The sequence below is a fragment of the Mya arenaria genome, chromosome 7 (genome assembly GCF_026914265.1).
Source record: "Mya arenaria isolate MELC-2E11 chromosome 7, ASM2691426v1".
NCBI lineage: Eukaryota > Metazoa > Mollusca > Bivalvia > Myida > Myidae > Mya > Mya arenaria.
In genome coordinates, this window is record NC_069128.1 from 47,529,465 (window position 1) to 47,601,553 (window position 72,089).

Here is a 72,089-nt window from a genome sequence, read left to right on the forward strand (position 1 = left end):
ACAGTCTGGGATAATTTTACAGACTACGAAAAACATGAACTTCAAAACATCCAAAATGAGGCCGGTAAAATCGTTTGTGGGGCTACAAAGCTAATATCTATTTCTGTTCTTCATAAAGAACTGTGCTGCCCTACTCTTTCAAAAAGACGACTCAATCACAAAATATGTCTCTTTTATAAAATGGACAACGGCCTTGTACCTGATTATTTATCATCATTTACACCCCAAACTGTTGGTTCTCGGATTTATCCAATTCGCAATGCATCTAATACAAGAACAGTTATGTCACGTACTAGTTATTACTTTTCCTCTTTCCTTCCTTCTTCTGTACGTGCATGGAATGAACTTTCTCGGGATGTGCGGGACAGCCCTTCTATTGCTTCTTTCAAGAGATCTATTTCTAATCAATCTTCAGTCTGCCCTCCATACTATTACAACGGTAGCCGTCGCTTGCAGGTACTCCACACTCGACTCCGTACTAGTTGTAGTGCCCTTAACTATCACCTGTTTTGCAAAAACATAATAATTTCTGCTCTATGCGAATGTGGGAAAGTGCCACTCACTTCTTCCTGCATTGTCCCTTGTATACGGATATTCGACAAACTTTAATTTGCGATATGTCTAGAATCACACGTGTTGACATTGATATCATTCTCAATGGTGATCCCACCCTTAACAACAAGTGCAACTCAGAAATCTTCAGTTTTGTTCATAAATTCTTACAAGACTCGAAACGCTTCTGATTATGTTATATTCCCAGACTTGACCCTTCCATTAAATGGTATATGTACCCATCAATTTAACTATCATCAAACTTGCATATATTCTCACTCTGTTAACTTTTGTTTTCATCCATACTCTTTTTTGTTGTTGCCAAAATCATCATTTTTATACATAAATTCAAACGCATTCTTTCATTCTCTTAAGATAATATTCTGTATGTTTTCATTAACAACATATATACATGTAATTGAAATCGTCTAACCTTCTCATTATTCTGCATAACGGGTAATTTAATTCTCATGGAGAGAAACTTTATAAGCTATGCTTTCGTTTCAATCCGATTCAATATATTAATGCAAATATTTGAATTGTATTCAACGTGTATTATTATTATATATATTCATATGTTGAATAAAATATGTTAAGTCAAAAGACAGTTTTAAACCAAACTCTTTTTTGAAAACAAGAATTAAGCAAACCGGCAATGTCGTATGTAGGTTACGTTTTTCATTGTTGTGGTTAATATCAACATGACCTCTTTCTTCGATTTACTAACCAAATAATCGGTAGGGGTCAATTACCGACCATCATCATTGAGTATAACCAGTTTTAAGATTAACATACTGTTGAAAACAACAGCAACATCAATTGCCAGGAAATCGGATTACCAGTTACCCTTTTGTGGAAACATTGATGTATTACTATCCAGATAATGTTAAATCATATTCATAACTACAGAAAATATCCTGATTAAAACTTTTAAGATGTGCGCAGTAATTTTTTTTATTCAAATAAAACAACACCTAAACATTCAGTCGTTCCGAACTTGAAATAAAATTTGCCAATTGCCAATTTAGTCTGCATTTTTATAAAATCTAACAAAAATATTAACATCTCATGTTTCCAAGTGCGATTTAACTCTGATAAAAACTACTTTTATATATATTATATATTAGATTCAACATAGAGAAAAGAGTTGTTGACAATAAACGTTTGAAGCAAATTGTTTTAAATACTTAAATATCGCAGCCCTATTATCAAGGCAAATAGGCCAAATATCGCAAGATCAATACTTTTATTTCGATAAAATTATTACTTTCTAAGGCCTTGCTCTCAATGAAATCACGACAGGAAGGTGCAGATTCACGCCGAAAAATTTGGGAATTTCGTTCCTTGCCCCGCGATGCTGTATGACAGACGTAGGAAAAAATAGGTGTCTTGATACGCAATATCCGTCGTGGGTTGAAATTTGGTCTACCCTATTTGATGCCACGACACATTTTAAAATTTGTTGAGTTATTGGTATTGTGTAATTATCCTACGACTATCGCAAGCTATTGCGAAGACAATCATTGGGCAATGTACATGTCCCGGATGATAAAAATATCATTGTAGTGAGATAATAGTTCGAACCTCCAACGAAATAAACTAAGTACGGGATTGCATAATTCTCTCAGACTAATCCTGCGTTATTTGCCAGTCACTCCTCCAACCATATCTTGAGAGTGTATATAAGCGTAAAGTGAACACGTTATCAAACATCTCTTTCTCTCTCTCTCTCTCTCTCTCTCTCTCTCTCTCTCTTTCTCTCTTACTTTCGCTTTCTCTACCTACAGGCTTTGTGTTTAAAACTGAACGAGAGGACGATCAATTTGCTCCAAGATTGAAGGGCGACCTAGCATCGATGCGTATTTTATAAAGCCTATCAAAATGCGGTAGACCAGAAGAATACGTAGTTCTTATTGTTATAAGTATTACCTTTAAAGCCTTCACATATAGTCAGCCAATAGTTTTTTAGAGCTCTCAAAAGCTTTTTGTGTCCACCTTTTGCTCATAATACTCCTAGGAAGATTAAGACGAATACGTAGAAAATCAAAGGGGCGTTCATCTAAACAGCGATATATTTCCAATTTAAATTGCTTCTACTACACTTACCATTCTGTAACGACTTGATTAACGAGTTGAACCAAAGTCATAACGCACATCCTTAGATGCATATGTTGATGCAGAGTTAAGTGGTCTGAATTCAACCTAAGGACGTATCTTGTACATGTTGCAAGTTGTCGAAAAGTGTCTACGATATTTTAAACTCTTAAGAATATACAAAAGCTTTAAGTACATATAATTTGCGGTCAATATTGTCGAACAATGTCGTATTATCGCGCGTGTTCCCGGTACCAAAATTGTTCATTAAGCCTTCCCGATTGAGTTCTACAAAGTAGGACAAAAGTTAAATAACATTAGCCTTGTGACTTATCGCGCTTGGTGATGATGGAACCACTTCACATCGAGTGTAACGAAACTACTCGAGTGATTTACGATTACCACGAGAGTTCAAGTTAGGGGTACTTAAGGATCATTTATCGGAGTGTTTTGGCATGTGACGTCATTTTCTTCAAACATTTTTCAAATATAAAGGTAATCATTTGGAAGAAAAGATAAGCTAATATATGTCGCTTTTATTGTTAATAATGTTTGCTTTATTTGTTTCTAGTTTAAGTTCAATGATGCTTTTTAATGAAATTCTATGATCACACAGTTTTAAACCTTTTTATTTCATAAGGCAGACTGTGTGTGACGCTCATAGTTTTAAACAATGACTGCATCGTATCTTTGAAAGTTTTTTTGCATTAGGTGCTCTGAATTGTATTCCTCCGTCTACAGATAGAGTTGGGATCTCTAATCATAGAAGTACTTGGGTTTTACCTTTAAGTTTATTATTATTTGTTTTATTATTAAGTTTCCTCAAGCTAATGCATACTTAGAAAAGATTTACGTTTTACGTTTTGTTTTATTTAGGATTTTTGGAATAAGAGTGAGGTTTTTGCACTAAAACTAGTTTAAACTCCCAGTAAATTTACATTATTCCGACCGTTCCAATGCGGTACCTAACAATCCTTGATAAACATACTTAGTTTTTTTTTATATAAAATATGTATGTACTGTGCTGTTTGTGGAGTTTTGTGCTGTTCTTCTATGTTTCTTGTTTGTGATTTTTTTGTTTCTGTGTTCCATGTCTTTGGTGTTTACCCAGTGCCATTAAACCGGGTTTATGTTTAAACTTTTTGCTACCGAGCTTGTTTCTGTAGTTTTTCACATCAATTTTTCTGTTTTACAAAATATTCTAGTCGAACGGCACGAAGTACTGCTGGTAGATAAATATAATTATTTCCGTTTCAAAATTGGCAAATTGTCGTCTGCTTTTGAGTTAGTTGTCAATTGGCGTTTGAATATTGGCGGGAAGGAACGGGGTTCTCGTGCAGAGGTAGTAGATAAGGTGTCGGCGGCGTGTTTGCGCCATTCGAGGTTTTATCTTTTGAGAATGTCGGAGTCAGATAGCGATATTTAAAATTCATCAAGGAGTAAGAATGTAAATGGGGATAATCTGAAGTCAAAATTCGTATCTGAGCTGAAAGGCTTCTTTAATGAGAAGTTTGAGAGTCTGAAAAGGGACACTCAGGAGGACTCGGAGTGGACAACAGAGGTTGTTAGAAAAAAAGTAACGCGCAGACAAATTCGTGTCGCTGAGATGTCCAAAAAACAATTTCAATTAAACCCTGAAGTTATTGATATTTAAGATGCTTGTAAAAGAGCGATTGAGTTACGAAATGCTGCAAAATCATTAAGTTTTATTGATGAAGCTTCAAACAATTAAAACATAGAAATAAGCTTATAAGGATAGCGGATTCTCATCGGCTGGTTGGGCCACTATACTCGAGTATGAGAAAAATGATGTCGCCAGTGACCGCAGATACGATAAAAAGATTTGTCGAGAAGAGGACCGCGCAATATCTAAATTGGAAAAGTCCAAACAATTAACAGAGAATGCTATTTCTGATAGTGTAGTTATGATTTCTATAGCTATTTTGAGAATTACCCCCAATGTTTGAATAGTTTATTCAGTACACAAAGGTCCTCGTTATTTTCATTTGTTTGATTTTTAAAGAGACATGTTTACAGGTTTAATGCCGACTAAAGTATAATTTTGTATATTGATTGAATGAAGATGCCACACTTAATCTTATGATGTTACCCAGACTGTATAAAAATATGATTTTGCAAATCCTAGAAGATAAAAAATCATTGTCGAAATTATGTTATTAAAGTTTGTTTACCAAAATAAGTTCGATTTTCTTTTATAAAGTAAAATTGAAAGTATTATTTAGACAGCTTTATGATGTTTTATTATTTCAGGAAGTTTCTGCACATTTCATTCGAGGTAAATTCCTTTCGATGTCCAAGTCAATGAAAAGTGAAATTGCTCCTTTAAAAATCTCAAAAATTAACGATCGATCCCATTTGATTTATTTTATTCGTAATGTGCGTGTCATGGTGAATGTTTTACGGATGTTATCCTATTGTGTTTATAGAAACTTGATGGATATATTTTTCTATTCATTGTCGTTTAAAAACAAGTGAGTTCAATCATTGGAATTTTTTTTTATTTTTTTTTTATTTTCGAGCTTACAGCGTGGTACTTTTAATTACCTTTATTTTTAAACTTGTATTTTGGTGTCTGTTAAATATTTTTTTTTCAATTTATTTTTTTTATTTTTGCTCACAGTCTTTTCGCAGTTTTCGCAAGTCACAAATCACAGGAAGGTCTGACATGGAGAGGCAGTCCAGTAGAAGATTTATCGGCCGTAAAATCATCTGCTATGCGTGCGGTTATTTCGCCAATGATTGTTCAGGCAATTGGTGCAGACATCCTGGCGCCAGATTCTTGGGTACAGGAGCGACGGCTACCGCGGGGTACAAACCAGCCATTGGAAACACTGAGCCAACTTCCGCGAGACAGTCGGAAACTGACCGAAATTCTACCGTGTGAGGATTTTTATGATAAGTACTGGACTTTTTCAAACTGTTTTGATGATTTTCTAGGGACTGATGTTCAAAACATATTTTGTGAGAATGTTGAAAGATCTATTTCATTGTCTCATCATTCGGTAAAGGGAAGATTGAAACATTGTGCACATTTCTGGAAACATACTATAGGAGCTAATGAGGATGTGTTGTCCGTTTTTGTAACGGTTGTGTTATTCCATTTATTAACGTACCACCGTCTTTTGTCATGAAAAATAACAATTCCGCCCTGAAAAAATCTTTTGTAGAATCAGCCATTTTGTCGTTAGTTAAGGAACAATGTGTTTATGAAGTTCCGTTTATACCTCACAACGTTAATCCTTTGTCCGTTGCTACAAACAGTTGGTCAGGGAAACAGCGACTAATAGTGGATTTGAGGGTTTTAAACTCATTTGTTAAGAAAGACAACTTTAAGTTTGAGGATATCAAAGTTGCGAAGGAATATTTAATTCCGAATGGTTACATGTTCAAGTTTGATCTTATTAGTAGTTACCATCACTTTTCAATTAAAAGCGTTCATCATACTTATTTGGGGATTTCATGGCAGTATAACGGACAGCTCAAATACTACTTTTTTTCGGTATTACCTTTTGGTCTCTGTTTTGCCCCTTTTCTTTTTTTCTGAGGGATTGCGGCCCTTGGTTAAATACTGGAGAAGCAATGGTTAAAGGATAGATTTGCTTATAGATGATGGTTGGTCCATAAACTCTAATTTTGAGTAAACCTGTATTGAATCAAAGTTTGTATTTAGTATTTTAGAGAAAGCAGGTTTGTAAGTGAACAAGGAAAAGTCCATTTTTAAGCCCGTTCAGTCTCCAGAATGGTTAGGCTTTCTTTGGAATTTGAAGAAAGGCAGGCTTTTTATTCCAGAGCGATGTATTTGTAACGTTCGGGGTTTCATTAAGCAAATGTTGATCCAATGTCCAGTTACTACGGCTACAAAATTGGCACAGCTAGCTGGTAAATTTATTTCTATGTCGCCTGTCTTAGGAAACGTATGTCTGTTACAAACAAGGGCATTTTTCAGGGTAAATGAGTCCAGATCCGGGTGGGATCAACAGTTGTGTATGGTCGATTCTTATACCAATTTAATATTTTCGAGAGATGCTTTTGAGAATCATTTTCGCAAACAACTGTTTCAAGATTATTTACCCTCTGTCATTGTGTTTTCAGACGCTTCTGCAGTTGCTGGAGCTACGTACATTGACTGTGATGTTGCAATTGCCCACAAGGCTTGGTCAGATATAGAGCAGAATAAAAGCTCTACGTACAGGGAATTGCTGACCATTAAGTTTTCAATGGATTCATTCCAAATAATGTTGGCGGGAAAAAAATAAGTGTGGAATACTAATAGCAAAAAATATATAATATAAATATAAAATATTCACCGTTTGTGCTTCTCGTTGTATTTCTTTAGAGTTGAGTTGGGTAAAGCGAGATAATAATACAGTTGCTGACGAATTGAGTAGGATAGTCGATTATGATGGCTATGACTGACGAATTCTTTGAAAACTTATATGGGTTATTTGGACCTCATAATGTAGATCGTCTTGCTAATGAGTAAAATAAAAAATTGTCTCGTTACAATTCCCTTTATTGGACACCGGATAGAGCAGCGGTTGATGCTTTCTCTATACATTGGAAAAAGGTAAATATTTAGTTAGTTCCACCAGTTTACCTCATTCCGAAAACCTTGAATTTTCTGCTATTTTGCAGAGCTTTTTGTAGACTTGTTGCACCTTACTGGCCTTTAAGTCCGTTTTTTTCCTTTTCTTTTTTCTGAAAATTCAACTTTTACACCTTTTATTCGGGAAGTATTCTTTTTTACCAAGCCATCAAAGATTTCTACCCAGGGACATTTTAAGGGCGCGATATTCGGGTCCGAAAAGTTTACCAGTAAAGTAATGGTGATTCAGCTTGATTGTGCACATTCGTAATAGTTTTGTAAAATTTGACAGCAAAGAGTTTGTTTTAGACAGTCCCTAAGAAATCGAAAGGGATAAAATCGTTTTTGTTTTTGATAGGATTAGTTGTGTTTTATGGGTAAAATGCAAGTGAAAATAAGTTTGCGATGTCGTAGTTGGTGTTCAATCTATGATTTCTGTTTAGAAAATTTAAATGTAAATATTAAATGTTAGAGTTGTCACACTGAAGTCATTATGTCATATTAATTTGTGCTATTTTTATTGTATGATTTTGTTTTTTAGAGCTTTGTTTAGTACAGATGTCTGGACTGATATAAAACCACAAGCCACAGGAGTGTTCTCAGATTTAGTGGAATTGTGTTTACGATGGAAGGACAGATCGACTTCTAAAATTTATTCTTTGGCATTCAAGATGTTTAGTAAGTGGTGTGAACAACTTAACTTTTCATCTCTACCAGCTTCACAAACTATAGTTGCATTATATTTGGCGCATGTCACAAACAACTCGCGTTCTTGTAGTCGATCGAAACTAAATTCTATTTTCCCCCATTAAATCGGCACATGTTGTTTTCCGTCAAGTTTACTTTAATAAATCTACTGATGAACACGTTTTAAAAAAGATACTGAAAAGCCAATTTCTATTGCATGTCTACGTTACGCTTTGAAACTAAATTTTACCACTTTAGGTCTGGATTCTTCAAAATCTAGTCTGCACTCTTTCCGTTCAGGTGATGCTTCTACTTGTAAATAAAGTCAGAAACGAAATAAAACGTTTTTCGCATATGGTTTAAAGTATTAAAATTTGTTAAAATTGTGTCGTCGGCAGCTTTGTTTATCGTGCACTTAAATGATCATATGCTTGTACATCTTAAATCACTAAAACTACATGTTACAGAATGAAGCAGCGGAATACTGCTGCTTTTGTTAATTTCGAAGGCAGTGGAAGGCTGCAGATTGTGTTGAACAAGAGGCAGCGGAATGCTGCAGATTATGAATTTTGAAGCGGCGGAATGCTGCAGATTGAAGGGATTTGGAAGCAGCGGAATGCTGCAGATTGTGATTTTGAAGCGACGGAATGCTGAAGGTTGTGGGAATTTGAAAACAGCGGAATGCTGCAGATTGTGTGGATTTGGAAGCAGCGGAATGCTGCAGATTGTGTGGGATTGGAAGCAGCGGAATGCTGGAGATTGTGTGGATTTGGAAGCAGCGGAATGCTGCATATTGTGTGCATTTGAAAGCAGCGCAATGCTGCAGTCTGTGTGAATTCGGAAGCAGCGGAATGCCGCTAGTTTCCTTTCAGATCATGGTTGGTTGTTTGAAGACGTTGTCAAGGAATGTGTTACTGACAAGAATTTAGATCGTCACGAAGGAAACTCCAAGTAGCTCGATAAGAATTATTTTATGTTATAGCCACTGACAGTTTCTCTCTTTGTTAATTCGATATATGCTGCCAAAAACAAGCCTATACTCCTACTTTTTTATTGTTTTGTATTAATTTTCAGATTAATTCTATGTAATTTACGGTGTCTGGTATATTTCACTATTTTGATTAGGAAATAATGGTTTCACTCACGATTTGAGTGAGTAAATATAATTATTTCGGTTTCAAAATTGGCGAAGTATGATTGGACATGCTTGTGAGTAAGTTGTCGATTGGCGTATGAATAAGTTGTTTTTGCTTACATTACACAAATTCTTATATTAGTGTTAAGTTTCATTTCAGTTAGAAGCCTTTGGTGTTCCTGTCTCATCTCAGTTTTACTAAGTTACGTGACGTTTTTCGAGTAAACGTCTCCATGACAATTTTCTGGATTATGACATCTACCTGGGACGGAGGCGTTGCCTACCATCGAGAATAATCTACTATAAACCTACGTTGTATTTAAATGTTCGATATTTGCTGCCAATAACAAGCCTATACTCCTACTTGTTGTTGTTTTGTATAAATCTACAGATAAATTCTATGTTGTTCACGGTGTCTGGTATATTTGACTATTTTGTTTAGAAAATAATTGTTTTACTCACAATTTAAGTGAGTAAACTGTCATTTGTAAGTTGCATATGCGCCGGAATTTCAATTTTAAATGTCCCACTCAGCATTTTTTGGAATACCAAAACATGACATGTTCAATCGTACAAGTCTGTCCAAAATAATAATAATAACAACTACCTTATTCTGAAAACCATAACACACAATACAAATGTTATGGTAAATCGTTTGGTATTAGATATGTAACATACTTTTACTGATATCTGGCAGTTTTTATCAATTTATACAAAATCTATATACATCAACAACTGGCGTAGATATGTGAAAGCACCATAGAGCCGAATTTGCGTAGAATTTTAAAATAATACCCAAGGAAAGTCTAAAGTTCATATAAAGCTGGCAGGGTAAGATGTATATAAAGTGAATCTTATAAGCCTGTCATTGTTTTTTTAAATATCTAGTAGAAAAAGGAACACCGCGGGGAAGCAACACAGCCCTCTCCAAAACTAATTCCGGCCTGAACATCTAAACAGGTCTAGCTACGTCTTTTTCAATATTGTTGGCCTTCTTATATGTACTATAACTGACGATACCGTGTTATAAGGAACTTGCGTATTATCTTTGGTGTATTTAGAAATGATTTGGTTTAAGTTGTAGAGAAAAATATGTCATCATGAGTGTATGTTTACTGCAGAATATGTAACTCTAGAGTCAAATATCAACAATTACAAAAGTCGAAACAGACATATAGTGATTGTATGTACATTTTATAGTGTACACAGTTTGTAAACAGAGTTACTGATTTGAAGGTGTATTTAAACAAGAAAACAACGAAGATGTTGTGTAAAATTTACTTTGTTTACGTTTTATGCGGCTACAGAATCAACCTTTTAAGTAGCAATAATTGAAATCGATGCGTGTGCCTGTTCTACTTATGATTTAGACTACTTTATAGTTTTGGTATATGTCTATAGCTATATGTCTATAGCTGTAAATGTTAAATGAATTGCATTCTCAAATATATATATATAACAACGTATTCAGTCTCAACAATTCTAGTAAAGGATCAACACCGTTGTTGTATCTCATAGACATATATCATGTGTGACATGTATTCGCAGCAGCCACGTTGTCTATACTTATTTTGTATGCATTTATGGAGCAGAATTTGGGTATTTATTCGCTGTTTATCTTTCAATTTCTATTTATCTAATTTATATTCGTATTCTTTAAATTCTTATCTATAATCATATATATTTAAATTGATTTAAACAAGTTTAATTGCTACTTTTTAATTGACAGTTAAACATTTGTATTTTGATACTGCAGAATGTAAGGATCAATTGTTTCTACTTCTTGTTTAAACTACGTGATAAGATATTATGCTGCATACTTCTTCCTTTTCAATTTGAATAATTTAGTTTTAACTTATGATCTTGAACGTCCTTTCTTTTAAGAATACAAAGTGGGTTACATAACACTGAAATAAAATCTTTACGAATGCACCTAGACGAATACGAACTGCAATAACACGAATACGAAATTACATTTGAAATTTAAATTTATAAATTTGGCCGGGAACCAATATTTCCGTACAAGACCGTAATTTCTGACGGTGTAACCGTTGAAATATTCTCTTCAAAAAATCCACGAAATCCAGCGTTTGTTCAATATAGAGCAAAATTGCACAGAGTACGTATATTATGTCAGTTTAAAAAGTAGAAACGACTATTATCATTTCCAAACATGCGTTAAATAATGAAAAACATTCATGGATTTAGAAAATCCGACCAGTTTATCAACGATAAAAGCACGCCACTATTTCGGACGTTGAAGAGAATTCGGACAACTGTGCATGTTTGTATTTGTTTGTTATGTTTCGCTACAGCCAATCTTTTCTGGTAAATTCTAAAACTCCCAGTAATTCTGTACACTTCTAGGTTACTCTGTGTAGTGCCTATCACTTGCCCATCATTAGGATGTGAACCCCCCATAGGTAATTGTCCAAATGATATGTCCCCTCTATATGATATATCTCTATAACAAACACAAAGTTTGCAACGAGCCAGTTTTCAAATATGACACTGTCCATGTTACCAATTAAAGGACTTTTGCGAAACAAATTTACTGATATCATATACTGATTTAAAACAATATTTCTAAACCAAGGAGCCAAATTATCATATTGATTCTATCAATGGCAAATAACATTGACAAAGTAAACATGTGACAATCACCATTTGCAAACTGGCGCTATATACTCAATGTGGTGTGAACATTCTAGAAATGTTATGAGATTGTATGGGGGCGATATCGTAGTGGTATCCAGTAAAAACGGCCCCAAGTTAAAACGGCCCCAGGTTAAAACGGCCCCACTTTCGGTCAAAACGGCCCCAAACGATATTGAAATCGGTTAAAACGGCCCCATAGTAGGGTTTTGCTGTATAGGTGTGAAAGTTAACACATGTATTTATCTTAAGTATGGGGATTAATGGAAGCTAATTACGTGTGAAAGTTAAATTATACTTAAGGCTTACCATGGTGAGCAATGGATAGTATATCATGTGTGAAAGTTGACGCTTAAGGAGTAGATTATCTATCATTGAAAAGAAGTTTCAAGTTTGAAAAGAAGAACATTTATTATTATCATTATTTTGGTTATTCAAAATCGTGGACAGTTATTCATACCGTTAAGTATGATTTAGCCATAGCAACGTGAAGATACACAAATATATCTCAAAATGAACGTTTATGTAAAACTTGTAATATTAATTCAGTTGAGTCAGAATATCTTTTTCTACTAGTTTGCCCAAGATACAGACAGCGAGTTTTTTCAAACCATATAACTGTCACTGGCCATCTTTGAACAAATTTGAATCCTTAATGTGTACTCATAACAAAAAATATATATGTTATATCTCAAAATTCATTTATTTTGCAAATAAGATTAGAATTTCGTTAATAAAAAAATAATATTTGTAGTAACAAAGTTTGTTTAATATTGCTCTTGTTTATTTGAATTGTACTATCCATTGTATTGTATGTATATGTTTCTTGCTATGAACGTTGTAATAACGTTTTATGCAATGGCAGTTGGAAGTTGGAAGTACTTAAAAAATTTACTTTTAATCCACAGTTCGTCAAAAGCGTTCCTTTTAAGATCATTATACTAGCAAATTTTGTACATTGATACACAGTTTTCTGGGTCAAATGGAGGAAGGTATGTGTACATAAGCACACTTAAGCACACTTAAAGGATATGTTTTGCGATAAATGATGATATTTGATGTTTTAAATAAAATATGTCTGTAGTGTTTTTGTTGGCATAATAATTTCTTTGAATGAATTTACAACTACATCACATGAAGTTTGAAAATTGTGATAAGCAATAATTAACCACACTCGTTTTAAGAGTATGTTTAATGGTTATTGTGTATAGTTTTATAAATTTAAAACATCAACCACCAGGTTGATTTGGAAGGGCTATAAAATGTGCATGTTGTTATGTGTAGTAACAATTCAAATATGCCAAAATATGTCTTGTATGTTTTTACAAGAAACAAAAAAGCCTTTTCAAAGACAGCTGATTATTTCTTAATGTTATATATATAATCATAAGCTGCCTATAAAAATAGAATGCTGTTACAATTTATAAAAATATGTTTTATTGTCTATTTATAGATGCAACATGAGTCAACAAATCCGAGCTGCCCAACTGCTGCGAAAGGCAGCAAATTTGCTGCAATCACCGGTAACTACTGTGTCAAGCACAGTACCGCCATCTACTGGTACAACTTCAACCAGCTCTACACCAGCTGTCCAAGCTATAAGATCGTTATTTGGACCATATAACAGACGGAGCTATGGACGTCGAGGGGGGCGAGTTGGACAGCCAGAAAAAGACAACCGGTGTCATATTGGACACATAAGTTTGCTGTCATTCCCAGATGCAAACAGGTAATAATGAAAAGCATTATGTTCAAAATTAAGCTACATAATATATGATTCATTTCTGTTTTAAGCTCATTTGAGAACAACATGCTTAGGGTGAGCTATTGTGAAAGGACTCTGTCCGTTGCGAGTCATCTGTCCGCCCGTCTGTTAGTCCGTCGTCAACAATTTCTTAAAATGACAACTCCTATACCGCTTGACTGATTCTCACTAAACTTTACAAGAATGATCCTTGGATGACCCTCTCTCAAAGTTGTTCAAATGGTGCCCGTCCATGGTACAAAAAGGCAGCAGGAGCTAAAAATAGATTTTCGAAGTGTAAACTTATAAAAAATTTTTATCTGAATCCGCATGGTATGGGGCTTAAATAGATGGTATGTATCATAATTTAGTGATGATACCAAGTTTATTCAAATTATGCCCCTGGTGTCAAAAATGGCCCCACTCCGAAGATTTACATAGAGATACATGCATAAGGAAAGATTTAAAAATCTCCATGCCTGCAACTATAAGGTCTAGAGCTGTGAAATTTGGTCTATAGGGTCAGAAATGGCCCGCCATGAGGGTCACATTTTATTTACACAGTTATATTAGGAAAACTTGTAATATCTTCAGCTACAAGGTCTAGATTTTTATATTTGGTGTTTAACATTTACGGATGGTTGGTTACAATTCATACTGCCCTGGAGGACAAAATCTAGCACAGACAGAAGGGTCAGGTGAGCGGCTCAGGTCCCTCAGGGTCCTCTTGTTTAACATGAGTTGTGGCATTACTCTAGTATTCAATCACCAATGTACTAATTTGACATGTGAAAATTCACAGGACAATTTTTAATTGAATGGCATTTTTGAAGGACATTTTTTTTTTCAAGAGACATTTACTACGATTCCAAAATTATACTTTTTAAAATGTCATTCTGTGCTCTTATTATTATTGCATAGGTATTTTATGATAGCAATTTTATAACAAACCATTTTACAGGACATAATGGCAGAAAAATATTAATTGATAGGATTTTCCAAATTTACCTCCGAAATATCTGATGAAGTTTCACCGTGACTGTTATTTGCCAGAGTAGGACTGCAACAACCTCCTGCTCCAGGTGTTATACTACTTGAGCTGCCTAAACTGTGATGATGTGCTAATTTATAAGTCACCAATTTAGTTTTAATGGTGCCGTGTCATACTATTTTGTAAATAAACAACTACTGTATTTGGGTCAGATTATTCTTCATTTTTTATTTTAGGAAACGGTACCAAACAGGGAAGAAAAACATGGGCTGTACTCCATGTGATTTGGCGAGAAGCGTCTAACCATGGTCAGGTCAACAAATTCGTCGGACTTTACCACTGCGTTGGAAAATGACTTCCCGATATTAAAGGCATGTCGGGGTTATGAACTTCTAAGGACACCTCCTGGAAGTCGGATATCCCTTGAAGTAATACCAATGCCCTCTGGAGGTTTCACTTCAACATATCTAGCAGATGAAAGCTGCCTGCAGGCAGCAGTTTGCTATTTTAGGCCTATACAAAAAGACCTTGCTATCACAACTTGTGTAAGTATTCTAGGCTCTGTTTAAATTAAGTATTGTAACATACTTGACTGTGTCCCTCCTGACTGGGAGTTAATTGTTACCAACAAGACCCTAGTTAATGCTAAACATGATTTCTGGGCATCCCTGTCTATCTATGAATTCTTTTGAATCAGAGCTGTGGTAATGGGCTAATGCTACACATGATTTGATTATAAATTAGTGAAGTAGAGCATTGAATATTGATTTTAGGACAATAAATTCTAAACGTTATATAGGATTTGAATTCAAAAGTAGGTACCAAAATTTCCTGCTGTGTGCTATGTTGCCATGCAAATTGCTCTGTTGGCAGGTATGGTTAGTTTTTTTTATAAAATTATACTAAATACATGTATCTTAGTATTAGGGCCTGAAATATAAATTTTCCTAGTACTCCCATTTTGAGCGATATTATAAAGAGGGCTGCTTTCTACGAAAACATTCATGTGCAACAAGCTCCAAGACACTGATACACATATGAACAAAAGCTAAATATGACCTCTTGTTACAGAGATAAAAAATACTTTCTTTTTTTTCTTGTTGTTTATATATAATGTAATCTTTTTTAAGACTGAAATGGACGGGGATCAACCAAGTGAGGCATGTCTGGAGTGCGGGGAAAACATTCCATTACCCCTGTTACGAGATCATGTGGATGGCTGCAATAAATTGGTAAACCTAAATATTAACATCTGGTCTTATTTCAAACCATCTAATTCGTATGTCCCCACCCTGGGAAGCTTTTAGCTAAATTGTATAGAAATAGGTTGATATTTACATCTATCAAAAATGAAAGTATGTGAACATTTTAAATCTAACCTCTAATGTGAGAGATCTATGAACATATTGTGTATACTTTTTGCTACTATTTTTGACCTATGGTTGGTTAAAAAGGAAAGGATATTATTAAAGATATCAGAGATGTGTAATGCTAAGAGTTTTGTTTAATGAATTGGGTGTTACTTTATGGAATAGGTGTAAGTGTTGTGCTTAAGTTGTTGTTTAAAATGTATAAAAACATGTGCACCTTTGATTCCCAACACTAAGTGTGATTATAAAAAATATCTTGCTTGCTTTTCTTGTAAACCTATGTTTACTAAGCGAGAGGAAATCCTACAAATTCACTTAAACTACAGACATATGACCCCAAAATATGATTAAAGTTTCTTTGTGAATAAAATCTGGACCTCTTCAATCTATAAGTTTAGATTTTATTTTGACTAATAAAATGTGTGCCTTTGTTGGTCCTGTGGCAGCTATCATTTGAACATAAGCCTACATGCATTTCTGTTGTTCCCCTTTTACCAATAAAATCTTGACATAAACTTAGCTTGTTTAAAAATAAGCACTTATCTTTTTTTTAAATTTATTTCAGGGAATGTCTCCTCGAAGAAAAAGAAACAGAGTTCAGACACAGACTCCTGTTTGCCAGTTTGCCTGTGTAAGATTTTTTTTGTTAATTCAAAATTTTAAATTATACATATTGGTTGGTAAGAAGGTTTAAGAAGTGCCATTCATCTCCTCATCATTCAGCTGTTTCAGTGTATAAAACACAACCATACCAAATTTAAAGGTAATTTAGAAATCGCTCACAGTTCTATATATGTTTACAAAACCTTAACAAAACTTATCATAGAGTATCTACAGATGTTAGTCTGATATGCATTTGTAATGCATGGAAACAATGTCCTTTTTGTTACTCGGAAAAAGGGAATGTAACACTCTGCAACTGTAATACCTGAAGCCTGATATTCTGAATATGATTATGATATATCCCTATCTTGTTTTGTAATGAGTGTACCAACTGCTCAAAGCTTCCCATCTATTTTTAAGACTTCATATTACAGAAGTGTTAGTAGTCAACTACCATTTGGAAATGTCACATTGGTTATAAAAGTTGTCATTGTCTTTGAAATTTTATTTAAAGTTATGTCTTTCATTCTAGATCACTGTTAAAGTACAGATGTATATGGATACTGTTAAGGACATGCTAAGGAATAGATAAAAAGTGTTTGTTATTTATAATTAGCCATGTCATGAACAATGCATTAAAATTATGTTTTCATCAAACAGGTTCCAGGATCTAGCTGTACAGAACTAGCCATGTAATATTTTTCTCGGAAATGTTAAGTGTTTTTGTTATGTTTTCATTAACTAGGTTTTCAACCAGTTTACATACTTTGTCATGTATCACCTTCGATTGAAAACCTGGTTTTGGGGTAGTAAGGTGTTTTTGTTCCTTTGGGTTGTTCCAGGAAAACTAATGACAAGATTTGGAATGTTCACCAATGCATTTATTGCTTAAAGTGAGGGTATGCACTGGATAAGATTGTGCTGCCTGGGGTACTATAGCAATGTAAACTGTCATGTGTTGTTTTGGAATTCGGTTGGATGGGTCAGTGGTGGTGGTGGTAGTGCCCCCTTACTTACAGTGGAAGTCATTCACACACCTCACCCCATCCTATTTATTCCTGGAACAGCGCATAAGTTATATGTCTTCACACTTGCTGCCATGGTTGTATTGTCAGTTATTATTGTCAATTATTTGTTTGTATTTTCTTTGTTGCACATTCCTAAGTTCAGTTACAATTTTCTCCATGTAGTTTTCCATTTTTAAGTCCCTAGGGGCTTCATACGCTGGAGAACAACAGCACTTGAATTTCTTCTTCAGCTTAACCCTAGTGCCCCGGGTCCATTTTTGCAATATAAACTTACTTATCTTGCACTTATATTCGTAATCATACTGTGTCCCGATAAATACATTGGAGGTTTATTAAAATAAAAGTAAAACTATATAAAATGTTATTAATAATATTAATTGAAATATAAAAAGAAAATCTTTGAATCATTGAAAATAGTGAATTATGAAATTCACTGAATCTCGGGGTTGGAGGGGGGGAGGGGGTAAAAAAGATAAGCCTCCATTAGATGGAATTAAAATTATTAGCTTGATTGTTGTTTGTTATGATGCTTTTGCATGGGTGTAGACTGGTAGCTAAATGTGCCATAACATATGGCTTGAAACCAAAAAGTGTTTAAGGCTGTATGATACAGGAAGTAAGGTACACCAAATTATAAAGCCTCTAGCTGATCTATACAGTTTCTTTCTGTTTTAACAAACTATCTTGAAAATATTTTGTATTTTGCATTTTACAGACGTTTAAGACAGTAAATCATTCTAGTTTTTAGCCCACCTGAGCACAACCTCAAAAATCTTCTTGTCTGAAATCACAAGGTCTTTTTATTTGATATGTAACATCACCTAGTGGCCCTCTATCAAGATTGTTCAATTTATGCTCCTAGGGTAAAAATTGGCCCCGCCCCAGGGTCACAAGCTATGGCACGGGGCTTTACTATTTTGTTTGTTACTGTAGCATCACCTACATTGTAGTTGTCCTCTATCAAGACTGTTCAAATTATGTCTATGGTTTCAAAACTGACCACGCCCAAGGGCACACAACTTTTTTACATAAAAAAAAAGTTTAAACAACATCTCCTCTTAAACGGTTTGACGTATAAAGGACTATTCAGATTGGTGGTCAGTGAAATATTTTATTCATGATTGTAATTTAAGTCACATCCAAGGAACATTAGAACATTCTGGAAAAACTAGACAGTGAAAGTCCTTCATAATTAAAAACAACAACACATGTTTAGAAATCGTTCGTCACACGAATCCATTTTCAATGAAATCTGACACAGAATATTTTCAGTATCATACAGCCTTAACTGTGGCACGAGACTTCAGAACTGAAAATCAAATGGCATTTCATTTCTATGATATTTTAAGCCTTTATATTCATCTTTACTATTTCAGACAAAAAGAGATGGGTGTATGTCCAGTTTGCAATGGCAGTTTTGAAGTGAATGTTCTGAAAGCACATGCAGCAGGGTGCGGAATTGATACAATAACAGCTGGGGGTAGTGAAAGGTACATTTTAATATTGATTTTAATGTCTTGCTTAAGAATATTGTAAGAAAAAGGTGTGGGGGTATTTATCACATTTAGTGATAGCTCTAGTTCAGCTCAGCTGAGCATGAAGTGCTCGTTGTGAGCTATTGTGATCGCCTTGTGTCCTTCGCCGTACATCTTGATCCTTTGGTGACACACTTCCAAAGTTGTTCAAACTGTTTTGTTCCATTGTGTAATTAAGTGCCAGGTCACAGGAGCGAAAAAAACCTCAAAATGAAAACTTAAAAAATGTTCTTGTCTAAAAGGCATGGCGCTTTGATATTTGGTATGTCGCATTATTTAGTGGTCCTCTACCAAGATTGTTCAAATTATACTCCTTGGGTCATAATTTGCTCCGTCACATAGAATCATATTTGAAAAAAATCAAACAATATCTGCTTTTAAAGTGTGTGATGGATTTTATCCAAACTTTACAAGAACGATACATAGATAACCCTCTCTCAAAGTTAATCAATCCGTTCTGGTTCATTGCACCTATCCTCAGGTGAGCCCTTTGGGGCCAATGCCCCCCTTGTTTTACTTTACTGCGAATTATATGTTTTTTAAGAAAAATGAATCTATGTCTAGGGCAACTTTATCTTACTATCAAAATAATAATTACAAGGTTTATACAAATTGACAGACAATGCAAAGTTAATATTTGAGACTTGTGAGGAAAGTGCCTTTTTCATTTACATAGATAATGCATCTTTGTTTGCAGCCTCATGGACCCACAAACCGACTTCGAGTCAGCACTGAATGACAGATTTGACAAGATAGTGTTGGAAGGGTCATGGCCTATTAATGTTGTCCGACGCCATTTTAATAACACTGCAATGGAGGAACTATCAAATGGCAACATAAAAGACTGGGGGAAAAAACTTAATGTAAAATTTATTGGAGAAGATGGTGTTGACAGTGGGGGGCTCACACGAGAGTTCTTCTCCTTATTATTTGAAACATCTCCTGTGTTTGAAGATAATGGTTTCAGCTACAATGCTGATCTTCTTGAGAAGAAACATTACCAACTAATGGGAAGAGCCACTTCAATGGCCATACTACATGGTTACCCTGGACCTCGAAACTTGAACAGGACAATTGTTGACTTCATCCTTGAAAACAAAGAGCCGGAAGAAATCCCAGAGTGTTGCATTCAAAATGCAGAGGTCAAAGCTGCTATTGAAGAAGTAAGCATTGCCCGCTCTTCAAAGTCTAACAGAAATTCTATTAAAGCTTACTGGAATATAGGTGATTACTAAAAAAAAAATAATGACAAATGTTATCACTTTTTGAAAACAATCTTGTTTGATTTACTCTTGAAAATGATAACATTTATGCCAGTTAATAGTTTATGATATAAAACATTGGTAGCATTCTTTACGGATAATCAATTTTGTATGTTTACATTTTACCCTTTTCACTATGGTATAAGAATATTTAATGCATATTAAATATAACACATATTATGCCCAAGAGTGGCAGTGTATATACAGATGATTTCCAGGTTCTTTTGTAGCCGAATTCTATTTTATAGTAATATTAAATAATAATTCTATTAAAGATCTTGCATTCTGTCAACATTCTCGTACACCTACGCAAATGGGAATTAGGTTAAATTGTCTAGGGTTAAAATAGTGTGCCGTCAAATGTACTGCCTCAAATCTGAAGTTTTTACATAATAATAATAGCCTTGATTGAAATTTGTTAACTGATTTGTATGTTCATATTAAAGTCTTCTTAATCAAATTGGGGTAAATCAAAAGGTTCTTCTGGCCGGACCGAAAGAAAAGATGTGATTAATGATTTGGAATTAAACATTTCTTTGTATTTGTTTATATACATGTATATGCATAAGAATGCTCCAACAAATGTTTAAAATAAATCATAGAATGTTCTTGATAGCTGCTTTATTCTGGATAGCTGCTTTAAACTTGTATTAAAAACTCTATTTACAAATTTCCACTGCCACTAAAGAAACCATAGGGGACGTATTTGAAAGACACAGCCATCTATTGGAAGCATCTGGCTACAAGCAACTGCTGTCGGTCAGCAATAGGGACCGCGCAATCCATACCATGAACTTTTATTATTGCTTCTACAAATACATCCCCCCTATGCAGCAGTTCATTGAAGGTACATCTAAATTTCAGTTAGTTCATTTGAATTGTAAGCAAGATGCTGCGAATTGTAAACAAGATGTTGCATCAGACATATTACATAAATCATTGCATTGTTAAAAAGTATTTATTTCATTTTAATCATTTTTTCTTAACCAGGTACAGCTACAGACTGGAATATTAGTGTTCCATTATTTGTGATATCTGATCTGAAATAATGTTTCCATTGTCATAGCAATTCAAACAAAACATATTGGTTTTCTGCAATGTGGATATTACAGATATCAATATTAACACATTTTAATTTGTTATTAATTTTGCAAAAATGTGTTCAAATTTGACATTAAAGGTTTCTGTGAATGTGGCATTTATAATTTCAAATAATGAATGTGTAATAATATATGCATGTTAAAAGTAAAGCACCCAGTTGTTATGTTAATTTTACTTATTTATGACATATGTACCTTAAAAACAAATATGTTTATAGTACTAATAATTGTTGTTTTATTCTCAGAATACATGTAAAAAAACAGTAATAAAAGTGGTTTGTATTCACAGGTCTAAAGTTACATGACATGTTGTTGCTGCTGACAAAACATGGAGAGAATGGTCGGGCACTTCTCTGTTGCGACACCAAGAGTTCCTCAATGTCTGATGTGCTAGCCTTCTTTGTGCCAAAATTCTCCAAGTCAGAGCATGAAAAGGCAGATGAAGAGATGATCGTATACAACTTCGGCAAATTCCTGAAGAAAGTTGAAAGTGGGTAAATGTTTTCATAACGGGGCTTGTTTGTCTCATTGAACTGATTGCATTTTATGTAATCACATTGGTTAACAAAATTCATGTTTTGATTACTACATATGAATATGTTATACACCTTGTTAATGGAAGTAATTGTTAAAATGTGGGCAACACCCCTCCAAATGTATGTTTTTGTACTTCCCTGCTTTACCAAAAAAGAAACTATTAATTACATGCATTGTACATACCTTATTTATTATTATTCAGATGGAGCCATCTCCACAGATTGGGTGAAGATGAATAGCTCCGAAGAATCATTGAAGGAGGTTACGATCAACCTTGGTGATGTTCTGCAAGCCCTTATAGGATGCAGGTCTCTGCCCAGAAACATTAAGTCTGGAGAAATGGAGTTCGACCATTTGTCTAATCAATTATCATATGTAAATACATGTGCACCATCAATCATATTCACAAGAACGAAAGAACTTGTCAACTATGAAAAACTTGAACACCATCTGATTTGTATCATTGTTGAAGCAGAAGGCTTTGGATTAGCTGGAATGGCTGTTGTATAGCACAATTTAACTCTGACCTGACTCCTTTGCATTAACATCTATTAACGATTCATCACACAATTTTTGGTGATCAACACCTCAACTACCTTTCATTTCAGCAGTTTACATATGTACAATTGTAAAATCCCAAAGGTTGCCTTTCGAAATTGTAGCTTTATATTATCGATTTTTTTCTATGTCAATAAGCATAAACATCTACATGTAGTTATTGTGATAGTGTAAATTTAAGCACTGTTGTATAAATGGGCCTTGTAAATTTTGGTTAAGAATTAAGAATATTTTTTTCTGCAAAACAGTTCCAATGTGATAGATAAGAGGCTATTCTAAGTATTATTGCATTTTCTGAGAAATTAAAGCAAAAATCTATCTTAAGTATTGATGTTTAAAACATCTTTGTGCTTCAATAAGTCATATAGTTTTTTTTTACGTAGAGCTTTCAAACTGTGTACATTGGTAGTATATCAGACAAGGAGACTGAGTGAAATAAAATCTTGAAAACAGGACTTACTTCTTTGTTCTGCAAAGACTCAATGTTTGTTTTTACATAGAGCTTTCAAACTTTGTACATTGGTAGTATATCAGACGAGGACAACCACCATTATTTTTGGGGTTATGTTAAAGGTCAAGATTACAGAATCACAACCTGTTTGTTTTGTTTTCAAGCCTTTTTACGGGACTTTCTTCTTTATACTGCCATCACATTAACATCTTTAACCCACAACTTTTATCCTTTGCAGACAGGTAGATGATATACTTTGTATCTGTTCATTCGTCTGTCTGTCTGACCATCTTTTTACACTTCTGTGTACTGTGACAACTCAAATAGTTTTTTACCACAAGCTTTCAAACTTTGTATTGAATCTTGAAAACAGGACTTACTTCTAAATTGGTAGTACATCAGGTGAAGGGAACATAAATAATTTTTGGGTCATTATAACAAAGGTCAAGGTCATTACCATTTGATTTTTTAGTTTTTACAGGACTTTTCACTGGACTGCAATAACTTGAACAGCTTTTAACCCACAACTTTCATAGTTTGTACAAAAGTAGTATATGATAAGCATAGTATATGGAGTTCATCAGTGTTAAAATGGTAGTGAAATTACACATAATTAGAGAATCTAACAATGGTATTAACATTCAACATGGTTAGTCTTTCAATGGTAGTGACATTAAATGTGATCCTTGTTTCAAGTGGAAAATAAAAATTATCATTACAATTTTTTTCAGTATTGGAATGCATTGGAAATATGGTTGTTTTAAAACTTAGAGTCAAGATATGGATGAGTGAATCTGAGGGAATTTATAATATAAATTAAAGTTCCTTATTCAAAAGTTTTGGTATATTTTTTTTATTCTGCACATTCTAGGTTCAGTGACATTTCCTTTACCAATGTACCCACTAGTTCATTATAGAAAAGAAAACGAAATAATGCATACATGGCCATTTATTAACATTTCGAGTTTCATTAATGTAGCTTAAATAAGTTGTATCAAGATATGCTTTTGCAGCAAATTAATACAGGGAACACCTAATACATTACATCAGATGAATATTGGCATATTTAAACATCAACTGCATGCTTGTGTTATGTCCTAATATAAATAACATACATGTATACTGAAAAACAAGAGTTGGAATAGCCAGTGGATGCTTCTCGATTTTGCGCTTTGTCTTAAAGATAAGTGTATATAGGCAGATGAGTTTGACCTTGGGGCTATGGACCTGGGTTTATTACGCAACAATCATCACGAAAAACACTTGTGCCAAGTTATTTCAAATTCCCATTACAAACAAGATGTGTCAGTGACATGGATGTCCCTGCATCATTCCGCTTTGACCTAAAATTTTACCTTGACCTTGGAGGTACAAACTTGAGTCTTCACACGACACATCATCTTGTAAAGTTAAATAATTGTGCAAGCAATTTCATCAAGGAATTGAGAAGTTATGGCGGAGAAGAAAGTGAGACAGACGTTCCGGACAATGCAACTGCTATATGCCGGGGGCATAAAAGTAAAATTATAAACCAGACACGAACAATAAACCACATTTATAGTGTTTGACCTCCATGTATAATCGTCTCATCATGGTAAACATTTGTGCCAAGTTGTTTCATAATCCCTTTACAAATAACGAAATACTGTTCTAACTGTATATGAATAAAGAAGGCAGTTGGAACAGTATTGCACTAAGCCCTCGACTGTTGTGAACTGGACCTGATGAATAAATTTTCTAGTTTTTTAAAGTATGACCTTTGGACTAAAGAGCTGGGTCTATCACAAGACGCATCATCTCATCACGGTGAACAGTTGTACATAGTAATTTCAAAAATAGTTTACAATGAAGTTATGGTCCTTACATGAGTTTCAGACACGTGCAAACACGCGCAAACGTGACAACGCAGGGCTTATATGCTTCCCAGAAACTTCTCGGGGAGCATAACAAGTCATTGCATGGAGTTGGAAAGATATGTTAAAATGTTTATGAATGTCTGAACTTCAAATGGTGATTCCATGTTTCTGTCAGTCTTTCTTCTGATGTCAGTTATGAGATCTGGATTTAGCTCCAACAGGGGATGCACCACAATATCAGGATTGTCACACACTGGTTCATTGCAGTCAAAATCAACTCCATAGAGTTCAAGATCCTGAATTCATTGCATACAAAATCAACTCCATAGAGTTCAAGATCCTGAAAAAGATCGATATAAAAGAAATTGGTGGAATGAAAATGTACAATTGATTTATGAATAGTTGATGTTTTTCCTCTTTTTTTTGTAGACAGAGGTTATTTTTACATCTGCATGTTGCAAGTGTCACGAGTACTCAAAGCAAACAATCTTCTGTGTCTATTTAAAAATATATACAAATATTTCATATTTACAACTTCACAAGTCCACATGTTCGTTGACAAATGTTACACAAGTATTCTAAGGTGCACCTGTCTACTTTAGCAAAAATTCATAAAAAGTGATAATACCAAATGGTTTAAACATACAATCCCACCTGGAGGACATCTACTTACTTCAGCAGATAAATTCTCATGGTGGTTTCTGTCTTCAAGCTGCCTAGATATCCACAGCTGCAGAGGTGTTCTGTTGTGTTCAGTTCGCAGTGGACGTCTGGAAACCGCATCAACAAACTGATCAATAGATGATTGTATTCTCCTCAAGAAGACAACATGCAACACCAGAAGATGAACTTCGTTGTCAACATCCAGTAGTCCGTCATCTTCCATCCTTGAGAAGAACTCATAGTATGTTTTGGTGCAGCCATCCCATAGCTCGCGCCAAAACCGTTCAATCCTGAAAAATATTTCCATAATTCCCAATTACTAATGTCATTATGGGCCATATTAAATTGTAAAAATATTATTTCTAAATGGTTTATCTGAACATATTTCAGAACAGAAGCCATCTTTCAATAAAACCTCATGGAAGCATTAATAGCTTACCATGATCAGCGTGCTTTGGTTAGCAAACTATATAAAAACTTGGCTTCAACCACTGAGCAGATTTGAAACATCATAATTATGACCTTCAGTAATATTTTTACATCTTTAAAAGTATAATTTAGGAATAAATTATTAATGATAATCTTTATACACTCTGCAGTACAGTTCCTGTTCAGAGCACATTGTTCGGGTTTATTTTATGGTGTATGCACAAACTAATCTGAAAAACTGTATAAATATTTTGATCAACAAACTATGCACTATAGAATTGCAATATATAGAAAAAAGGTCAAAATTCAAGGGCTCATAACTCAGGAATTTCATTTCATTTCAACACAAATTAGGTTGCCTGTTAGTTTTATCTATGATGGTAATCTCTACCAACTTTCATTGTTCTATCTGTAGAACTTTGATTCACAAACTTCATTGTATTACACTGCAACAAAAAGACCCAACGATGTACACCCCATACAGATGATAACGACCAAAATCTATAGTATAAATATTCATACCACACAGGTCACATGTAATTAGACATTACCGCAGCATTCACCTACATTCATTAACAAACAACTCAGAGAATGTACAAGTTTTATATTCACAACAAATCTGTACAGACACAAAGTATTACATGATAAAGGCACATTGGATTAAATGACACATGGTAAATTTATAAGTTTAGAGATGTAGGTTAATTAACTTGTGTAAACAGTTCGTCGTCCTCCACCTTCTTGTCTGTCTGGAGCGTACTTCAGACAGGATCCAATTGCCCCATCAACCTCATGTTCAGTAGCAGTTAACACAGTGACACTTGCTGAAATACATAACAATCTTGTCAAATAAAATTATATTGACTTAAAAATGCTGAAAATAAAGTTTTGATATCAAATTCCACACAACAAAATTTCTCCAATTTTGGAACAATATTTGCTTTATTGTTTTCATTATCTTTTAATTGTTTTACTTAGTTCAGTTACTAGAATCTGTGATCAAAGCTATCGCGTATGAAATCATTTCCAGTGAATAATTGCTTTGTTTTCTTTGAGCGGGTCCTACTGCTATTTTTTTAAAAGAGGTGAATGCACAAGATAATACCTGGTACTCACTTTAATAATGACATACTTAAATAATTACTGTCAAGAAGCAGATTTGACTTGGCAATTATTACCTTGAACACCTTGAAAAACTGCTTTTGGAAAGTCATTTTCTCCTTTTTCCCTTCACGATAAAGCTAGGCATTACATCATCCGTCATAAACCTGTCAAAAAGGGGTACATAATAATATGAATTTGATAACAATATATATAATTTTGCTGGATGACATTAAATTTAACAAAAACAATGGTAAATAACATGGGCCTTTCGGATCCTGATCAAAGATCAAAATTACACAAAAACTACTAGTATTTACAGACATTATTCAAGAGAACAATTAACATTGTTTTCTCATACAAAAAAGTACAAATCGGCGCGATGTCAGTTGAGGGCGAATCGGGTTGAATTACATGTATGCTAAAATTTCATTGAAACAACCTGGTAAAACACCAGAAAATTATTGTAATAAACCGTTAAACATGCATTGTTTCAACTTACCTTGTTGTATTATTCAAAATATGAACCGTCGAGTCTCTAGAGGAGTAATTGACTCTCTCTCTCGTCAATATTCGTACACCTCATGAGCAATATGGCGGATCGAAATGGGTTCAAAATTGCGCTCGTCTATTTTACGATAAGGAATTAGACATGCATTTTTTTGCATTAGCTATCGATGTAATTATTTCTGCTAAGTTTTGTTTAACAAGATGAATTTTAACAACAACAAAAAAAAAGTCTATAAACATGCGACACCATGCGGAAATTCCAATTACAGAAACCAAGGGCACAGACAAGGGAAGCAACTTGAATAATAACATGATCGAATTTAAGTATTTATTTGCAGCAGTATCACGATTTTTCGAGCAACTTCTTGTTACATCATGTGTATATCATGTATTAACTTATAAATAAAATACAACTTATTACAAACAATTACCAAATCACAACGTCGGTTCAATGTCTAATTGCGACGTCGGACTGACATAGTGATTTTGACGTTGATACAACGTTGTATTAAAGTCGCCGACGTCGCGACCTAAATCCAACCTATATCCGACGTTGATCCAACGTCATGTGTTTGCTGGGAAGGCATTCAGGCAGAGTTGTATTACATGATTTACATCTTAATGATATGACACTTGTGTTAGATAAGTCAGAATGCTATCTAATTCAACCTCATAATTGCCCAGTCTGTCGTTTTCAAGATTGTTAGCCACATTAATGATCCGGTCATAAATGGCCCTTCTGAATGTAGTAATTTGGTCGTCCCTGAAATGACGAACAATTACAACATTAGTTTGAACAATTGTTTTAAATAACTGTAATAGTTATGTGCAGTAATTTTTATGTACCAATTGCAACATAAATAAGCAGTGGAAGTCAAGCATTGAAAGTGCTGAGTATAAATCATTTTGTAGCATATTTTGACCATATTTCTACATATTTCAAGTAAAATTTGGTATAAGATGAATCGCGAGCGAAGCAGGCGAAAGAAATGAGGAAAATAAGCGTTTTGGGGTATAAAAAAGCAAAGGGCCACGGCCATTGGGGGGGGGGGGGGCCGCCGGGTGCGCCCCTACTGGATCCGCTTGTGATAAGAAAGTTGAAAAGAAATTAAAAAAAAAACCTTAACAATGGTCTGTTTTAACTGTCAATAAATTGATTTCGACCAAATGACTCAACAATATTCATAAGAAAATGGAAGACATGCATATTGTGCCTTGTAATGAATATGGACTGAATGGCTGTGAATCAAACCCGAGACATCTCACACTGATTTAACCACTTAAAGGGACTGGCGTGCTGGTTTGGATACCATTCTTACTGAGCTGCATGTGCACACTGCACTTCCCCCTTGCCATCTATAAGGATCTTGTTGTGAATTTCTAATCTAACTTATATATTTGAAAGGAATTTACTTTCAGTAACCATGACTAGAGCTGAGGTGATGGTTATCCGAAAGGACCTATCCGAAAATGCTACGAATGCTGAGATTCTACAATCCTCTTTCGGTTATCGAAAACTGTACAAATATGAAACATCACTTACATGCTGTCACAACGCTACTCACATGCTTACAACGCTACTTACATTTTTATATTCTTCTCTGCAGAACGACTTGACTTGACTTGACAAGAGTGATGTTGCTGATATAAACTTGGATTAAATCGCCGCGTAGCATTGTATCCTCACACCTTGTACTCACGGAAAATCCGAAGCGGTACATGAGTTATCTCCCGTCACTAAGATTTTGCGCTAGAATTTTAGGTCTGGTACCCACCTAGGACACAAAATGCAAATATTAATCACGCGGTTTCTAGTTTTTATTTGTTCTGCTGTTCTTGAAATGAGTCAGTTTTGTTTCGCTTAAGGTTGTTTAATATTAATAATTTCATAAAGTTAGAATATGGATAAATCTCTATTACAACAATTCTTATAGCCTCTACATACAAATTTATTTTCAGTGTGAATCGAATGGGAATAAGAGTCGCACAAATACATTTGTAAGAAACAAGTTCGAGAAAACACACTTTCTTTTAAATAAGTATATATAGCACATATTTAAAACAAAAAGTAATTTATTGGTATCTAATATTAAATTAAACGAATTAAACGAATTAAGATGAAGTACTGGCATTGGCTTTAGAATATTACAACTAACTATAAACATAGTAAGAAACAATAAATAAATATTTAAGTAAAGAACTTTGATTTACTCACAGATGAATCAAATTTGTAGGAATATGATTTAAACTTAAGCAAATGAAAACAACAAGTAGTCAAATGAATAAATACCCAAATTCTGCTCCATATGCATTTGTAAACATGAACAAGAGGCATTTGTAAAGAAATGTTTCAATTGATATTAATTGACAACGCTGTTCCCACTTAAGGACGTTTTTATATGCACGATAAGCGCTTAAAATTTATTTCTGAAATACGGATAATTGCAGCAATAACTATTACATAACATTAACCCTTATACTTATCATTAGGAGAGGGAGCGCTCAAAAATCAATCTGTGTTTAAGACACCTATTGAGTCATGGATAACTAGCAGATAATTTGCTACTTGATTGGTAAACAGATAGTTGCTGACGTTGTATTGGGTCAAATTGACAAGGTTTGACCACAAACAAGCTACAAACAAGCTAAATATTTACATATAAAAACAAAAAACAAATAAACATGTTAAAGCTAACACACTTTGATTAAAATAAATACAGTTTTGTTAGAAATAGTAACCCAAAACAAAAAAAAAATACTATAGATACTAACTGTTTTCGATGTATTTCATACATGTCCGTATGCCATTATTGTCTCTAGATTTTGGTACTAGTGCAGAATTATAACGAACGTCGCTTTCTCCTTTTCAGCAAGACTCTCATTCTCTCATGGAACTCAGTCGGGCCAACTTATCACCGAGCGTACAACAAAATATCGATATATGAAGAAATTTAATAGAACTGTAACGTCCGATTAAAACGGTTACCGGTAACCTGGTTTGACAGAAGAACTGTTGAGTGTGTCGGAAATTGTGGTCTGCTATTGGGCTTGTTCACGGAATAAAGTTAAGGATATTATCTTGTGTTACTGATGTTTTTGGAGTTGTTACATTGGAGGCAGCAACATGATTTAAGCCGTTACCTCAAATATTAAAGAAAAGGTATTTCGTTGCTGTTGCAAGCTGGAATAGAGAAGTACATAAAAGGTTGATAAATGCATGGATTTTGAACAAGGTTAGAGTCCACTAACATTCGTGCTTGTACGAATGCAATATAAACTGGTTGGTGATTCGAGGCTAAACAGCTTCGATTGTTATAAACAACCAAGTGGGTTTACTATTGCTTATGTGATTGGTGCAAAATTGGATGATTTAAAAGAAAGATAACTCCATGCACTTAAACAGAAAAATGGACAACCTGATAGTAAGTTGTCGATAATTGTCTGTGCTGGAATAGATGAGTGTTGGAGCGTGATCGCCATGCAGGTGGTAAGGAGACGAAGTTGAGAGACGGTTGGGTTGATGATGTTATGCAGAAATTGCTCTCTATAAAACAAAACGTTAAAGGTTTGTATTGCAATTTACTAATCTCAATAGGTACAATACCCTCTTTGAGCTTCGAGAAGTATCAACGTAACTCTATACAAAGTACAGTGCTAAAGACACCAAAATATAACCTGTTTTGAACTTAATGTATCAATAGAAGGCATACTCGGCATTGTCAGGGTGAAAGTGAGTACATGATTCAACAGTTGATCTTTTACCTCTTTGGCGGGTCTTTCCTTATGTATGTTCGGCCATTGTGAAGGAGGAACAAACGTTTCCCGCTAAATCGACGTTGTCTACTGCTCTACTTCTTGAAACAGAAAAAAACACATGAAGTTGTGCCAGATGGGTATCAGGGCGTGCTGGATCCAGACATTTTAGGTAGTACTTGTCTTTTGGCTGCAAGGAGTACATCTATGGTAGTTGACCAGTGCATCAATACTCAGGTAGTCAACTCGTCAGAGGCACCAGTGAAACTACGACCTGGGACAGCCTTTGGGTCATTTTATGCCGCCATGGATCAAGGTGTTAAGATTGAAAGGGTCGGGATTTATGAGATCTTATCAACAGGTGTAACTAAGGTGGAAATGGGATCACACAAACAAAATCCTACTGCAACTGTTCAAGGGATAGACCTGTCGGACACGATCTTATATGAGAACGAAGTCCGGAAAGCAGAGGCATTACGAATGTGTCTTCTAAAAAGGAACACATGATTTGGGAAGGTCTTCTGTTTCAAAACATCAAATTAAAACCACAGGTTATCCGATAAAGCAATAACCGCGAAGAGCACCTAAAAGAGGAAGTTCGAGTACACACGCAGGATATGTTGAAACAAGACTTCATTGAAGAAAGTTCAAGTCCTTGGGCAGCCCCGATTGTAATGGTAAAGAAGAAAGATGAATCGCTATGATTTGGCGTTTGATATCGCAAATTGAACAGCCTGACGCACAAAGATGCCCATCTTTTTGCGCGGACCGATGAATGCTTGGATGCCTTAAACGTTGTACAAGTGTTAAGAACTCTAGATTGTGCCAGTGGCTATTGGCAGGTTGAAATCGATGGAAAAGACCGTGAGAAAACATCGTTAACTACCGGGGAGAACCTTTATTAAGTCATGCCCTTTAGGCATACAAAAATCACAGCCACGTTTAAGCGCGTGATGAGTATAGTGCCCTCCAGGATAAGCTGGAAGAATTGTTTGATCTACCTCGACGATGTTATTATTTAAACGAGAACTGTAGGCATTTCAAGCGATTAGACGAGGTATTTGCCTGTTTCAGAAATGCAGGTTTGAAACTCAAGCCAAGTAAACGTTAACTATTTATGTAATGTTTCAACTTTTTTGGTCATCCTTGTAATCCGAGCGAGGTGAAAAAAGTGTTCTTGGTTTAGCCTCGTATTATAGACGTTTCATGCAAAACTTCTCACCAATCATTAGAACTTCTAAAAGGAAAACTGGTCAAGTATCCAATACTGAGCTATCCGGACTTTAAACAGGAGTTTATATTACGAACAGATGCTTCAAACTTTGCCATGTGGGCAGTCCTTCACAAATGTTCAATGGCAAAGAATGTGTTGTTACCTATGCTAGTGCATCGCTATTAAAAGCGAAGCGAAATTGGGCAACACATGACAAGGAGTTTTGGGCCATCGTGTGGGGTGTAAGACATTTTCGTGCATACCTTTTCAGTAAGCCATTCGCAAAAGTGACTGATCATAAGCCTCTGTTGACAGTCAGAGAAACCAAACCCGAACACGACCAGACTGGTCGAAGGGAGCATTGGGCAATAGTACTGTCTGCCTATATGAGTTTACTATTCAATACAGACCAGGTAAACACAACAATATTGCTGATGGTATGTCACGTATTCCTGAAGAGCGGATCTAGTTTCGATGTCGGTGGCTACAATCCGCTCACAAGAAGCTAGCCAAACCAATGAGGATGATGGGGATGATCAGTCTCAGGACTAAGTGGTATTAAAGATGCTCAAATGATAAGACCCTGATGTCGGGCAGATCATTAAAGACATACCCAATAGACCAAAACAGCAGGTCATTGTGGACACATATGAACTGGCTAGAGCTTCAGGATGGTGTTTTTTACGGGACATGGAATTACAAGAGCAAATTTACACTGCTACAGACAGTGATCCCAAGTTCCCTTAAGGAAGATGTTCTCTCTTCTCTGCATTCTAGCGGGAGCGTTAGCCATTTAGAATTTGAAAATACCTTACAGAAAGTACAGCAAATGTTTAACGGGGTCGGATGTAGACAGGTTGTTGAATCATTCTGCAGCTCTTGTATTGTGTGCGCCAGGAGCAAGGCACCTCGAGTTACACCTAAAGCTAGCATGGTAACCGAAAGTTCATCATATCCATTTGAACGAATTGCTATGTACATAATGGGGCCTCTGCCGACGTCCGTTGGGAGAAATAGGTATATAGTAGTCGCTTGCGACTACTTTACCAAGTGGTCAGCGGCTTTTGTGCTACAAGATCACCGTGCAGAGACTATAGCACGAAAACTAGTGGACGGAGTATTCTGTCGATTTGATGTACCCAAATATATTTACACTGATTAGGGTAGCGACTTCGGCTCAAAGCTGATTTGGGAAGTGTGTGAATGACTGGAGATTGAAAAGACCAGGACAACTACCTACCACCCACAGTCTGATGGACTTGTGGAGATGATGAACAAAACTGTAGCTTAAATGCTTAGTACGTTGGTATCTGAACAGCAACGTGAATGGGACGTCCATCTGCATAAGGTGTTCCTTGTCTATCGATCAAGTATTCATATTTCAACGAAATTCACACCACATTTCTAGATGTGTGGGAGAACTTTGAGATTACCGGATGACATTATGTTTGGGGGTAGTGTTGAACGTTTTCGCGGTGTCACAGATGTTAGTAAATTGCAGGATACTTCAGACGATGCTTGTGAAATTGCAATGCAAAATTTCGGTCTTGCTCAGAACAGACAGAAAACGTATTATGGTCGGAACATTTCTGGGAAATCAATTGACGTGAATGACGAGGTTATGCTCTACATGCCAGTAGTTAAAAAGGGGCGGAGTCGGAAACTCACCAAATCGTATCCAGTTCCATACAGAGTTGTGAAAAAGCTTTTTGATGTTACCTGCATAATTCAAAAGACTGGCAGAAGAAAAAGACTTGTGGTACATTACAATCGCCAGAAGCAATATGCATGAACGTGGGCCAAGGTTGACAAGCAGGATCCTCAAAACGACGAGTCCATCTCCCCAGCTACCAAAGAACAGCAGCAGCGACCAGCACCTAATCAAGGAATGGTATTTTTCGGGACGGAGCCAACGGCATTTGGAATAATGTTCAATCTCACGTCCATCCCCTTGTCAGATCACTCCGATGATGAAGATTCTCAAATTGAAACTGAGAATAACATCAATACTTATCACGAAGTTTCGGATGTTGGAACAGACACTTGGCAAAGCCATCGGACCCGGGCTGGATGAATTACTTCGAAGCCTAGACATCTGAGTGATTTCGTTGTGGATATTTAGTGTGTTAACAAGAAAGAACTAATAGTGCAAATATAATTTTCTGTGTTTGGATATAATATGGTGCAACAATGACAATGGTGATATCGGTGAGTCAAAGTGTCTGTGTGTGAATAAAAGAATCTGTGCACTGAACAACATCCGTTTATCATAGTGTATAACTTGATGAATGTTTTATACTAAGAATATATTATATTTGATATTATCAGGCTATAATTGCATAAAATGTGTGTTTTCGGTCCGTTTTCATGGTGTGTTAAACGCAAAAACCCGGGCGTTATCGGTAGAAAAACGTGCATTATTCCGTAAAGTCATGTGCCGTAAATGACCGGCTTTTTGTTTTACATAAGCTATATCAAGGCCCCCATCATAACAATGAACGCTGAGCTGTCTGCATATTTCTTCTGAGTTGTCTTTTCTTGGCAAGCTGTGTTTACAAAATATACATTTCTGCAGTTGTTTTGATTATTTGTTTGCTTTAAAGGCACTAAATTAAGTCTAAAATGTTTAACACCTTCAAACTGTAGTTATATCTGTCGATTGTTTTCAGAACAAACGACTTATATTGACATGATTTAATTACGTCGTGTTTTCAAAAATTCTTTAACTGTGATGCTGAAGTTGCTGTTCAATTTATCTAGAACATTTTAACCTTTTTTTCCGTTTTAAAATAATTGCCAGAACATATACATGTTAAAGTAGGAATATATCGATAATCAATCTAATACCCGATAGGTATTGCACTGTGCTGTTTATGGAGTTTTTTTGCTGTTCTTTCATGTTTCTTGTTTGTGATTTTTTGTTATTATGTCTTTGGCGTTTACCCAGTACCATTAAACCGGAAATATGTTTAAACTTTTTGCTAGTAAGCTTGTTTCTGTAGTTTTTCACAGAAGTATTGTGTGTAAATATTCCAAGTAACACAGTAAATTTCTTAATAAAAACACTTTCCAAACTACTGAACATTAAAAAAATAGGGTCGAAACAAAAATGCAACTGTCAAGTTATGTTGCGGCCTTAAATGATAAACATTTTCAATGACATCGCTTGGTACGTCACACAAGTACCTTTTATGGAGGTTATTTTGAGCTAAATGTTTTAGCATTGTCATGACATTTCACAGCTATTATAACACAAAATTTACTCATTGTGTGTATTTTATGCAATGATAGCGATGATACACCTGATTTCGGTCGTTAATATCTGCAAAGACCTTAAAAATAGTTTTATCATTTCGGCGCGTTTTACAAGTGTAAAATGAATCAAAACATAGGCTACATGAAAACAAATTTCAAAACGAGAGTGTTACTTCATTTCACTTTCTGATATATGAAAATACGCGGAAAATGACAATTCGAGAGCTGTTTAAAAGTATATTTTGGACGATTGTATTCGTTTCAATATGGCTTCGTCTATTAGGAAACGATTGTACAGTAAAGAGGAAGAGCTCAATATAATCGTGAATGACAGTGGAAGCGATAATTCAAACTTATATTTTGACTCTGACACGTCTGATGGAAATTCGGATGACTATTTTTGTGAATCGACACTTTCGAATCAGTCATCTTTACCAGCTACGCCTGTCCAGGTAGAAATTTCAGGTGTGAATTATCACCTTTTATGTTGTTTTGCTGCAGATGTAACAAAGTTCATGTATGTTATATGTATTTTTTCCTTAAAAAACAACATTTATTATTTTATGCGTGTTTGTTTTTATCCTGCAGATCTAAGTAAAGGATTTATATAAAGCATATGCTGAGCAATTATGGTAATAAAAAAAATGTATAGCTCAGAAACGAACACCACTGTATTCCTGCATCTAATATAATCAAACTGTAGCAGTTTTTTATTATGAAATTTACTACAGAGACCATTTATAGTTCATACGACTAATATAATTTCAGATTTCTAAGATCGCTCAGTACGTGGATCCATACCAAATTCAAACCCGATTGCATTGTCTGTTGTTCAAGAACTACACCTGGCTGGAAACAGAAACAGAATAACTTTGAGTGTAAAAACTGTGACATCCCAATGTGCTCAATGCCATGCCATGAGATTTATCATTTAAACAAACTCTTCTAACAAGACACCGCTAGAATTGCTTATAATTCGCAGGTATAGGTTAAAATGTAAAAAAAAACATATGACCGTGACTGTGTATTAGAAACAAAAGCATCAATAACATTTTTTGTTTGTAAATAAACATTTGTATATTTTAAATGGTTATGACATGATTTTAAATGTCAATTATTTCAGAAGCATTTATTTATCTTTCATTCCTTAAAAAATATTTTATATCATTTATGAAAGGTGACATAATCCGTAATTGCACAATTTGTACTGAAGAAATAAAATTGTTGATGGTGTATATATATTTGTGTAGTCTATTACTTGTCCAAATTTGAACAAGATTCCTGAAGAAATATAGAAAATATGTCAGTTTAAAATATGTAACCGTTAAATCCTTAGAAAGAAAATAAACCTGGCGCTGGCTAGAATTTTCTGTGACAAACTTGGCGCCGAACCTCGTGCTACCCACTTGGGCTGTAAACAATTTTGTGAGCCTTTGCATATGATTACGACCTCAAAAAAGTGTATTAACCACATACTTTTGTTTAATGTTATTACATTTTTCAGGACATATAATCTACTTTTTAATAGGGTGATTTGTCAGTTTGTCATTGAAATTTCTGGGTATATTATGACGTAGTCTGTAAGAATGTCCTCATTAGGAATTTTAAGAATAAATGTGATGTTTGTTTTGATAGATGTACATAAAAAGGATTGCGTTATTATGAATATAGTTAGTTGGCCTCATACTGTTGATATTATGAAAAATATTGCCATTATTTAAATTGTTTGTTTCCATATGTATCTTTGGTTTGAATCCAAGCAAAGTCATACATAAATGACCCTTGGTTTTACTGCCTGCATGATGATGATGATGATGATGATGATGATGATGATGATGATGATGATGATGAAAATATTGATATTGTTTTATTTTTTAGTATATATGATAATAAATTGATTGCGGAGAACTGGACGCTGAAAGTTTGTCTGAAGCACAGATTGAAAATGGCGGATGTTCTGTCTGATTTCGACTTGTTTAAAGATCTTTTTGGCAGTTTGAGCCGGAATTGAGTGAGGAAACTGCTGCTGCTTCTGCTGCTGCTGTTGAGATTTCTCTAGAAATTGAAGAACTGATAAACATTTCTTTTGATAATTTGTCTGAAGTTACAAATAAAAATGAAAGTGAAAATGAAAATTTAGATCTAGGTCAACAGCTTAATGAAAGTAATGACATGGCAACCATTCATGAATATAAACAAGGCAGTATGTTTAATATCTTAAATGATCAAGACCTGGTATATACCAGAGAAAACAAGTACTCAAACAAATCCAAATTGAATACCAAATGGGTTGTCAACCTATTCCAGGGTGAGTTAATTTAGAAATAATAATAAAAACTGAACAAAATATGGATGATTTAGCTACCAGAATAAGATTTTGTCAAATTCCTGTGTTTAGATTTTCGACAAATTATGGAAAGAATGGGGCATTGGGTGGATTTTTGTCATATTACATGATTACATCTGACACTTCTACAAAAATGAAAAACAAACAAATTAGCAGTACAAAAAATCTTTCTCTAGCCTTATTTTAGCATGTCAATAAAATTTCACTTTATATTAATATTGGAAACCAAACAGCAGCATCGTTATGTCCCAGTGTAACAGAATCATTCCAGATTTAGGGAATCAATCTAGAATCAGGGTAAAGTTTATGGCGCTGACGATTTGCGATAATTGAAGTCATTTTTCACTGTCACGATGTTCAACACAATATCCACCGACTTATTTTAGTGGTATTGACGAACGAAAGAGCAATTACAATTATCGCCAATGATGATGACTAACATTCGACGGACATATGAATAATCTGATGATTATGCCACGAAAGGAAGTCATATACAAGAAGCATTCATCTTAACAACTAAAATGATTTCCATCCAATTGATATTTATAATGTTACCTGCCTCACTTGCCTAACAAAGCATACTAATGACACCCTTGAGTCCAATAGATATTACCTCCGCAAAGTGCCGAAAATGGTATCAAAATAATCATGAGTATTTTTCCGAGGTCATCCAATGCGGTATTCAGCATATTTTAGTCAAAGCGTCTCCACGTGAAATGAATTTGGTATCCAGAGAGTGTGAAATATTTATATGAAAAAATACAGAAACAAGCTCAGTAGCCAAAAGTTTAAACATTAACTCTTGAACTGACACAGTGTAAATGCCAAAGGCATAGAACACAAAAACAAAAAATAACAAACAAGAAACACGGAACATCAACAGAAAAACAGTTTAAGCAGTCTGTGTGAACAACCTCAATCTTATCATTAAGTTATTGAATTATTTTCTGTTTTATTTTTGTTCAAAACTGTATTGCTATTCCTATCCATTACCGGTCAGCAATTAAACCAGGAAGAATCTCTAGTGTGGTTTAATATTTAACCGCCGTCAAGCACCAGTCAACCGAAGGTTAACCATGGCCTAGTATATTTAAAAGATATGTCTTGATTCTATCAAATTTGGTACGTTTTGTTTAATTATGTAAAATAGATTTATACAACAAATCCATCACAATTTCTTTTCTATTATAAAAATTATAAATTATATATTAATTAATAACGGTGTACATTTAATACTGCAAAAGCAACACTATTCTGTATAACGTTACACACTATGAATCAACTATTACGTATGAATGAATAAGGAATACATATGGCTGTACTGTGAGCTTTACTTGTTTGATGGTTTTGAAGGTTTTTAACGAAAATGCCGTACCAATAAACTACTGTTTAATTAGGTGATTTAATAATGGCCCTGTTAGAGTATAGCTGTATTTGCCGAAGTGCTAGGGGAAATACAGCTGACCGAGGACAAATTACTCGGCCAATATGAACTCACCTTATTAATACGGTCTCTACACCGAGCAAAGCTCGGCAGAGCCCTATTACGGTCACACATAGCACTAGGTGATGGAACCAGTATTTTTTTTTTGTTCATAAACTATATTGAGCGCGTGTATGCCGGACACCAACGTCATCAGAGCGTGACGACACGGAAGAAATATTTTAAACTAACCGATGCGGCGAAATAGCGCCCCACTAGTTATTTAAATAATTCAAAATATGCTTATAAACAATAATTATGAATACTTTTGGTAAACTCAAAAAGACAAATAAAACATATTTCTATAGATTGTCTGAGATATATACTTTGTTTTCACTTGTTTATTAAAGATATTCATACGCATTGTTTACCATTCTATACGAAGGTCACACTTGACAGTTAGTAGATGTCATTTTAGGCTTTACAATATCGATACTATTTAGATGTTTGACAGTTGTTAATCAGATAGAAATTGCGAAGAATTAATTCCTGTTGGATTACCCATTTAGCTACGACATGGATTATACCGGCACACATAGCAGAGCTTGTCACGTCAGCCAGGTACAGTATGACTATTTTGTAAAAACACTTTTTAGTAAATCATACAATGAATATATCAATTTCATAAACTTATGAAATGCGGTTGACCAGTTCAGAAATAGCTATGGCTGAGCGAGATATTGTCACTGAAAAGATGGCTGGGGTGTACCGTCTGTGAACCGCAACAATAGAAGAGTGAGATGTTTTGACTGAGATTAAAGGATGGGAACACCTTTCAATTACCAACACGCTGGTTGAGAGATTGAAACTAAAAAGATATACAGGAATTGTGTGACAGGTGAACTCTTGTGCCATCCAAAACCACATTTGTGTAAATGAAGAAGTTGGGCGGGGAGAGTGCGGGAGGGGTATCCCCTCCTGCCAAGTGAAACCATGGCGGAGCGCAATATTATGACTGAAAAGATCAATGGACGGTTGCGGTCCGACACCAAGTGAATGATAAAGATTGTATGTAATATTAAAATATCTAATATGTAAAAATATACGACAAAAAGTGGATTTTTTGTTTATTATATGTATCATAGAGTACACAGTGACAAACACATTTTTTATAATTCTCAGGCCAAGAGATCACCCAAAGGACCGAATCGCCACAATCAAATAGCTCGACTGGCCACAACTGCAGTCCAAATACCAGGTAACTGAAATACAACACCACGTTTTTGTGACAGATGTTATTAAATTAAGAAGTTGGAAGGGGAGGGTGCGGGAGGGGTTTCCACTCCTGCCAAAAAAAACATGGCTGAGCGCAAGAGTATGACTGAAAAAGATAAATAGACAGTTGCGGTCCAACACCATGGCTTTGTGAGCTATTGTGACTGTAAAGATGAATGGTTTTGCTTTGATCCACAGATTGTGTGAAAGATTGCAAATCAATAGTGCCGAGTGACGCCTCGTGCCAAGCAACACTATTGGAGATGAGAGATTGTGACTGAATATGTTGAGAGGAAGGCTGACACCATAAGAGTGCAGGATTGTGATTGAAAGACAAATCGGCAAATGCGGGTTGATGGTTTTGCTATGGGCCACAGATCGTGTTTATGTTTCTTTCCGAATTGAATTTCTTTCATGCCGTTTGTGTTGCGGCTTTGATATAATATCATTTTCTAATAAAACTGCTGACCTTCATTGGACTGTATTGTGCATCTATTCGCACATTTTGTTTGCTCTTTTAAGCAAACATTGCATTAATTGCAAACAAGTATCACAACTTACTACACATGATGCAGAATTATGTTTCAGTTAGTGTGCATATGATTTTAAGCTTATGAACATGAACAACATCCACTTAAACAATCACAGCAACACAACGAGATCCATATCTAAAGAAATATTGCTACTTTTCATTCATTCATACTGTCAATCATTCATGAATATATTCATTTACTTGAAGTTAATACATTGAAAATTTTTTACATCTCCGATGGCAAAAGCAATAAAAAGTGAGCAGGGGGATTGAGATAAGTACCTTTTCCCTTTATGCATTAAAGAAAAAAACTAAATACACTCAAAATGCCTTAAAGGGTACACCAGATTGGCACCAAAGAGATTATTTTCTGTAGCGAATCTCGGTACAATTGTTTCATAAAATTTGTTCAAAACGTTCAATCTGTGAGAGTGCAGCTTTAATAAATTAAAACACTAATTTATTGTTTATTTAATATAGCAATCCTGGTTGCTGAAGCCACAGAGGTATTTTCAAGGACAAGAACCAATGCTGATCAAAACATGGTCTAGTGATGGAACCCCATTCCCGTTCTTGGCAAGGATTTTTTAGAAAGGAATATTGTCTGCAAGTAAGAAAGATTTCTAAGATAACCTTGGACCCTCTAGGTTCAGTGGTAAACCGGGGATAGCCGGGGAAAAGGGCTGTGTTTTTACCATTCAGGTGTCCCTGTAGTGCCGGGTGAATGCGGTGGTTTTGTCTTGGTGCAAAATATAGCAGTGCAGGGGCATTTGGTGGGTATTTTAACATCATTTCTTCCCTGCAGGGCGGGGATTTTACACTGGGTTGGCTGGACTGAAAGTCAAAGTCCCCGCTATTCCCCGGGCTTGGGTGGTGTTTACAATTGACTGGAGCATAATTTCTACATAGAAGGTTATGTATGTCTCAAAAGAGTGTTTACAGGCATTTTTCATACTTTTACAGTAGAAGAAGATAGTCTTATTCTGTGTCAAACATAGATTTTGTGTCTTGCTTGCAGAATATGATGTGCCAATAAGCTCCAGTTTGCTGCGGCTTTTTGCCCATGGCAGTGGTCCTGCAATCTAGATCCAGGAGTTGCAGCTCTGAATCTAATATTTCAGAATGAAGATGTAATTTAACTTTGTAGTACTTGTTTATAGACACTGGTTAAGAGCTGTAATCTTAATTTTAAGGCAAATCTAGCCTTCAAAACAGATACTTTAAGCAATTATTTTTTAAAACTTAGCATATTTATGCTATCACTGCATTTTCTACATCATGTAGCCATCTCATACATGAAAACACTAGCAGTTGTCATAAATCTTTCAGTTTTGGTGTGTTTTTTTGCCATTTCCTTGCTGCGCCATTTGTCCCTGGAAGCATTTCAGTTTGGCTCTTTGTCATTTTTAGCTCGACTTTTCGAAGAATAAGGAGAGCTGTACTACTTACCCTGGCATCGGCGTTGGCGTCACACCTTGGTTAAGGTTTTGCATGTAAGCACCTTTAAGTAATTATCTCAGTAAATACATCAGTTATTGCATTGAAATTTTGAGTATGTATTCCCAACTATCTTACATACTAAATTAATGAAGTTAGACAACAATTATTTGGATATAATGCAAATAATAGGCCTTTATTATTCGACTTAGAAATTCTGGTTAAGGTTTTGCGTGTTTGCACACATAGGTTAATATCTCAGCAACTACTTGAGGTATTGCATTGATACTTGACACAATTGTACTCAACCATCCAACCTACTAAATTAACCAAGTAAAATAACTCTAGTTTGCATTTAATGCAAATAATTGCCCTTTATTATTCGACTTTGAAATTCTGGTTCAAGTTTTGCGTGTAAGCACACATAGGTTAATATCTCAGCAACTACTTGAGGTATTGCATTGAGACTTTATAGAATAGTAGTCTACCTTCCAACCTACTGGATTAACCAAGTAAGATAACTCAAGTTTGGATTTAATGCAAAATAATTACCCTTTAATATTTGACTTAGAAATTCTGGTTAAGGTTTTGCACATTTAAGTCAATATCATGTATTGCATTGAAACATTAGATATGTATTTCTAGATAACACTTTTTTAAATATAAAGCAAATTATGGGCCTTTATTATTTGATTTAGAAATTCTGGTTAAAGTTTTGCATGTAAGCACACATAGGTTAATATCTCAGCAATTACTTGAATGATTGCAATTCGACTTTATACAATGGTACTCAACCATCCAATCTACTTAAATAATCAAGATACCTCCAGTTTGCATTAAATTAAAATAATGGCCCCTTTTTATTCGACATAGAAATTCTGGTTAAGGTTTTGCATGTAACCACTTTTAAGTCAATACCTCAGCTATCATGTATTGCATTGAAACTTTACACACAGGCTCCCATCTATTTAACCTTCGAATTAATCATGTAAAATAACTCTATCTTTTTTATAATATATATATTTTTTGCCCCTTTATTATGCGACTAAGAAATTCTGGTTAAGGTCTTGCATGTTAGCACACATAGGATAATATCTCAGCAACCCTTTGATGTATTGCATTGAGACTTTATACAATGGTATTCAACCACCCAACTTAATTGAATAACCAAGTTAGATAACTGTATTTTGCAAATAAATGCCCTTTATTATTAGACTTAGAAATTATCGTTAAAATTTTGCATGGAACCACATTTATGTTAATATCTCAACACACCATGTATTGCATTGAAATCTAATCTAACAGTGATCGATGCATGTTTCGCCAAAACTTTTCAATCCTTACATTGAAAAGCGGCGGAATAGTCGAGCGCGCTGTCTCTGTGACAGCTCTTGTTATATAAATGCTAAGCTGATAAAGTGGAAAAATCTTATTTTTCTTTGAATTTTTTTTATTAGAGTAGGCAGGCCATTTTTATGTATATATATATATATATATATAAACTTTACTTGGTCAGATTAATCCAATGCATGGGGAAATAATGGCTCTTTAAAAGTTTGCGGCTTACCGATTGATGAAAATGGCTATTTCTGCGTTTTATGAAAACACCAAAGGTGCTTATACTAATTCTTAAAGTGTTTAATATATATATATATATATATATATATATATATATATATATATATATATATATATATATATATATATATATATATATATATCATTGCCAAACCTTCAGTATGTGTTGCATACAGCCTGAAATTGAACTATGGAAGTTTTGAAGTCTGTTTTTGCAAAAATATTATATGAAAATATTGTTTTGAAGAGATACATTGTAAGCTTGGTTAGTGTCTATATGAAAAATAATGGTCTTAGGCCATATTTACATATTCTTAACAACGGTGACTTCATTTGTTAGTGTGATAGTCTCTTCATCTGCATCAATGTAAACAAATTGACTCTTGTTTATTATATTCTGAGTTTAAAATAGGTGTTGATCTGTTTTAGATCGGAATTCATTATTATAGTACCGTATTCACCAGTAAGGTTTTATCCAGTATACCAGAGTGGCAACTGGGAATGATCTCTTCAGTAAGTTGGATTCACCAGTAACGTTTTATCCAGGATACCAGAGTGGCATCAGGATTTGATCACTTCAGTACTGTATTCACCAGTAACATTTTATCCAGGATTCCAGAGTTGGCACATGGGACGATCACTTCAGTACCCTATACCAGAGTGCATTATGTATCTTGGATCGATGACTTCAGTACTGTAATCATCATGAACAATTGAAAAAGAGACAAGAATTGCATATGTATCAAATGCAGAGAAATGTCTAAAATACAGTGACATTATTAAAATTAAAACAAAGCCTTATACGTTCTCAACAATTAAGTGTATTGGCAAAGTACATACTTTTTGTAGTTTTAAACTGAATGAGCTTATGAATGAGCTAATGTAAGCATAATTATAGTACAATTTTGTTCTGATAATGTTGTGAACAGTTAAATTGCTTTATTGTGCATATATTACAAGTTTACAACATAAGTATATATGTATCAATAACAATAACTAATGTTTTGTTGAATAATCTATGTGCTTGTTTCTGGCTCACCTGAGCACAAAGTGATCGCCCTGTGTCCGTCATCCGTCGTAGTTGTTCGTCGTCAACAATTTGACTGTTAACACTATAGAGGTCACAGTTTGGGCACTATCTTAATGAAACTTGGTCAGAATGTTACTCTCAATAAAATCTTGGACGAGTTCGATATTGGGTCAGATGGGGTTAAAAACTAGGCCACCCGGTCAAATTAAAGGAAAAGCTTGTTAACACTATAGAAGACACATTTATGACTGTATCTTCAAAAAACTTGGTCTGAATGTTAATATTAATCATCTCTAGGTCAAGTTCGAATCTTGGTCAATTATGGTCAAAAACTAGGTCACCTGGTCGAATTGAAGGAAAAGCTTGTTAATACTCTAGGCCCCAAAATCTCGAAACTTCTTAAGCTTAACAGGCTTAAGTAGCTTTTAATATTTCAATTACTCAAAAAAACATACTTGAATTGAATTTTGTTTAATGAAAAATGGTTTAATATAACTAACATATAGATATTTTCTATCTAAAGTATAAAAACTCTTAAAGAAGTAAATATTATCCAAATTATTGAAAACCAAAAATAGTGAGTTTAAATTAATCCGGTTATAAGGGAGTTAGGAAGTTTCGAGAAATTGAGGCCTGTGGTCTAATTTACGACGGTATCTGAATGTTGGTCAGAATGTTTATATTGATTAGCTCTAGGCCAAGTTTGATCTTGGTTATGTGCGGTCAAACTCTAGGTCATTAGGTCAAATCATACGAAAAGCTTGTTACCACTCTAGAAGTCACATTTATGACTGTATGTTCATTATACTTTGTCAGAATGTTTATATTGATTAGCTTTAGGCAAAGTTTGAATCTGGTTCATGTGCAGTCAAAAATTAGGTCACTAGGTCAAGTAATAGGAAAAGCATATTAACACTCAAGAGGCAACATTTATGACCATATGTTCATGGAACTTGATCAGATTGTTATTCTTGATGATCTGTATTGGATTAGATGAGCGATACAGGGCCCTCTTGTTTTTTTAACTGTTATAGATGTATAATTCAGTTTAAAGACTCATACTTTAAATAATTAAATATTTTCATACTTTCTTGCATACATCGTTATATTCAATGATGGAATGGTGCTAACAACATCAACTACAGGGAATTTATATTCATTTCAAACTGCTGAGGTGGTCAAACTATTTTTCCAGGTTATTCGCAGAATTTTAAAAATCTAAACTATACGCAATGCTGTTTTACATATTAAAACAGTTTAGTACAGGCTAATTGTCAGATAACTGTTATAATTAGTTTGAAGTAAACTCAATCTGTTCCGTTTACCTTCTTATGTTTAAAGTAGGAATCATTTAATTGTACTGTATTTAACAGTAAATGCTTGTATGATATTCAGTATTAGGTAAAGTAATATACTTGTGTTTGTTAGTATGAGTTTGTTTAAACATTAAAATATAAAATTTGCTTTGCATTGCCTTAACCTTACTTGCTATGCAACTTAATATTCTAATTGGTGTAGTCAAAGTCATAGTATGTCATATAAAATGAATATTTGCCTTCAACACTTGTTGACCTAAGAAAAAATATACTGCATAAGCAGTTTCTGCAGTTGATAACATACCTAGAGCCCGTCTAAGGCAGTGCCTTATTTCATATTAACATTATATTATATGTTTCGATATATATTTTTCTAACTATATCTTATTGCGCTATTGGTACTACACAAAGATTCTAATATAATTTTGATTTATTATTTGGGCGTTTTCCATGAAAAACTAATCACTTCATTAGTTGCGTGATTGTATTTGTTATTTTCGACTTTCGATAAAAAAACACCGAAAATAACAAAATATATTGTTCCGTTTATACTTCTACGTTATGTAATTATTTCAGTCACTTTGGTAATAAACCAATAATTTAAATCATACTGTGTCATTCTAAGTATTTTTTGTTAGGCTGTTCATGAACATTTCGAAATGTATATTTAATTTATATTTCGTGCAGTTTCCTTAAAGGAATACCGTAATGTTTATCTGTGAACAATAAAATGGAGTGGACATTATATTATACCAGTTATTAGTACAGTCGGAGATGAATGTTGAATGGCCTTATACATACAAGAACACAATGAGGGGACTGTGAATACTAATGGCATGCTGTCATGTTTTATGAAAAGCAAAACAGGGATATCTTCAAAATATTCAACATTTATTTCTGTCACTTCAACTATTTTCGCAGCTCGCTTCTAAACTGATAACCTTCAGACGAAGTGTTTCATAACAAATATTTCATAAAAAATGTGGATAGAAGATGACAAAAGCATGTCATATTTCTAGATCGCATTTATTATTAGTATGACACAAATGTCTTTCAACAATTTCACTTCGTACTGGCTTCATTAAAAGTTCCAACCATAATATAATATAACTAATCTCACAGGTACATTTATTTTACGTATCGTCGAACGATCATATGTCATGTACATTTTTATAAATAAACATTCAATAAAGAAATAAGGCACATTTACATTAAAACTTGTATAAATTACATTATGAGATAAACTATAAACATTATCTGTAATTAAACTTTTACTCAGTAGTTTTGATATGTTTACTTACAGAGGTTTTGTCAAAGATGAAAAACGTGCATAAGGTATACGTCGTTGTTTACAACGAAGATAAACATGGAGAGATGAACAATGACAAAGACGTGATAGTGTGGCATGCAAATTGTGTACAGCAATACAGACGTTGTTGGTGACTATTTGGAAACATTTTTGAAAAACAATTACAGATGTTTGTTTGCTGTATATAGTTGTAAAGTTTGCTTTGTTTTATGAGTAATTCATCATTTATGTCGATTATACAATCTGTAGCATGTCATATCTGTTTTGTTTAATTATTATGTCTACTTGTAAAAAATGCGCTATATTATGCCGTCTATTGTTTTAAAGTATAACTATAAATTCTTAAACAATACCAACTACGAAACTTCTCCTGATAATAACGCAAACATGGTAGTGTTTTATTATTAATGTATGTAAAATGTAACTCCTGACATTGAATACTAATGAATAATTATAGTTTAATCTTAAAAAAGTAATCCTCACTGTTCCCGTTGGGAGTTTACAATACCAAATGTATCTCATATGTTTATGAAATGTAGTTAATTAGTTTATTTATGTCGCATCTGTGAATGCTTGTTTTGATACCCTCACGTGATTATTGAAATTAAAGCAACTAGTTCCTGTTGCGATGTTTCGATCGTCTATGTAATAAAGCAAATTGTTGTTTGAAGGAATCTACTGTATTTGGATGCTACTTTATTTGTCTTGATTCCGTGAAGTTTAATTATAATCCCATTATGGTTGTCTATTGTCTTTTAAGGTAACACCGGATCTTATATTATGTTATTTTTAGTTTGTGTGATTGTTACAGTGCTAGAAAATAAATTGATTCCATGAATACAAAGCGTAATGCAGTTGCAATAAGCTAGAACGTCCTCGTATATTATCTGCACTTTCTGATTCATTGACGATTCAAGTTGTCTAATTCAGATTTTTCTCAATCGTCAATAAATTTTGTAATCAAAATTTAAATTTATATTTTAAGTTCGGATACGCTTATGGGACCCGACGCATTTTGCAACAATAATGATCATGGAACTGATGCATCAATAAGAGAAAATTATATATCCATTCATAAAATATAGCAGAATTAAAACAATTTCCTTGTGATATGTCTTTAAGGTATTAAAGATGCACTATTACTCCAAAATAAGATTTAACACATTTAATACAGTTGTTTTAATATACCCAAAAGGATGAACAAATGTCGAAAACAATGGTTTTTAAGAAGGATACCGACTTTATTATATAACAAATGTGCAGAAAAGACGGTATTTTTACCATATGAGACCATAGTAAATCACAGTAAATCTTGTAGCACCCACCAATCATTTAATATGTTTGCGTTTTCAGCTAAGTTACACTATTGTTACAAGTAGTTAATATTTTCCAGAAATGCATTATGTAGTAAGTAGTTGATTTTTTGTATGTTTTACATAAGTATGTATTGATTTTGAATAAGAGTGTCACTTTAAGCTTTACTACGGATATTGATTAAGAAGGAAAATTTGTATATACAATTTTGATTGGCAAAATTGAAATAATTTTTTATGGAAAAGCGTGTGTCTGTGTGTTTTCCGAAATGTATTGCTTGACTATTTTGCATGTGCTGTCTTTATAATATATATATAGATGCTGTATTTTAACACCTATTTTTATTCTTTGTTTCTGCAACCCAAATGAACAGTCGTGTAAGGATATATGAGTAAATAAATCTTAATTTAATCATATTTTATTTCGTGAAGTTATATGACAATGTATGTAAGTAAACTACACAGTATCAGAAACAGTCCAATGTTTTATTTTTACGTCCGTATCAACAAGGACATGATAAGGTATTGGTTCACGAATTTAACATCCTACATACATCAGCTACGACCTTTTCCGAAAGCGTGTCATAGTCAGCAAAATTATTGAGTTGTCAAATGAGCTATGCATATACATAGTAAAGAGAAGTGTTTTAAAAATTGAGAGAAAATGGTTTGTAATTGACAGAACTTGTAATACAAAAAAAATATGATAAATTTGTTGACAATAAGCTCACTGTAATGCATAAAATTGGAGAAAGAGAGAAAGCGTTAGAGCAAAAAAATGTGTGAGGTGGTTCAGTAGTAATATGTGCTCCTTGTGCTTACTGTGTAGTGTTATGGAAATGAATAGTGTACTTTATAAACTCCTCTTCTTTAAACAGCACCACATTATCATAATCTGAAAGAATTGAGGAATAACAAAGAAGTGTGTTAGTTTAGGACGAACTTTTCTCCCACCTCAGATAAGTAGATCCAATAATTTAACCATGCTAGAAATTCTTATCTACCCACGGGCGAAGATAAAATGCCCGAATGGAACTCCTTTTTAATGGTCATCACATTGTAATTACCTCCCTTGTTGAAGACTGTCAGCTGTAGCATCATGGAAACCTTGTCTTGTGGCAATATTTAGAACGATAAATAATTATTTCTCGCTTCAAATGTCACCATAAAACAGTTTTCACGCACATTTCAAGAAATAATGCTTTACTCTCCTTAGAACTATTTAAAGAGCGAGCTGAGTATTAACATAATCTGAATCACTACGCGCATTTCCATGACAACCACGAATTATCTCATATCCATTCGCAATTATTTTCACTACAAAAGAGTTCCAGCAAATACATATATTTACTTAATTTTGTTTAACTAAGGTAGGAGAAAAAGCATCTACCATAGCCGTTCGTGTAAGATAGGTTCATCCTGACCCTCGCGCAGGGTGTTTTGCGAAAACTCGGTAAACCTCGTTTCCGCAAATCACCCTACGCACGGGTTGGAATGAACCTATCTTATACTCTCGGCGATGGAAGATATTTATAGTCTTATTTTCTAAAAAGAACTCTGTCTTTGGACTGTTAATAGTGATCAGTTTAAGAAACAGTGAACGGCATTTTCTTTAGAATTGCAGTGACTCCATAACGGAGAGTTGCTGAGATGATCATTCAATAAATCTGAATTAAGATCATGTCAATTTAATATTGCACTATTAACGACCATTATGGTTTTCTGCAGATACATCAGATGTACAGTAGGTCATAAACTTTACTTGCATCATACATAACGATTGAAAGGAAAAAGTGAAGGTGCATGTTTTGTGACCAGTTCAAGTACATTCCGCAAAAATAGGTCAAAGTTATTGTTTATCGACTGAATATTTCTAATCGCCAAGTTTAATTAAATGTTACAAGATGTTCACTGTTTCATAAATTTTAAGGGTAATAATCAATTCCTGTCACCGGGAAGACATAGGTTAGATTGTACCTCTCCCTGATTTTATGTTAATACTAATTAGAGGTTTTGCATTGTTCTTCTATCCGACATTCAACCAATAGTGTACAGTGTGTAAAACCAGCAACTATATTTGCTACCTTATAATGTTCAGATAAAGTGCTCTGTTTGCTTCGTGTTTTATTTTTTTTATTTTACATCGGAAATTCACATTATTGTCATCTAGACTTAATACAGAGACTACACGTTTTTAAAAAAATAATCTTTAGACAAGTCAGTTAAACAAATCCGAACTGCCAGGATTATGCAATGCTGTATTCTATTTCCATGTTCATTATTTTCCCCTTTTAATCGGACAAATCATGTGGTTTGTTTATTCGGCGACGTGTATTCTAAATAAAATTCAGCTTGTTTGGTAGTTTTTTGACTTGTTTCATTTGGTTGCAAAATAAACTTGAATGCATTCTTGAGCTATACTTTTGAACAAATTAGTAAAAACATTTAAGGCTTCGTCAATACTGTATTTGTTAAACACACGCCCCTCCTTGCTATTTAGGATCTTGCATTTAGTTAAAATCCGCTCTTTTATATTTCCAGACCGTTCTTTATTTTTAAAGAACTTGATACGAAATATTTCTATTAATGCGAACGTCGAAAAATAACCACATGTTTGCGTTAAATTTCAGAAACTCCGGCACTAAGGACGCAATATTGTTTTGTAAAGTTCAAAAAGTAGTCTGTGTTTTTGATATTCCTATGCAGATTTTAGCATAGTTTTTATTAATTTGCGGCTGGTCATCGTAAATATCACCGAATAATACAATCATAGGCCTTTACAAGACAACGTTTATCCCGGTTCCAAAAATATATTCTATAGATTGCGATATAGTAAGCATATATAAATATATCCCGATTTTTTAAAATTTCTACCAACATATTTTCGGAAAGATAATCTTCCAAATCTGATATACGCTTAAGTCTAAAAGAGGATGAAGCATATACTTAGAAACCTTCCGTAGAGAGGAATTGTCTTTTCTGAACAAAATTGAATGGTGATTCATTTTAAGAGAATCATCGTTTAACACACAGTCCTTGGGATTCGGGGCGGGCTTTTAATCTCTCTCTCTCTCTCTCTCTCTCTCTCTCTCTCTCTCATTTTAAACTGTTCTCATTTTTAACTTAACAGATTGTTAGATATTATTGAGAATGTTTCCTTTTCATATTGAATACCCTCTTTGTTAACTTTAAAGCTAAAAATACATTTCATCATATTAATATTCTAACGATTTATAGAAATTTTGGATACCGGTTGACCTGTTTATGCTATTAATTTAGGTATTTTTTGGAATGGTTTTGTAAGTTTAATAAGTATAAAAATTATATGCAACTTGTATACAAAAACAAATATTTGAAACGAGCTCTTGGGCCTGAGCAGATTGACAAACACGCCATTTCACGTCCAATTTCAGTTGAAATAAGAATAAAATTCAATAACTAGTTAGCTTGTTTATTTTGATTAAAATGTTGTTTGCTCTGACAAAATTATACATTAATGGTATCATCATATTACACCTTTTCAAATATTACCATAATTATATGTGTTGTTAACATTCTACATTATCACAAAGCTTAATTGTACATCGAATACCTTAAAAAGTGTCTACTTTTTGACACCGAAAACCAAATAATGTAATCTCAAATGTTCAATCCAACCATTTTCGAGAAATGATTGTCCATTTAATTTATCTTAATTTGATATCTCACCTTTATTTGATATTGTCTTATCTATTGTCTAGTCGGTCAGTTAGATACCGCCTGCTGCTACTACTACTACAACTACTACTACTACTACTACTACTACTACTACTACTACTACTACTACTACTACTACTACTACAATTACTACTACTACTACTCCTACTACTACTACTACTACTACTACTACTCCTACTACTACTGCTACTGCTACTGCTACTGCTACTGCTGCTGCTGTTTTTGGTACACAACCAAGTTTTAAGGTATATAGTATTCTCCTTGACTCTGTAATTCATTAAATGACCAAGGGAAGTTTTCCCTACGCTTTATGACTTTTTCTTTAAACCACACGGTCGTTGTGTTAGGGTCTATGCATAAAACAGGCATCCAACGGGTATATCCGCTTCCCAACCCCAATCACCCTACTAATTTTTGAATATTTATGCAAAAGGCACAGAAACAAGCCAAGTAGCAAAAAGTTTAAACATAAACCCGGTTAAGTGGCACTGGGCAAACGCCAAAGACATAGAACACAAAATCACAGATAAGAAACATAGAAGAACAGCACAAAACTCCACAAACAGCACAGTGCATACATACTACATGTATAAAAATATAGGTATGTTTATCAACAATTGTTGAATTGTTGAAACCTAAGAAACTTGATCATTTAAAGGGCAATATAAATGCGAGTTCATTTGTAAATACTCAGTTTCTACCTATCAAACAAAGCTGAATATATCCATCCGGAATTCGCTGTCTTTAAAATGAAACTCTAAAAAGTCAAATTCAAACGATTACGTAAAACGAAAGGCATGGTCTTTTCCTGGAAATTATTCTAAACTGCTCAATATATTAATAAATGCTAAAAAAGGACCTGATGTATAAGACCAAGGTCACTCTGAAGAAAAATGATGATTGTTAAGGTCATGTGAACTCACTCCAGGTTGTGATTTGTCTTACCAGCATGTTTTCAAACACAGCTCAAAACTCACAAGGACATGTATTTATTTAAAGAGTACATGTTTTTGAAGATCATAAAAAATATTAATGAAAAAATAAGAAGCAGGTACATTAAACAAAACCTCACATAATAAATGAGTATAGTTTTTTTTATTATCCAATCGTTTCGATTTAATGGAGTTATAACAATGAACCATTTTCTTTTATAAGTGTGATTGGAAACAATAACTAGTAGCTTCATAATTCCAATATAGTAAAACAGAGTGGTGTAAATTGTTGAATAGCGTTTAGTTCGCATTACAAAATAAACAAGAATTTCAAACCAAAAATATTAAACACTTGGAATAAACAGACACTGTAAAGACCAATTTAAACATAAAATAATGTGTTAATGCGTTTATACCTTCTTCGACCTCTCGTTCTTGACTCATCGTATTTCCTCGCTAATCAACGGAAAGCGTCTTTAGTCCAACCCCGAGGTCTTCGATTATTTACGGCTTGCTTCCGTAAAATGATCTGCCAATTACTGAATCCATTATCTATTTTAATGAGTTAAATAAATTGACTTATTTTACTGAGTTCGCAGATATAGACGAAACGAGTTTCTAATTCTCATTTTTTGTTTCATTACGCGTTCCTTTTAAATTACCCGCGTATTCTTTTTTTCTTATGCGTTTAATACCTCATCGATATTTATAACAATTGCGTTTTCTATGAGTTTGATTGCGTATTTACGCCAATACGCAGCTTATCTGTTACTATGTTAAAGCATTTTGTTTGTAGTACATATTGTGATTACATGTACAGTCTTACCGTTTAAATAGAATTGTTGCTCTAGTTGAGTAGTCTGTTTAAAATGTAGACTATATACCAATCCATTTACTAACATGTTTGCATATTTACTTGTGATTGTTTCCTCTGACTACCTGGTCTTTTCCGAAATCCGACAAACGAAGTTTATAAATATTTAAATATTAAAGGCCTAGTTTAAGTTATGTTTGGCATGATATTCCCCTGCTGTGCATCTTCTGCTAATTGCTCTGGTGTCACAGTAGGGGCCAATTTCCTTTGTATTCGTTTTTTGGCTAAGGGCCATTTAGGGTCCATTTTCATAATTAAACATCCGTAACTGCACAGCAGGATTCTTAGATTGGAGATCTGATAAGGCAATAAGGAAATAGGATTAAGACTATTTAACAGAAGTTGTGTACTTACTAATAGAAGGCTTAAAAGAGACCTTTAAGTATATCGTCTAAAGTGTATTGACATACTTTAACTCATATAGTATTATTAAACACTCGAGTAGCTTAACTCGAAGTGAAATATCACAAGTAATATGTTATCTGACGTTTGTCATTCTGTTCCCAGTCGCAAGAAGTCACGACAATGGTTGACAATATGTATGACAGTTGATATGTACATGAAACTTTCAAATTCTATTCTACTTTATACTCTAAACGGCTTAAATTATCGTAGGATCTTTACGACATTTTTACGAGATATATGAGTAACGACGAGACTAGTTTCAATTCATTCCACTTATTGCGGCGTCCACATACACATCCACTTATGTTCGCTATGGCCTTGAAGTCGTAACAGTTTGCCAAGGGTACTAGTAGCAATTTCAATTGGTAAATATTACGCTGTTCAAAGGGAAGTCCCTTGAATTGTGCTTTGATTTTCCACATTTGTGAGAGATTAAAACATCTTGTTGCTAATCATTAATACTGGCTACGACAGGTATTACAAAATAAGAACTGGACAGCGTATACTTCTAGTCCACATATTTTTTTTTGTTGGCTTTATCAGCTGCGTAGCAAGGTTCGCCTAACATTCTATTGAAGATTGATCGTCTCTTTGTTCAGTTTTAAACACAAAATTAGTCGGGAGGAAAAGCGAAAGAGAGAGAGAGAGAGAGAGAGAGAGAGAGAGAGAGAGAGAGAGAGAGAGAGAGAGAGAGAGAGAGAGAGAGGGAGGGAGGGAGGGAGGGAGGGAGGGAGGGAGGGAGGGAGGGAGAGAGAGAGAGAGAGAGAGAGGGAGGGAGAGAGAGAGAGAGAGAGAGAGAGAGAAGGGATGGAGAGAGAGAGAGAGAGAGAGAGAGAGAGAGAGAGAGAGAGAGAGAGAGAGAGAGAGAGAGTAGTAGTAACGCAGAATGTACTTGATAAATTCATGCAAATTGTGTACTTAGTTTAGTTTATTTCTTATGAATCTCCAACGATTATCTCAAGACAATCTAGATACACCACCTCTCGAGCAACGAGCAGCCTGTATCAATATCTGTTAGAAATTCATAGTTCATGACAGTCATTCAAAACATGCACTCAATGACATAATATGAGCATCGTTAAAGTGTAAATTGTATTTTGACAAACACACATCACTGAGTTATTCGAACACGCACGTTAGTAACGTCCCGTCCGTTTAAACGTACGTTGTCTTCTAAATTGTTCATATTCAGGGTTTTTAGCACATTCCAAGCATAATCGTCTTTAGATAGGTTTTGGTCTTCTTAGTCTGTATGAATACAAACTCTTGGTAGTAATTATCTTCTATTTAAATTGTAAAGAAGTCCTTGTAAGGAAACACCCATTTTCTCCATCATAACTGTATTTTGTTCTTTGAAAATACCCAACGAGTGCATAATAATATATGAATCGTACCCTCTACACGTTTTAAACAAGATTGATTTAAGCATACACAGCTAATAATCATATACATAAGTCATTCATAAATACACCAATAATAAAACTAAATCACAATAAATAACACTAATTAGCTTCCTTATGCTTTAATTTCGCACCCCCTCCCCCCGTCAGCGCCAAATTCCGGTAAACAATTAAATTAACAAAATTTGTGTTTTTACCATCATTCCACTACAGCAACTTTCATAATATGAATTTTTTGACGATTATTGATAACGACTTATCACAAAGACTTTAAATATGAATCTTATGATAACTCATTGTCGGCAAATGTGATAAACATTCTGCTGGAGTGAAAACTAATCTTCTGCACATTCAAATTTTGATACACACAGTCACACTGTCCGCCATGCCACGATTTACGCCGAGATGGAACTCGACATTACTCGCCACGTAAGGCCACGAATTGTCTTCGAAAAGTTGTATACAGATAAACGATAAGTTGAAATTAAATTAAATAATTAGAAGTGATAGAATATTGACTGACGCAGTTCATGAATGCTTGATTGTATCTGTGTAATCTTAAGGGTCTTGACATTTCACTCTATTTGAAGTCGTATTGTTATCGTGGACCACTCGAGCAGAGATGAATAAACTTGAACAATGTTGAAGAGGTTCTGCCACTGAGTATGCACTGTCACGAGGCGTATGCTTTTTCGCTTGTTTAGTACTGTGTAGTTCTCAGTTGCAAAAACTCAGAGGATGGTTTAGACGGCGGATACAGGCGAGATCAAACGACAATGGTCGACAATATGTACGGCAGTTGATTAATCTATCAAACGGCGTATATTCTAAGCAGTTTAACATATCGTAGGCGCTTTTCGACATGATGCGATATATACGAGTAACGACGTTACTGGTTTTCATACCCTTAAAGCGGCATCCGTACCATACATCCAAAGATTTGCGTTATGACCTTGATGCAACTCGTTGTTCAAATCGTTACAGTATGGCAGGGGTATTAGAAGCATTCTAAATTAGAAAATATCTAGTTGACACAAGGCCGTTAAATTTCGCGTTTTCTTATAATCTTCCTAGCAATATATTGAGCGAAAGGGGCCCTAAGGAGTTAAGACATTCCATACTTGTGAGAGCGAGCTTCAAACATATATTAGATGATTGTTAATACAGTCCACTTCTTATTATACAAAAAAACTAGACAACGAGTTCTTCTAGTCTACCGCCTTTTTGTAAGGCTTTGTTAACTTCGCATCGTTGCTACGTTGCCTTTTCATTTTGTAGCACATTGATCGTCCTTTCGTTCAGTTCTAAAATCAGAACTTATCAGGAAAGAGTGTGTGTGTGTGCGTGTGTGAGAAAGAGGGAGGTGTGTGTGTGTGTGTGTGTGTGTGTGCGTGTGCGTGTGCGTGTGCGTGAGAGAGAGAGATAGAGAGAGAGAACGTGAAAAAGAGTAATGTTTGATAACATGTTCACCGAATAATTTTATACCCTCTCAAGATATAAAGGAATAACTGGCGAAAAACGCAGGAATAACTTGGGAGACTCGTGCACATTTCTAACTTGGTTAAGTTTATTTCGTAGGAATTTTGAACGATTATCTCACGACAAGCATACGAACATCAGGCGATCGCCGTAAGGTTGTCGCAAATGCTGTACACAAAACTTATGACATCGAGGTCTTTTCATTTTTTTCTAGGAATGTCTTGTCATTGTTTTACGATTTTCGTAAAATATTTACACTAAACCAATCACAATTTGATAAATTTGTCGTGGCATAACATAGGGTAGTTTTAATTTTAAGCCAGGTCGGATTTTGTGTCACAAGACACAAATTTCTTTTTACGACTGTCTAACAAAAGCGCGATTCAAGCCAATATATTTTCGAACTGTTCATCTAAATCCTGCATTTGAGCATTTACAAATTTAGAGAAAGATTGCCTGAATTTATGATGTCTTAAACCCTGTTTAAGAAGTTTTCACGTCATAAGTTTACTGCGCGAGCTAAAATGTTTTACATCTGTACACATTCTAGCGACTCTTATCAACTGTGCAATAAAACCTACATATGCTGATGAGCTAGCACCACCTCCATCTAAAAAAGGGTAATGAATTAATACTTAAACTGTTTTTTTTGAAACATCATTATGCTATCATATACATAACCAACATAAAAAACAGCGGTTCATTAATATACTTTTTCATGTTTCTTACGATGTTTATATATGCATTAAACGTCAATATAAACAAAAAAAAAACTTTCGATGTAGTGTTCCTGTGATGGACAATAGCCTCTTAATTTTTTAGCCATTTTGAATTCATCACATGCATATTTTAAATGGACATATTTTGACGACATTTTTGGCAATTTTACGTTTATAACATATGATAGAACAAGTGTTGTTGATTATCATGTTATGTATTCGGGCTTTTTCCACACGTTATAGAAAAAAGAACCTCTGCACTTAGACCCTGTTACATGGCGGAACTATTCATGATGATTATTGTTTAATGATGATCAACCAAACCTAAACGATATAGCTTTTGATACGAGTGGATTGAAAACGATTGCATTTTAAATTGCGATATTGATGACTGGGTGGTTATTGCAAGCATTTCAAAATTGAAAAAGGGGATAAAAGGGGAAATCTCAGGGACTTGATGAATTTGGGGCTAAATTTTACCAAATTACAAGACAAGCTATTTCTTCAGAGCTGAGTCAATTATTTAACAAGGTTTTAAACACGGATGGATTTCCGGATATTTGGAGGGATCTAAAGAAGCCCCATCAAATTATAGGGGTATTTTTCTTATAAAAGGTCCCTATAAAATATTTTTCAACACAATACGTGATAGAAGATGTACATGGTGACAACAATTTGACAAAATTGATGATGCACAGGCTGGACTTTGGACTGGTTATTCGACAACATATAGTATATTAACTACAAAGTATGGTTCAGGAATATACCAGTAACCCCGAGGGTATTGTTTATGTATTATACGTCGATTCCAAAAAGGCGTTGGATGGATTGATACACCATAACTTGTTTACCAGTTTGCATAAAATTGAATTCAGGGAAAGCTCTCCCGTGTCTTGACGTCTATGTATTTAAATCTACACGGGTGCCTCGGAGTTGGAAACGACACAGATACATAACCCTTTATTTGTAACGTTGGCATGGGATAAAGGGATGTAACCAGTACAATAATTTTCAATCTATATATTAATAAGTTATCTTCCTTCATATGGTCAAAGGAGCGTACGGGCATTTTAATCACTGAGCAAATTACAGATCTAATTTTGCATACTTTTTGCAGATGTCTTGGCGAACTGCGCTGACACTGGTATAAACTACAATTACAATTTAATTCTATTTCATAATTCTGTGCAAACACTTGTAAAATAAATGTGAATGGATATGAGCTAATTCGTGTTTGTTATGGATATGCGCGTAGTGGTTCAGATTATGTTAATAATTATAATATATATATATATTACATGGCTGATATTCAAAACAAGGTAATACAGTAACCTTATCATACAAAAAGACGCATAGTTAGTTCATATAAGTAAAGTGTTAACACAAGTAATGTGAGATTAGACTTGTATTTAGTACATCTAAGATCCAAGATTGCAATCGTTTATAATAAATATACTTTATTAACAGTTTTCGGACGAATAATAAAAGCTTCATGTATATATTCACCTAACCGTAGTGTTCGTTGTTGCAATAACTCTAATTCCTAACACTTGGTCTAAGATAATAAGTTTTCTTAAGATATTATTTCCTAATTGTTTCGTATGGTTTACAAATATGTACAAAGTGGTACTCATTTTCTAGATCTCCAGAACCACACATAAGACAGTATCTTTGGTTATGATATATTCTATTATTGACATATCTACCAGTTTTAATGGGTTAGGAGTGAGAGGATAGTCTAAGTTTTTAAATGTTTTGCGGTAAGTTTTCGGAACTTTATCCAAATTTAATGAGAACACAATTCGTTTTTACACTCTTTGTACAGATACAAAAAAACATCGAGTTAAACCATTCTGCATAAACTGATCAAAAATCATTTGTTATAGGACATGGATATATTTCAAGTTTATATTATTTTGGTTCACGAAATCCCCATATCTCACGTCCATAATTTAATATTGAAACAACAAAGACATCAAATAACTGACACAACTAGCTGATGAAATTAAAGGGCGACCTAGCATCGATGCGTATTTTACAAAGCCTACCAAAATGCGGTAGACCAGAAGAACACGTAGTTCTTATTGTTATAAGTATTACATTGATAGCCTGTACAAATAGTCAGCCAATAGATGTTTAGAGCTCTCAAAAATTTTTGTGCCCACCTTTCGCCTATAATACTCATAGGAAGATTAAGACGAATGCGTAGAAAATCAAAAGGGCGATCATCTAAACAGCGATACATTTCCAATTTAAATTGCTCCTACTTCACTTACCATTCTGTAACGACTTGATTAACGAGCTGAACCAAAGTCATAACGCACATTCTTAGATGTATATGTTGATGCAGAGTTAAGTGGTCTGAATTCAACCTAAGGACGTATCTTGTACATGTTGCAAGTTGTCGAAAAGTGTCTACGATATTTTAAACTCTTCAGAATATACGAAAGCTTTAAGTACATATAATCTGCGGTCTATAATGTCGAACAATGTCGTATTATCGCGCGTGGTCCCGGCGTCAAAATTATTCATTGAGTCTTCGCGATTGAGTTCTACAAAGTAGGACACAAGTTAAATAACATTAGCATTGTGACTTATCCCGCTTGGTGATGATGGAACCACTTCACTTCGAGTGTAATCGAAACTACTCGAGTGTTTTACGATTACCACGAGAGTTCAAGTTAGGGGTACTTAAGGATCATTTATAGGAGTGATTTGGCATGTGACGTCATTTACTTCAAACATTTTTCAAATATATAGGAAATCATTTGGAAGAAAAGATAAGCTAATATATGTCGCTTTTATTGTTAATAATGTTTTCTTTATTTGTTTCTAGTTTAAGTTCAATGATGCTTTTTTATGAAACACTATGATCACACAGTTTTAAACCTTTTATGTCATAAGGCAGACTGTGTGTGCCGCTCATAGTTTTAAACAATGACTGCATCGTATCTTTGAAAGTTTTTTTTTTGCATTAGGTGCTCTAAATTGTATTCCTCCGTCTACAAATCGAGTTGGGATCTCTAATCATAGAAGTACTTGGGTTTTACCTTTAAATTTATTATTATTTGATTTATTATTAAGTTTCCTCAAGCTGATTCATGCTTTGATACGATTTACGTTTTACGTTGTTTTTTATTTAGGATTGTTGGAATAAGAGTGAGGTTTTTGCACTAAAACTAGTTTAAACTCCCAGTAAATTTACATTTTACTGACCGTTCCAATGCGGTACCTAACAATCCTTGATAAACACGCCTATTTTTTATATATGAATATAAAATTTAAGAGTTCCTATTTTAAACGAGATAATGGCAATAACTAGAAGGGCAATTATTTAAGAAACACCTGTAAATTTGATGACAGTCAACCATTAACGTTATTACTTTATTTGGGATTGTTGGGATAAGAGCGAGGTTGTGCACACAAACTGGGTTAAGCCCCCAGTAAATTTACATTATTCCGACCGTTCCAAGGCGGTTCCTAACAATCCTTGATAAACATACTTAGTTTTTTATATAAAGTATGTATGTACTGTGCTGTTTGTGGAGTTTTATGCTGTTCTTCCATGTTTCTTGTTTGTGATTTTTTGTTTCTGTGTTCTATGTCTTTGGTTATTACCCATCTGCAGTTTTTCACATCAATTTTTCTATTTTACAAAATATTCTAGTCGAACGGCACGAAGTACTGTTGGTAGATAAATATAATTATTTCCGTTTCAAAATTGGCAAATTGTCGTCTGCTTTTGAGTTAGTTGTCGATTGGCGTTTGAAAATTGGCGGGAAGGAACGGGGTTCTCGTGCAGGGTAGTATACAAGATGTCGGCGGCGTGTTTGCGCAATTCGAGGTTTTATCCTTTGAGAATGTCGGAGTGAGATAGCGATATCAAAAATCGTATCTGATCTGAAAGACTTCTGAATGAATGAGAAGTTTGAGAGTCTATAAAGTGGCATTCAGGAGGATTCGGAGTGGACAACAGAGACTGTTAGAAAAAAAGTAACGCGCAGGTAACGCGCAGACAAATTCGTGTCGCTGAGATGTCCAAAAAACAATATCAATTTAACACTGAAGTTATTTATATTTTAGATGCTTGTAAAAGAGCAATTGAGTTACGAAATGCTGCAAAATCATTTTTAAAAAGTTTTATTGATGAAGCTTAAACAAATTAAAACATAGAAATAAGCTTATAAGGATAGCGGATTCCTCGTGGGCTGGTTGGGCCACTATACTCGAGTATGAGAAGAATGATGTCGCCAGTGACAGTGACAGTAGCGACGATAAAAAGATTTGTCGAGAAGAGGACCGCGCAATATCTAAATTGGAAAAGTACAAAAAATTAACAGAGAATGCTTTTTCAGATATTGTAAGTTATGATTTTTATAGCTATCTTGAGAATCACCCCCCCCCCCCCTCAATGTTTGATACTTTATTCAGTACACAAAGGTCCTCGTTATTTTTATTTGTTTGATTTTTTAAGGGACATGTTAACAGGTTTTATGTCGACTAAAGAATAATTTTGTATATTGATTGAATGAAGTTGCCTCACTTAATCTTATTATGTTACCCAGAGTGTTTAAAAATATGATTTTGCAAGTCCTAGAAGATAAAAATCATTGTCGAAATTATCAAATACCAAAATAAGTTCGATTTTCTTTTATAAAGTAAAATATAAATATAAGTATTTTTTAGACAGCTTTATGATGTTTTATTATTAAAAGAAGTTTCTGCACATTTTATTCGAGGTAAATGTCCAAGTCTATGAAAAGTGAAATAGCTCCTTTAAAAATCTCAAAAATTAACGATCGATCCCATTTGATTAATTTTATTCGTAATGTGCGTGTCATGGTGAATGTTTTACGGATGTTATCCTATTGTGTTTATAGAAACTTGATGGATATATTTTTCTATTCATTGTCGTTTAAAAACAAGTGAGTTCAATCATTGGAATTTTTATTTTAATTTTTTTATTTTCGAGCTTACAGCGTGGTACTTTTAATTACCTTTATTTTTAAAGTTGTATTTTGGTGTCTGTTAAATATTTGTTTTTCAATTTCTTTTTTTATTTTTGCTCACAGTCTTTTCGCAGTTTTCGCAAGTCACAAATCACAGGAAGGTCTGACATGGAGAGTCAGTGCAGTAGAAGATTTATCGGCCGTAAAATCATCTACTATGCGTGCGGTTATTTCGCCAATGATTGTTCAGGCAATTGGTGCAGACATCCTTGCGCCAGATTCTTGGGTACAGGAGCGACGACTACCGCGGGGTACAAACCAGCAATTGGAAACACTGAGTCAACTTCCACGAGACAGTCGGAAACTGACCGAAATTCTACCGTGTGAGGATTATTATGATAAGTACTGGACTTTTTCAAACTGTTTTGATGATTTTCTAGGGACTGATGTTCAAAACATATTTTGTGAGAATGTTGAAAGATCTATTTCATTGTCTCATCATTCGGTAAAGGGAAGCTTGAAACATTGTGCACATTTCTGGAAACATACTATAGGAGCTAATGAAGATGTGTTGTCCGTTTTTGTAACGGTTGTGTTATTCCATTTATTAACGTACCACCGTCTTTTGTCATGAAAAATAACAATACCGCCCTGTAAATATCTTTTTTAGAATCAGCCATTTTGTCGTTAGTTAAGGAACAATGTGTTTATGAAGTTCCGTTTATACCTCACAACGTTAATCCTTTGTCCGTTGCTACAAACAGTTGGTCAGGGACACAGCGACTGATACTGGATTTGAGCGTTTTAAACACATTTGTTAAGAAAGACAACTTTAAGTTTGAGGATAACAAAGTTGCGAAGGAATATTTAATTCCGAATGGTTACATGTTCAAGTTTGATCTTACTAGTAGTTACCATCACTTTTCAATTAAAAGCATTCATCATACTTATTTGGGGATTTGATGGCAATATAACGGACAGCTCAAATACTACTTTTTTCGGTATTACCTTTTGGTCTCTGTTTTGCCCCTTTTCTTTTTTTCTGATGGATTGCGGCCCTTGGTTAAATACTGGAGAAGCAATGGTTAAAGGATAGATTTGCTTATAGATGATGGTTGGTCGATAAACTCTAATTTTGAGTAAACCTGTATTGAATCAAAGTTTGTATTTAGTATTTTAGAGAAAGCAGGTTTGTAAGTGAACAAGGAAAAGTCCATTTTTGAGTTCGTTCAGTCTCCAGAATGGTTAGGCTTTGTTTGTAATTTGAAGAAAGGCAGGCTTTTTTATTCCAGAGCGATGTATTTGTAACGTTCGGGGTTTCATTAAGCAAATGTTAATCCAATGTCTAGTTACTACGGCTACAAAATTGGCACAGCTAGCTGGTAAATTTATTTCTATGTCGCCTGTCTTAGGAAACGTATGTCTGTTACAAACAAAGGCATTTTTCAGGGTAATTGAGTCCAGATCCGGGTGGGATCAACAGTTGTGTATGGTCGATTCTTATACCAATTTAATATTTTCGAGAGATGCTTTTAAGAATCATTTTCGCAAACAACTGTTTCAAGATTATTTACCCTCTGTCATTGTGTTTTCAGACGCTTCTGCAGTTGCTGGAGCTACGTACATTGACTGTGATGTTGCAATTACCCACAAGGCTTGGTCAGATACAGATCAGAATAAAAGCTCTACGTGTAGGGAATTGCTGGCCATTAAGTTTTCATTGGATTCATTCCAAATAATGTTGGCGGGAAAAAAAATAAGTGTGGAATACTGATAGCAAAAAATATATAATATAAATATAAAATATTCACCGTTCGTGCTTCTCGTTGTATTTCTTTAGAGTTGAGTTGGGTAAAGCGAGATAATAATACAGTTGCTGACGAATTGAGTAGGATAGTCGATTATGATGACTATGACTGACGAATTCTTTGAAAACATATATGGGGTATTTGGACCTCATAATGTAGATCGTCTTGCTAATGAGTAAAATAAAAAATTGCCTCGATACAATTCCCTTCATTGGACACCGGATAGAGAAGCGGTTGATGCTTTCTCTATACATTGGAAAAAGGTAAATATTTAGTTAGTTCCACCAGTTTACCTCATTCCGAAAACCTTGAATTTTCTGCTATTTTGAAGAGCTTTTTGTAGACTTGTTGCTCCTTACTGGCCTTCAAGTCCGTTTTTTTCCTTTTCTTTTTTCTGAAAATTTAACTTTTACACCTTTTATTCGGGAAGTATTCTTTATTACCAAGCCATCAAAGATTTATACCCAAGGACATTTTAAGGGCGCGATATTCGGGTCCGAAAAGTTTACCAGTAAAGTAATGGTGATTCAGCTTGATTGTGCACATTCGTAATAGTTTTGTAAAATTTGACAGCAAAGATTTTGTTTGAGACAATCCCTAAGAAATCGAAAGGGATAAAATCGTTTTTGTTTATGATAGGATTAGTTTTGTTTTATGGGTAAAATGCAAGTGAAAATAAGTTTGCGATGTCGTAGTTGTCGTTCAATCTATGATTTCTGTTTAGAAAATTTAAATGTAAATATTAAATGTTAGAGTTGTCACACTGAAGTCATTATGTCATATTAATTTGTGCTATTTTTATTGTATGAGTTTGTTTTTAAAGCTTTGTTTAGTAAAGTTGTCTGGACTGATATAAGACCACAAGCCACAGGAGTGTTCTCAGATTTAGTGGAAGTGTGTTTACGATGGAAGGAAAGATCGACTTCTAAAATTTATTCTTTGGCCTTCAAGATGTTTAGTAAGTGGTGTGAACAATTTAACTTTTCATCTCTACCAGCTTCACAAACTATAGTTGCATTATATTTGGTGCATGTCACAAACAACTCGCGTTCTTGTAGTCGATCAAAACTAAATTCTATTTTCCCCATTAAATCGGCACATGTTGTTTTCCGTCAAGTTTACTATAATAAATCTACTGATGAACACGTTTTAAAAAGATACTGAAAAGCCAATATCTATTGCATGTCTACGTTACGCTTTGAAACTAAATTTTACCACTTTAGGTCTGGATTCTTCAAAATCTAGTCTGCACTCTTTCCGTTCATGTGTTGTTTCTACTTGTAAATAAAGTCAGAAACGAAATAAAACATTTTTCGCAAATGGTTTAAAGTATTAAAATTTGTTAAAATTGTGTCGTCGGCAACTTTGTTTGTCATGCACTTAAATGATCATATGCTTGTACATTTTAAATCACTAAAACTACATGTTACAGAATGAAGCAGCGGAATACTGCTGCTTTTGTTAATTTCGAAGGCAGTGGAAGGCTGCAGATTGTGTTGATCAAGAGGCAGCGGAATGCTGCATATTGTGAATTTTGAAGCGGCGGAATGCTGCAGATTGTGTTGATCAAGAGGCAGCGGAATGCTGCAGATTGTGATTTTGAAGCGGCGGAATGCTGAAGGTTGAGGGGATTTGAAAACAGCGGACTGCTGCAGTCTGTGTGGATTCGGAAGCAGCGGAATGCTGCAGATTGTGTGGATTTGGAAGCAGCGGAATGCTGCAGATTGTGATTTTGAAGCGGCGGAATGCTGAAGGTTGTGGGGATTTGAAAACAGCGGACTGCTGCAGTCTGTGTGGATTCGGAAGCAGCGGAATGCTGCAGATTGTGTGGATTTGGAAGCAGCGGAATGCTGCAGATTGTGTAGGATTGGAAGCAGCGGAGTGCTGGAGATTGTGTGGATTTGGAAACAGCGGAATGCTGCATATTGTGTGCATTTGAAAGCAGCGCAATGCTGCAGTCTGTGTGAATTCGGAAGCAGCGGAATGCCGCTAGTTTTCTTTCAGATCATGGTTGGTTGTTTGAAGACGTTGTCAAGGAATGTGTTACTGGCAAGGATTTAGATCGTCACGAAGGAAACTCCAAGTAGCTCGATAAGAATTATTTTATGTTATAGCCAATGACAGTTTCTCTCTTTGTTAATTCGATATATGCTGCCAAAAACAAGCCTATACTCCTACTTTTTGTTGTTTTGTATTAATCTTCAGATTAAATCTATGTAATTTACGGTGTCTGGTATATTTGACTATTTTGATTAGGAAATAATGGTTTTACTCACGATTTGAGTGAGTACATATAATTATTTCCGTTTCAAAATAAGAAGTATGATTGGACATGCTTGTGAGTAGGTTTTCGATTGGCGTATGAATAATTGCGGGAAGGTACGGGGTTCTCGTGCAGGGGTAGTATATAAGGTGTCGGCGGCGTGTTTGCGCCATTCGAGGTGTTATCTTTGGCAGCAAGAGACGGGTTTTTTGAGAATGTCGTAGCCCTTTCCCCGCCCCTTATATGTTTTGTTTTTAGGTCATTTATTATCAAAAATAGTTTAAAGTTGTTTTTGCTTACATTACACAAATTCTTATATTAGTGTTAAGTTTCATTTCAGTTAGAAGCCTTTGGTGTTCCTGTCTCATCTCAGTTTTACTAAGTTACGTGACGTTTTTCGAGTAAACGTCTCCATGACAATTTTCTGGATTATGACAACTACCTGGGACGGAGGCGTTGCCTACCATCGAGAATAATCTACTATAAACCTACGTTGTATTTAAATGTTCGATATTTGCTGCCAATAACAAGCCTATACTCCTACTTTTTGTTGTTTTGTATAAATCTACAGATAAATTCTATGTTGTTCACGGTGTCTGTTATATTTGACTATTTTGTTTAGAAAATAATTGTTTTACTCACAATTTAAGTGAGTAAACTGTCATTTGTAAGTTGCATATGCGCCGGAATTTCAATTTTAAATGTTCCGTTCAGCATTTTTTGGAATACCAAAACATGACATGTTCAATCGTACAAGTCTGTCCAAAATAATAATAATAACAACTATCTTATTCTGGAAACCATAACACACAATACAAATGTTATGGTAAATCGTATTAGATATGTAACATACTTTTACTGATATCTGGCAGTTTTTATCAATTTATACAAAATCTATATACACCAACAATTGGCGTAGATATGTGAAAGCACCATAGAGCCGAATTTGCGTAGAATTTTAAAATAATACTCAAGAAAAGTCTAAAATTCATTTAAAGCTGACAGGGTAAGATGTATATTAAGTGAATCTTTTAAGCCTGTCATTGTTTTTTTTAAATATCTAGTAGAAAAAGGAACAACGCGGGGAAGCAACACAGCCCTCTCCAAGACTAATTCCGGCCTAAACATGTAAACAGGTCTAGCTACGTCTTTTTCAATATTGTTGGCCTTCTTTTATGTACTATAACTGACGATACCGTGTTATAAGGAACTTGCGTATTATCTTTGGTGTATTTAGAAATGATTTGGTTTAAGTTGTAGAGAAAAATATGTCATCATGAGTGTATGTTTACTGCAGAATATGTAACTCTAGAGTCAAATATCAACAATTACAAAAGTCGAAACAGACATATAGTGATTGTATGTACATTTTATAGTGTACACAGTTTGTAAACAGAGTTACTGATTTGAAGGTGTATTTAAACAAGAAAACAACGAAGATGTTGTGTAAAATTTACTTTGTTTACGTTTTATGCGGCTACAGAATTAACCTTTTAAGTAGCAATAACTGAAACCGATGCGTGTGCCTGTTCTACTTATGATTTAGACTACTATATAACTTTGTTATATGTCTATAGCTATATGTCTATAGCTGTAAATGTTAAATGAATTGCATTCTCAAATATATATATATAACAACGTATTCAGTCTCAACAATTCTAGTAAAGGATCAACACCGTTGTTGTATCTCATAGACATATATCATGTGTGACATGTATTCGCAACAGCCACGTTGTCTATACTTATTTTGTATGCATTTATGGAGCAGAATTTGGGTATTTATTCGCTGTTTATCTTTCAATTTCTATTTATCTAATTTATATTCGTATTCTTTAAATTCTTATCTATAATCATATATATTTAAATTGATTTAAACAAGTTTAATTGCTACTTTTTAATTGACAGTTAAACATTTGTATTTTGATACTGCAGAATGTAAGGATCAATTGTTTCTACTTCTTGTTTAAACTACGTGATAAGATATTATGCTGCATACTTCTTCCTTTTCAATTTGAATAATTTAGTTTTAACTTATGATCTTGAACGTCCTTTCTTTTAAGAATACAAAGTGGGTTACATAACACTGAAATAAAATCTTTACGAATGCACCTAGACGAATACGAACTGCAATAACACGAATACGAAATTACATTTGAAATTTAAATTTATAAATTTGGCCGGGAACCAATATTTCCGTACAAGACCGTAATTTCTGACGGTGTAACCGTTGAAATATTCTCTTCAAAAAATCCACGAAATCCAGCGTTTGTTCAATATAGAGCAAATTGCACAGAGTACGTATATTATGTCAGTTTAAAAAGTAGAAACGACTATTATCATTTCCAAACATGCGTTAAATAATGAAAAACATTCATGGATTTAGAAAATCCGACCAGTTTATCAACGATAAAAGCACGCCACTATTTCGGACGTTGAAGAGAATTCGGACAACTGCGCATGTTTGTATTTGTTTGTTATGTTTCGCTACAGCCAATCTTTTCTGGTAAATTCTAAAACTCCCAGTAATTCTGTACACTTCTAGGTTACTCTGTGTAGTGCCTATCACTTGCCCATCATTAGGATGTGAACCCCCCATAGGTAATTGTCCAAATGATATGTCCCCTCTATATGATATATCTCTATAACAAACACAAAGTTTGCAACGAGCCAGTTTTCAAATATGACACTGTCCATGTTACCAATTAAAGGACTTTTGCGAAACAAATTTACTGATATCATATACTGATTTAAAACAATATTTCTAAACCAAGGAGCCAAATTATCATATTGATTCTATCAATGGCAAATAACATTGACAAAGTAAACATGTGACAATCACCATTTGCAAACTGGCGCTATATACTCAATGTGGTGTGAACATTCTAGAAATGTTATGAGATTGTATGGGGGCGATATCGTAGTGGTATCCAGTAAAAACGGCCCCAAGTTAAAACGGCCCCAGGTTAAAACGGCCCCACTTTCGGTCAAAACGGCCCCAAACGATATTGAAATCGGTTAAAACGGCCCCATAGTAGGGTTTTGCTGTATAGGTGTGAAAGTTAACACATGTATTTATCTTAAGTATGGGGATTAATGGAAGCTAATTACGTGTGAAAGTTTAATTATACTTAAGGCTTACCATGGTGAGCAATGGATAGTATATCATGTGTGAAAGTTGACGCTTAAGGAGTAGATTATCTATCATTGAAAAGAAGTTTCAAGTTTGAAAAGAAGAACATTTATTATTATCATTATTTTGGTTATTCAAAATCGTGGACAGTTATTCATACCGTTAAGTATGATTTAGCCATAGCAACGGGAAGATACACAAATATATCTCAAAATGACCGTTTATGTAAAACTTGTAATATTAATTCAGTTGAGTCAGAATATCTTTTTCTACTAGTTTGCCCAAGATACAGACAGCGAGTTTTTTCAAACCATATAACTGTCACTGGCCATCTTTGAACAAATTTGAATCCTTAATGTGTTCTCATAACAAAAAATATATATGTTATATCTCAAAATTCATTTATTTTGCAAATAAGATTAGAATTTCTTTAATAAAAAAATAATATTTGTAGTAACAAAGTTTGTTTAATATTGCTCTTGTTTATTTGAATTGTACTATCCATTGTATTGTATGTATATGTTTCTTGCTATGAACGTTGTAATAACGTTTTATGCAATGGCAGTTGGAAGTTGGAAGTACTTAACAAATTTACTTTTAATCCACAGTTCGTCAAAAGCGTTCCTTTTAAGATCATTATACTAGCAAATTTTGTACATTGATACACAGTTTTCTGGGTCAAATGGAGGAAGGTATGTGTACATAAGCACACATAAGCACACTTAAAGGATATGTTTTGCGATAAATGATGATATTTGATGTTTTAAATAAAATATGTCTGTAGTGTTTTTGTTGGCATAATAATTTCTTTGAATGAATTTACAACTACATCACATGAAGTTTGAAAATTGTGATAAGCAATAATTAACCACACTCGTTTTAAGAGTATGTTTAATGGTTATTGTGTATAGTTTTATAAATTTAAAACATCAACCACCAGGTTGATTTGGAAGGGCTATAAAATGTGCATGTTGTTATGTGTAGTAACAATTCAAATATGCCAAAATATGTCTTGTATGTTTTTACAAGAAACAAAAAAGCCTTTTCAAAGACAGCTGATTATTTCTTAATGTTATATATATAATCATAAGCTGCCTATAAAAATAGAATGCTGTTACAATTTATAAAAATATGTTTTATTGTCTATTTATAGATGCAACATGAG

At 34.3% G+C, this 72,089-nt stretch overlaps 1 protein-coding gene and 1 long non-coding RNA gene across 2 annotated transcripts; one reads left to right on the forward strand and one right to left on the reverse strand.

Annotated features, from left to right (window-relative positions):
• The first annotated feature begins 11,172 nt into the window (after positions 1–11,172).
• LOC128240341 (uncharacterized) lies at positions 11,173–14,830 on the forward strand. Its single transcript, XM_052956947.1, has 3 exons — positions 11,173–11,193; positions 13,183–13,458; positions 14,701–14,830. The coding sequence occupies exons 2-3, from the start codon at positions 13,190–13,192 to the stop codon at positions 14,765–14,767; spliced, it is 336 nt and encodes a 111-aa protein (XP_052812907.1). The 5' UTR covers positions 11,173–11,193; positions 13,183–13,189; the 3' UTR covers positions 14,768–14,830.
• An 11,768-nt stretch (positions 14,831–26,598) lies between these two features.
• LOC128240435 (uncharacterized) lies at positions 26,599–27,546 on the reverse strand. The gene is made up of 3 exons (XR_008262172.1): positions 27,460–27,546; positions 27,035–27,124; positions 26,599–26,680 (listed from the first exon to the last, which is right to left on the reverse strand). It is a non-coding gene; the product is annotated as an uncharacterized LOC128240435 (long non-coding RNA).
• Positions 27,547–72,089: the final 44,543 nt, after the last annotated feature.

What these genes read in the sequence shown, in the direction of transcription:
- LOC128240341 (XM_052956947.1), top strand. Translation starts at nt 13,190, where the DNA reads ATGAGTCAACAAATCCGAGCTGCCCAACTGCTGCGAAAGGCAGCAAAT. An exon ending in TCATTCCCAGATGCAAACAG is followed by an intron (nt 13,459 to 14,700) that starts GTAATAATGAAA and finishes TTTTTATTTTAG; the next exon opens with GAAACGGTACCAAACAGGGA.